We start from the raw sequence: 72,089 nt of genomic DNA, 5'->3' as shown, positions 1-72,089 counted from the left end.
TAATAATTAGGCTATATCTAATGCTGGGAATTTATTTGTCGGTGTAGGCTAGCCTACATTTTTATGAACATGGACATTTTTATTATTAGACTATTATTGAGGTGGGAATATAGGTTGAATTCAGGTCAATTGTGTAAGGTCAACCTAACCAATTTAGCCTAGCCTACCTAAAATTTTGCGTTCCTTCGCAATACGTTTTGCATTACCTTTGCAATAGTTTTGCCTCGCAAAGTCAAAAGTATTAGGGGAACGGAAAACTGTTGCGAGGAAACACAAAACTTACTCTATTTAGATTAGGCCTATTGCCTACAACATTCCATCCTCTGGAACCATATTCGATTTGTGTTTAGCCTATAGCCTAAGCTAAAGCATATTTAGTGGCGGACACATGAAATCCACAGGAAAGCTGAAAGAAAATGAAATATTATTTAGGCTAGCCTATACCTAAAATAAGACGGTGGTGGCATTGGCACCAATATTGGCACTTAGTTTCCCGTGTGCTTTTTCGCTCAGGCTCAAATTCCAGTGTCTTATCAAATTAGCAGGCTATTTATGGTTATGGTTATGGATTTAGCAGACGCCTTTGTCCAAAGCGACACATAAATACAAAACAACATAATAATATTTAAAATTGAACAGGGAACAGATTAAAATGTAGGTCAAATATAGTAAGGAGAATAGTTGTAGTACACAATAATATCAATTCAAGCAATAGCCTAATAAAAGCAATGTAAAAGGGGAAAGGCAATATTAAAACAATAATGTCAATTCAATCAATAATATAAAAACAATGACATGCTAAGACTACATTAAGGAGAATATCAATAATAAACAATAATGTCAAATTAATTAACAGCCCAATTAAAATAAAACAACATTATATAAACCATAACACATAAGCGCTTAAACAACTAAGTATATGTTGAATAGGAATGTCTTTAGACCCCTCTTAAACGACCCAAAACTACCACAGGAACGGAGAGCACTGGGCAGTTCATTCCACCAACATGGAACCACTGAAGAAAAGAGTCTGGAATTAGACCCAGTTTTCATGACTGGTCGACACAACATACGCTCACCAGAAGACCGCAGTGGGCGGTTGGGGATGTAAGGCTTGATTATTGAATTAAAATAACTAGGAGCAGATCTAGTTAGTGTCCTATAGGCCAAAGTGAGAGATTTAAATGTAATTCTGGCTACTATAGGGAGCCAATGGAGAGTAACTAGGAGAGGAGTTACATGTGTCCTCTTTGGCTGATTGAAGACCAGGCGTGCTCCAGCATTTTGAATCAGCTGTAATGATCTTGTTACACAAGCGGGTAAGCCAGCTATTTCTAACTGCTTCAAACGCTTCACATCATATGTTTGATGTTTTTTCTGCTTTATTCGTTAGATAGACCAACCTATCAATTAATAATTATTTTCAGAATATAGAATGCCTGTAAGCAACACACATAATATGTTGTAGGCTACAGTTTTCTTTATACAAATGACATGTCCCATGTTGTTTGGGGAATGGTATGTTCTAGAAAGAATGGTGTGTTCTAGAAACTTCAAGTGCAGATTATATGTATGTTGCTTGTAGGCCTATATACTGTATAAATGTTATAAGTGAAATTCAAATGTTTTTAAAACATTTAGGCAAAATCAAAATGTGTTAGCCTTTATGCCCCGCTCTCAGATGGTAGCGCATCTTATAACAGGAACTTCTTACTGAGGTCCTCAACAGGCTACAGGGAATTTACAACTAAGAATATATTTATAAACTTAGCCCATGTTATTTTTCAAAAATATACATATATATATTTAATTGTAACGAAATCAGCTTTTAGTTTGAGAAAAAGCTCATCAATTCTTTAGGTGGGTTCTATAGGTGGGCGTGTGCGTAGCCTACCATAGCATTTATTCCTGCAGGCACCCCAGGTTGCTTATTTCTGTGTTGAATTTGTAAAGTGGCCTTGAGTCTGAGAAAGGCACTAGGCCTTTATAAATAAAACGTATATATATATATATATATATATATATATATATATATATATATATATATATATATATCATCCGCACTGTGGGCCGCACTGTGCATGATTTTAAAGCTGTGCATTTTAAAATAAAAATGTATTTGCTCTTCATCTCCGGATACTTTATTTGTAGAATTCTGCCACCAATATTCAGGTTGAAACGGAAAAAAGCGCCTCATGCGGTAGCCTACACAAAGGGTTAAATAATTTCCCACTTCTTTCACTGACGGTAATAGACTCCCAAACGGGCTCCCAAAACCACGATCGGTGACCCCTAAATTTCTCTCTCATATTGCTCCTCATAACCCTGAAAACTGTCAAAAAATCTAGCCCGACGTTGTTTTCCTTTTTGAGCGTCTAATCCCAGGACATAAAGCACTGGGGCCGGTTCCCCCATTACGCTCACTCTTAGCATGAGCATGTTCGGGAAACAGAGAGACGGAGACACGCTCTTAAAAGGGTTTTCTACGATTCATCCTCCGATCGTTCGTTTGGTTTTTCCGACTGTTTCCCGAACATGCTCGTAGCGTGAACGCGCATGCACTGCTCTTAAGATGATCTTAAGGGGAGCTGTCCACGTTAATAGTTCTGAAATATCCTCTGATTTGACGGTGATGTCAGGTGACTGCACGTCACAGCTATAGGCCTACCATTTAAACTTCGGATCTACACATTAATTCACATCAATACGAAAATAGAAACACTTTGACATTTGCATGTAAGCATCCCAAGTAGGTTATATACCACACAGAGACATAAATAATTGTAATTATTTTAAGATTAGATTGTTGCACCATGCAATAATTTTTCGCGGTGCCACTTAAGAACACGTTTGAAGATTTTGATGCAGTAGGCTACAGACTAAACCTATGGAGCCCGGGAGAGCTCACTTTAAGTGATATTTTTTCTGGTCGTGATCATTTGTGAGCACGTTTTCCTTTAAGCCCTCGAATTAATAAAACGTGAGCACGTTTTCCTTTAATTGAGCCTTCGAATTAATACAACGTGACCCCGTTGTAAGCCTAAATTGAGCTGTCGAAATATGTATTTCGTGCACACATTTAGTAATTCCCGACATTTTCACCGCTCCCTGTGCTGTGGTGGCAACTTCGTGTACCTTGACATGGACTAGGCCTACAGCTGTCTGTAACAGTTCATATTGGTAATGTGATGGTAACCGTAGGCAGCTAATTAAAGACTTTAGGTGGTCATGGTTTATAGCGGACTTCTACTCTTTGTAGCAGGGGCACTGTGGTGTCAACCGCCAGCTATGGAGACCCATAATGGGGAAATTCTACTAGGCTACAAAGGCTACTCGGGCTCTGTTGTAATGACCGGTTTCCACTATCTCCTGGATTGTTGACTTAACTGTGAGGTCTAGAAGTCAATCGAAGCACATCACAGGGACAAACTGTTGGTACAAATAGGCTACTGCGTATTAGTAATAGCCTAATACCCACCCAATACAATAGGTTCCCTCTAGCGCCCGATGGGCTTCACCAGATAACCCACGCGCACACCAATTGTGCACACAACGAGGTAAGCTTTGATACGGACTATGAAACGGGAGACATAAACAGTGGCGTTCACGATGCTCAGCTCACACCGTTCGCGATAAACACCACAGCTCTGCATACACTTGGACCTCAACAAACACTCAAAACTTCGGCAAACATTCAGCTGGACAATGATGGCAAGGGGCCTGTACAAACACACACAATCATCTGCTCTCCCACCTACAGCCTACCTAACGGGGCTATATCCAGGTGCACTGCAATCAATGAGATTCCCTCTACGTCACTACAAGCGACACACCTCCCCACGTCATTCCCGGGATACCCCTTGACACCACACTATGTTTTTGTGCACACAATTTAATTTCTTCGAGCCCACGTTTTAATTATTCATGGGCGCGTTTTAGTAGATCGAGATCTCGAATATAGCCTACTATAACGTGCTCATGTTTACATGTGTCAAGACAATATTGAGTGCACGTTTTACAAATTGTGGCCATGTTTAAGTAGATCGTGCACACAATGTTCTATAACCATGTTCACAAATTGTAGTCTCGCTTTTTAATAAATTGCCCTTGTTTTAATAAATCATGCCCGTTTTAGTAAATTGTTTTAGTAAATTGTGCCCTCGTTTTACTATGCTTAAAATGAGAGCTTAATTTAGTAAAATGCACAATATATTACATTACATTAATTTAGCAGCCCTCGTTTTACTATGCTTAAAATGAGAGCTTAATTTAGTAAAATGAGCTCACACTATAGTAAAAGCCCAGCTCCTTAACCACTACACTAACCGCCCCACAATATAGTAAATTGTGCACACGATTTAGTAAACCGAGTGCAAAATTTAGTAAAACGAGCGTACGATTTAGTAAAACGAGTGCGCAATATAGTTAAACGAGAGCACAAATTACTTAAACAAGAGCACAATTTAGTAAAACGAGCGCACAATGTAGTAAAACGAGCGCACATTATCTCAACATGCAAAACATTTTGCGATGACCCCTCTAGGGCTCCGTACAAACCACATGTTGCTTTCTCTGCTTTTTACCTCATAGGCCTAATAAAATATTCACTTAGCAAAGATAATGTCAAACTATTCTGGCAACGTCTCGTTTCATAACTTGATTGCATTTTTGTCCGCTTTTCATCACATTATTATGACCATTAAATGTAGGCTATTTTGCACGCTAAAATCTGATTAATCACAGGTAAACACAATAAAGAATGGGAACGTAAATTGGATTATGTATTCTAAGTTGTAATTCCTCTGTATGTCCTGTTGGTGACCGGAGTGAGAAGTACTGTTAAGACGCTCTTAGCCGGTAACAAGTACTCTGGAGCACTCGTAGATCTACGAGTGTTTTCACGACGCTCTTAAGCTACGATGGTTTCGGGAAACAGTCAGCAAATCTTAAGACATTCGTAAAAGGGACTTTACGACGCGCTTAGGCTTAAGATGCTTTCGGGGAACTGGGCCCTGGCTTTGTCTTTGTGCCTGCCTGTGAGAGCGTGCCTCTCTATGACACCCTTACCCCTGGAGCTGAGATCAGTATCTATTTCACAGTTTACAAAATGCATGTTATGCACCTGTCCTGCATTTGGTAGCAGGACTAGTGTTCAGAATTGAAAGACGTCTTTCGTTTCGCCATATGCAACTCATCATATGCTCCTTGTTGGTGCCCCCCACTCGATCCCAATCCTCCCCCACCTTTTTTATGCAGCCCTTGCCACTTAATCTACTAAACCCCTCTTCTACTGCACTCTTTACCCCCATTAATGCACAAATAGGCTGACACCAGACATAATTTCACTGCATTTCTTACTTCCAGTAACTATATGCATGTGACAATAAACTTCCTTGTATCCTTGTATCTCCTGTTCTCATTTATTCTCACCTCATATTCTCCTCCTCATCTCCTGTCCTCCTCTCCTCTCCTGTCCTCCTCATCACTTGTCCTCCTCTCCTCATCTTCTGTTCCCCTTCCTCTCCTCTGGTCTTATAGCCTATGCTCCTCCACATCTTTTCTTCTCACCACTTGTGTCAGTTGCATTATGGGAAATGGGGATGCACTATTTGTGAAATTTGGGCCTTTTGCTGTTTAAATTTCATTTAGTTTGTTTGCTTTGATATGTCTTGAAAATAATATAAAGGCTGTGAATATGTATTGTTGTATGTTAATTAGCTAATTGGAAGTGACGTCATGTTGGTTGCGTTTCACACGGATGCTTTTAATGTTGCACACTACACCTAGCCTGGCTAGCGCCACCACTTCTCAAAGAGACGTGGTCTGGGAACCAAACGTTCATTTTCTCGTATTTGAAATGCCCAGATCCGTTTATTGGGTGCCACGGATGTCTATCAAATGTGTCTGAGCTCATCATCGTCTTGCTTTCCCACCTGTTCTGTGATTGGTTCCCTATCTCAGGCGAAAATTTGCTCCATGGTCTCCAGGCTGCCTTAGCAGCGTGAATCAAATGCGCGCAAGGCAGCATGGGAACACCCAGGCTACACTACACCTGACGGAGAACTCGAAAGCTGACTGAAATCTGACAGTTTTAATATATGAAGCCGTGTTTTCTTGGATTAATTTCCCTCTTAGCTGATATGCAGCCAGCGAGGTATGTGTGTGTTTATAATGCTTTATTTCTTTGCTTTATTCGTTCTTTTGGTCGTGTGATTGGATTGTCTAGTTATTGTGTTGCTATACTGCTTTTAAACAGTTCGACGGTGGATTAAAAGATGAATTAAAGATGAAAATAAATCCATCAGTAAACTGAAGAACTTTGTCCTTGTGTGTTTCCTGGAGGGGAGTGATGGGGCCAATGCCAATGTTTAAAATAATAATGCTCTACATTTGACCAAGAACTAAAATGTATTTGAATAGCATATTGTTAATACACTAAAATACAAATGCTTTTTGTTTATTTCTTTTTTTACATGGAGGACCAATGTCAAAAAGGGACACATGGACCACACCATGTTTTTTTTTTTACCTTATTACCCATATTGAACATAGCAGGCCAATTTAGCAATACAATACAAACATAGATACACACACACATGAAACACTATCTCAAAGGTTAGCAACAAAAAGAAAGGAAAAAAGGTCACCTTGTAGTTGAGCTTCATCCAACACATATACTGATTACATAGAAGATTATTATTCTAAATCAAGGCCCAGAATAACAGGGGTCCTTCTTTCAAATATTCAACTGTAAAATAGCAGTCATATTTTCAATTGTATGGACCTGTTTGATTTTTTGTATCCACAGAGCTGTTGTAGGGGGGTTAGGCTTCATCCAATTAATAGTTAATCATCATTAACAAGATGTGTATAATATATAGCTTTGGTCCTTATGCAAGTTTTCAGGTATTTTCTCCAGTATGAAAAGTAAAGGGTCCAGAGGAATATCCAACCTAAAAATGTTGTCCAAATCCTCTTTAATGTCTTTCCAATATGTTTGTATAACTGAGCAGTCCCAGAATATGTGGGTACGGTCCCCCACCATGCCACAGTTTCTCCAGCAAATGTTGGGGGCATTGTTTTTAAACATTGACACCTTATGAGGGGTCCTAAAGAATCTTATTTTCCCTTTCCAGTCAAATTCTTTCCACATTTGACTTCCAATCGCTTTATGACTTGCCAGACATATATCTTCCCATATAACATCTTCAATAATTGTATTGAATTCCATTTCCCATTCACTTTTAATATGGAACGTATTGTCTGATGTGTCTTTCATAAGACTCTTATACATATTTGATACATGATGCTTTGTTGATACCACTTGTTGAGAGGTATACATATGTATAAAGTACCATTCAACTTCAGTTGGATCTCTTTTTAGACTATCCCAATCTGTGTGCTTTGTGATATAGTGTTGTATTTGTAGGTATCTATACATGAGGGCAAGTCAAACTTATCTTGAAGTTATGAAAATGATCACAATGTGTTGTTTTCAAACAACTGATTTAAAATAACCAAGCCCTTTTCCGCCCATCTTCTGTATTTTAAGTCCGTCAAAGATCAGAGAAAATCAATATGAATGGGCATTGCCCTTGATAGAGCCAGACCCCTTTAATTGCTTCTGGACACTGTTCCAGGCTTTAAGTGTGTGTTTGACCCAGATGTTTTTTTCTGAGCCTGCTGACTAAGAAATGGAAGAGTAGATATTGTATAAGGAATTCTGTTCAATGGACAGCCACCCCGTTTCCTCATCTTTAGTCACCCATGCCACTATTAGTTGGGCTGCCAAATAATACATTTTAAGATTAGGTAAACCCAGGCCTCCTTTTTCTTTACTTGCCATCAATATTGTTTTCTCTACTGTTTTACTGCTACACTGTTTTTTTTTCATACTATATTAGCACACATGATCAATGGCTGCGGTCAGGCTTCTGATACAATACTGAATGAATGAATGGCTATAACCCTATTACCTCAACCTGTTCTTGCACTGAAATAGTTTTTTTATTTTACCTTGTCTACATTACACTTTACTCCCCTATTTGTCTATATTATTTATGCTGGTCTCTAGACCTTACTCTTGCACTGTTGGACTACTTTTTGCACCTTCACCATGACACTCACTCTCTTGAGCACCTTGCCAGGCACACATAACTAAGGACTATGGCTGGACTACTGTTTGCACCTTCACCATGACACTCACTCCCTTTAGCACATCACCAGTCCTGGCCCTGTCACTACAAGCGTCTTATGCTTGATCACCCTCAAGCACATTGGTCTTTCTTAATTTAACTTATATAGTGTATTTAGTTTTTAGTTTTGTTAGTTTTCTTATCTGTCTTATCTTCTACTGTCTTATTGTACAGTGGAGTTTAGTTATATGTTTATACTTACACTTATGTTTACCACTTCTGCTGTAAGTGCATGTTGTGTGTTATGTCTGTATGCTACCGAGACCCTTGAATTTCCCCTTGAGGATCAATAAAGTATCTATCTATCTATCTATCTATTTTTAGACATATTCTGGGTCTCCTATTTTTTCCAAATACATTTTGATATATGTTTTTCGAGAAGCTTCAGGGTTGATTGTGACACATGGATAGGCAGAGATTGAAACTAGATGTACCGCAGAGCGGTACAAAATATGACCGCCGCCTAGTCCAGCACATTTTTTCCACAAAAATAAATCACGCTGAAAGGCCTATATGATTCTAACTGTCTCACTAAATTGCATTATCCACACTCAATTCTCACTGGTATCTGCTAGACAACAAGTACCAAAACATGATTAGTTCATAGATTTCACATGTAAAATTCATTTTATACAACCCCACCCCCATCTTGCCTGTTCATAATTCTGAGAAATTCTTGAATTGTGTGCATGTGTGCGTGTACACGTTTATGTTTATGTGTGTGTGTGTGTGTATGTGTGTGTGTGCTTGTGTGTTTGCCTGCGTATGTGTGTTTGTGCATGTGCATGCATGCATACATATGTCTACTGTGTATGTGTCATACGTATGATTACTGTGAATGTATGTGTGTGCGTGTGTATCTGTTTATGCACATGTGTGCACATGGAATGGGTTAACATGACCCCTGGAGGCAAACATACGGAAAAAATTGGTCATCCTAGGCCCTACGGTTCTCAAGATATTCACAGAAAACTGTGTCTGCCCTACCCTCCTTTCGGGGGGTCCAGTACAGCGGGGGGGCTACAGATCAAAACGAAAAACGATGGTTCCATGCTATCCATGTGGGGTTACATGCCCACCAAGTTTCGCGGTACCCGGTCTTTCAGTGTCCCGGGAATCCTTGTTGGTGTACAGTCACTAAATGTACACATAAATTATTTTATTGTAAGGCCCCCCATGAACGAAAGTTCACAAAACTTGGCATGCATTCGGAGGGTGTCATAATGATCCTACACTTTCAATTTCGTGCAGTTTTGACCATGTCAGCCAGAGATATTGTGATGAAAACACCTAATTTTTTGCTTTTTAATTTTTAACTAGGTGGCGCTATACATGAAATATGTGGTAATGGGATGGGTTGACATGCCCCCTTAAGACCAACATACAAAAAAAAGGTGAACCTCCTAGGCCCTACGGTTCTCGAGATATTCACAGAAAACGGTCTCCAGCCACCTACAGGCCAGTTGGTGTATAGTAACATAAATTAATTTATTGTGTGGCCCCCCCATTAACGGAATTCCACGAAACTTGGCGTGCATTCAGAGGGTCATAATGATCCTACACTTCCAATTTTGTGCAGTTTTGACTATGTTAGGTCACAGATACCTGCGATTACAACACCTCATTTTTACTTTTTTGTGTTTAACTAGGTGGCGCTATACATGAAATGAGTGGTTATGGAATGAGTTGACATTGCCCTTTGAGATCAACATACAAAAAAAAATGGTCCTCCTAAACCCTACGGTTCTCGAGATATTCACAGAAAACTGTGTCTGCCCTACCCTCCTTTCGGAGGGTGCAGTCCAGCGGGGGGCTATAGATCTAAAAGAAAAACGATGGTTCCATGCTATCCTATATAAAAATCTGCGTCGCTGCGCGGCGGTCATAATAAGAAATAAGTAAAATATTCATCCTCACTGATTCTATTTGGCCAAAAGTGACAGAGCATATCCCACCTACTTATATCCTGACACTGCACTGTATTTATTTAAACTATTTAGAAGTGCAGTGATAGAAACCATGGGACGCTCTAAGAATAACAAAATGTCATCAGCAAATAGAGCTAGTTTGTGTTGAATCATTCCCTCATCAGGAATGCCCAGTATGAGGGGGTTTGATTAATTCCGGCAATATACGTCCCAGTGGGATGAAATTGGAGCAGTGCCCATTCACTCTAACTCTTTTATAATATTTTTATAAAATATGCCTATCCAATTAATAAATGTGTCATTGAAACCCATATATCTGAGAGTTTGCTGGAGGAAAGTCCAGTCAACCCTATAAAATGCCTTCTCAGCATCTAAGCTGAGAAGCATCGAAGGGGTAATCCTTTTGACTGCAATAAATTGCAGATTTAAAGCCCTCCTGACGTTGTCTATACTGTACTCCTTGTCGATTATTACATGAAGGTCATTGTTACCCATGAGCCCACGAGTGAGGAGGGTCAAGTGTCCTGACAAGGTGTGGTAACCGCACCAGAGCTTGTACTGTATGGTTTTCATGGGGTTCATTTATGCCCTCAACCTGGAGTATCCCAGAAACATTTTTTTGGAGCTTGATGGAGCAAAGCTGGCCAAGAAAATTCACAGCATCTATCTCTCTATCGCTATCTCTATCTATCTATCTATCTATCTATCTATCTCTATCTATATCTATCTATCTATCTATCTATCTATCTATCTATATATATATCTAGGCACACTGATTCAAGACAGTCACATGATTCTTTTCTTGCTTCACATGTCCAATATAATAGTATCAAGATGCCATGGCAACTCTGGCATGTTTGGCCTCCTCATTGGTGCCTGTAGCTTTATTTTATTGGATATAAAGTGTCACACTTGCATGGCACATGGTTAATATTGTCTATTAGCTGCTTAAAGACCTAGCGCATAAAATAACACACATAAAACACACACATAAAATCACCCCTACTCTCTACAACAACTATTTGCAAACATACACAGTTCCTCAAATGTTGTATGTTGAATTCAAGGTCTCTTTGAGGATGGTGCATTCACAAGGAAAACTAGAAAACGTAATTCCAGGGAATTACCAGTGCATGAAAATGCAAAACATATGGTGTGAAATATATTGTTAAAACAGATGATGTGCTAATTGGCTAACTATGTTAACAATGTAAACAAGTTAACTGTGCAAACAGTATTAGTTTGCTAAGTTAGCTAATGTTTTCTAGCAGTTATGCTGACGATGTTAACTATGCTAACCATGTTACTTGTCTAACTTAGCTAATGCTTTCTAGGAGTTATGCTAACAATGTTAACTGTGCTAACTATGCTAACCATGTTACTTAGTTAACTCAGATAATGTTTTCTAGCAGTTATGCTAACAATGTTAACTATGCTAACCATGTTAGCAATGGTAACCATGTTACTTAGCTTGGTTGCTAGGGTACTTGAGGTGGTTGCTAGGCTGTTGCTAGGTTAGTTGTGGTGGTTGCTATGCTGGTTGCTAAGTTAAACTCTTTGGTTGCTAAGTTGTAACTGTAGAAGTGGTTGCTAGGGTATTTGACATGATTACTAGGCTGTTGCTAGGGTATTTGACTTGGTTGCTAGGATGTTGCTATGGTACTTAAGGTGGTAAGCTGTTGTGGTGGTTGCTATGCTGGTTGCTAGATTAAACTTATTGGTTGCTATATTGGTTGCGAGGTTGTAACTTTGGAAGTGTTAGGTTAGGCTGTTGCTAGGGTATTTGACATGGTTGCTAGGGTATTTGACATGGTTGCTATGCTGTTGCAATGGTGCTTGAGGTAGTTGCTAAGCTGTTGCTAGGTTATTTTACATGGTTGCGAAACACACACAGCACACACACACACACACACACACACACACACACACACACACACACACACACACACAGCACACACAGCACACACAGGCACACAGCACACACACAGCACACACACACACAGTGAGGCACACAGCACACACACAGTGAGGCACACACTAATCCCGGCGCAGTGAGCTGCCTGCATCAACAGCGGCTCTCGGGGAGCAGTGAGGGGTTAGGTGCCTTGCTCAGGGGCACTTCAGCCGCGCCTACTGGTCGGGGTTCGAACCGACAACCATCCGGTTTCAGGTCCGAAGTGCTAACCAGTAGGCCACGGCTGCCCATTGTCATCATCCCAATGTTAAGTCTATGGGGAAATTTTGAGTAGTTTTTAATTAATCGTTTAAAAAGTATAAAAGTTACAAAGTTGAAAAGTACAAAGCACCCATGTCCTAAATAAGACCTACGTAACAACGTTTGAATGAAGTTTGCCAACTTAATAAAAGCTTAACTCGTGTCACAATGTTCGCCAGCATGCAGCAACATCCATCTTATTTGTTTTCAAGTAGCAGGGAATTCAAGCCAAACCGTTGCAACTCTGCCATCAATCATTATGTTAAGCCCACCTAACGACTCTATACACGATTTCATTGGCCTGATTAAGTTTCGATTTCTGGAGCTCACAAGCAAATGGAGAGTTGCTAGACTAGCCCTGCCGGTAGGGGCGCGTCTAGATTTCTAGGCTACTGAATTGCATTATGCACACTCAATTCTCACTGGTATCTGCTAGACCAGTGGTTCTCAAATGGGGGTACGCGTACCCCTGGGGGTACGTGAAGGCACTCCAGGGGGTAGCCTACGTGAGATTTTAACCCTTAGAAGCCGATTGACGCAACATGCGTCAAAAAACATACCCTTTCTTCTCTGTTACATTGCTCCGCTGTTCATAGCAGCGAGATGAAGCCTTTATTGTGTGACCGAGGAGAAGTGGGGCTTTCCAACGAGACCACGCACTTGTCTGTACGTTAAAGTATGACGATTAAAACAAATCATGAAATTAAATCAAAATTGCATCATATTTACAGTCTATACTTCTAGTCCGGCAGCCAAATGCCATAATTTAGGTGAACCTGGTTTTGTGGGTTAAAGTTTTTTTTTTTTGCTGTTTCTTGTTGCTAAGGGGTTACTCAATAAGATTAGAGAGGGTGCCGGGTGATATCCCTTGAGCAATTCTCGATATTCAGCCTTTCTTGTTCAATGTGTTGAATATAAGGCGAGGCACTACAGGTGAATAGGGTAAAAACAATAACTAGCAGATATCACTATGAAACTTCCCCAGTTGATTACTTACATTAATATGAAAAAAAAAAAATGTATTGCAAGTTTTCTGTAATTTAATTTTTAAATATGCAAATTAGGCATGATCTAATTAAATATGTGCTGATTTGCATAAAAAAGCTAAATCTGAACATTGGATAAAGCCAGGTTCAAAATTACTTTTTCGTGTTCACATATTAGATTTGAAATAAGTATTTGACACAGGTAATTATGGATATCTCTTAGTTATTCAGTAAGTCAGAAAATACTGCCAATAGCCTTAAAAAAAACTATTTTCGCCATGTTCTTAGGAATAACATTTCATAAATCAGACTAGGAATAATATATCAACAAACCCCTCTGTAAAATCCATCTGAATATGGTAGGTATAAGACTGGAAAGTTTGGTGTATGTAAGTGCTTCTGAAGTGCAGATTTCATTTCAAAATGGGAGAGGAAACTCATCCAAGTGCTAGCATCTCTCACTAGCACATCAGGTGTTGGGAGGGAGGTTTACTACACAGCTATGTAACTGACTACTGTTAGCCTGCACTGCCCTCTTTTAGCTGATGTACTTTAGCTTTGTACTACTGTTCTAGTTTCCATAAAATATACATTTATTTTTATTCTTTATCGCAGTATAGTCTATGCTCAGAGCCTAACCTCGTCATTCAAAAAGAATATTCAAAAAAAGAGAATATTAATTTTTAAGTATTGATCCATAGACATGCATTAAAATACTAAGGCCTAATAATACTGTACACACAGGTCAGTCTGACTAATTAAAAACAAAATTATTTAAAAAAAATTCCAGGCTTGATTTTTGATTCCACTCAACTGAAATATTTAAATTCCCATCCCTATAGTTGACATTGTATATACTTTATTCATATACGATATTAAAGTGAGAGTTTTTAGTTTGGTACAGAGTTCACAGTCATGGAGCCTGAAACTGAGGAATGCTACTTCAGTTGGAAATTCAACTGCTATTTGAAGAAGGATTCATTGATTCATTACTGAGCCCAACCAGTCTATCAGAAAATGTCAAACTTGCACCAGACTCCATTTTGGAGATGATCAGAAACCCCTTGTAGCTCTAAGATGCAGTTTCCAGGTTAATGGTGTGCCCTGCACAATGTTCTGTGCATGTTTTAAGGTACTGTAGGATGTTTAAGAACAAATGAGCCAGAATTGCTCAAAACTAATACTACAGGAAATGTGTACATATTCCAAATTATTACAGGAGATATCTGAAATTATAAATTCATTATTTGACATAGAAAAGGGTTAAATTTTCCCAATTTGAATGCATGAAGTATTGTCTGAAAACTATCACACGGCAAACTGTTTTTAGTACATTCTATTTGAGTTGATTTGCTTTTGATATGTGTACTCACCTAGCCTGGCTAGCGCCACCACTTCTCAATGAGACGTGGTCTGGGAACCAAACGTTAATTTTCTCGTATTTGAAAAAAATGCCCAGATCCGTTTATTGGGTGCCACGGATGTCTATCAAATGTGTCTGTGCATAGCTCATCATCGTCTTGCTTTCCCACTTGTTCTGTGATTGGTCTCCTATCTCAGGCGAAAATTTGCTCCATGGTCTCCAGGCTGCCTTAGCAGTGTGAATCAAATCGCGCGCAAGGCAGCATGGGAAGACCCAGGCTAGTACTCACCTTGAAATGAGAGGTATTTCCTATTTTTTCATGATTTCGGCACATAGGGCTTTAGGGGTTAAAATATGAAATTGCCCATGGAATATCACTGGGCACCTTCCTAAATATTAAAGAGCCATCCCAATCAATAAGTCTAAGCAAAAATAAATGAATAAATAACTGACAAAGCCAGGTCTGACCCCATGACTACTGGACTACTACTGTCGTTATCTGAAATACAGAAATGCATTAATTGGTATAGAAAAGGGTTAAATTGTCCAAATTTGAACGCATGCAGTATTGTCTGAATAACTATCACACAGAACACTGTATTTTAGTAAATTTTATTTGAGCATAGATATTAGAAAGCTAGATAACGCAGTGCCCATCGAGTTCTATTAGGTGGCATCGTAAACGCGGCCGTCACATTGCTGGGGGCAACATGTTTACTATCTATGGCAACATTTGTCGGGCAATCAGAGACACCTGTCTTATTTCCAGTCAGTCACATGCTTCTTCTTTGGCCTCCAGTTATTGTTGTCCCCACCAAGATGGCGGCGCTATTTACGGACGTTCTGGAGCCCAATGTGGTATCTAGCTTTCTAATATCTATGGTCAGGAGCTCCACTCCCCATAGGTCTACAGTCAGGTACTCTTGACTGTTTTAGACACCATGCCATGACGTGTTAATGGTAGGCTATTTACAACCACTATATGGTGCGTTCCAGGCAACCCGTAACCCGTGTTTTCACAACCTTCTACCCATGAAAGTGCCCTGGAATGGCAGTCAAACCCATATCTTACTACCTGTGAGAGTATGAGAGTATAGTTCCATGTCAAATTAGCCTAGAAAATCGGCACGTATCATTTTCCATTAGTCTTATTACACCTTCTAACTTGAGAAGAGACAAGTTTTAAATAGGAAAATTACTGGAAATCTTAGTCATTTTTAAGCGTGATGCTAGTAGACGAGATGCTAATGGTCTAATCTGATTCAATGATCTATGCTAGGCTGGAGCTAGAAGTGGTATCGCCAGACTCAGAGAACGGCTGGATGATCTGGAGAAAGGTAAAAATCAATTGTTTAACTCAAGGGGAGGTGGAAATAAGTGAAATTCCCTAAATGGTGGAATATCCTTTAAGCACCAAAGCACCAAATTTGATACTGTAATGTTAATTTGTAACATTCTGTGTAACCTACATGTATTTAGAATTAGGCCTACAGCCCACATCCAGCAATATAGTTTGGTCATAAACCTTAATTCTGTGACCATTCTCTGGCTAATATGTTTTGACGACTGTAGGTGCTATACAGTAGGTGCTTTGGTAAAAATAATACTTTATCAAGATGATGCCAGCGGGCATTTTGGATTCGGCCCTCTAGCAAAAAAATGACAACATTTTTGCGAGGGAAAGGGTGTATAGAAGTCAAATCAGTCGTCAAAACATATTAGCCAGAGAATGGTGACAGAATTGAGGTTTATGACCCAACTAATATGCTGTTTTTCACTTTGTAGTGGCCCTCAAACTTAATACAGCCCTCAGCTGGAAAGGTGCTTAAGAGAATGCGCGTAAGAGTTGTATACATAAGAAATGCCAAGATTTTAGGGTTGCTCCTCCCAAACACTCTACATTGCGCATAAATGACAGATTTAAGTGAAGGGGAGAATTTGCGTAGGCTAAAGAGCGCACACTTTTTTTATTTTTTAACTTACGCACCCTTACACATTTTACCTTTAAAACAGGCAACATTTTCTGATTGGGGTGGGGGTGTTGGGGTGTTTAGTGCCTCAGTAACGTCTTAAGTCTAGTGACAAGTCACTTGTCATGACTTTATCTGGAATGCTACCAAGTCGTGAGTCGTGACTTGAAGTCGTAACTTACGGGCTAAAAATTGTCTGGAATGCAGCAATAGCGTAGGTATTTTGGCTATAGCCAACTGTGCTGCTTAGTATTTCACATAGGATGGTAGAATGTCCCTGGGCAGGAGGAAAGCATGTTTCCACCAGGATATAACACATAATTTCATTATCAATATAATACATTAATAAAGTAATTTATTTACAATACATTAATGTAGATATTCTGTTCTGCAAATGTCATAACTATATTCAATGTCTATAAGCATATCAGTTTTGAGGCAAAATATACAACTCCTTCAAGAGTGTTGACAGAGTGTCCTTGTACAAAGGATTTTGTTATTGTGAAATACTGAGGAAATAATCCCAAAATTCAGTAACACTAAAACTGTTCTTACTATGAAGTTTTGTCAAGATAGAACTTGTCAACTTGGGAAGAATTGGCACTTTGTCTAGCCTTTGTTCATTTGTAATACCAGTTGTGACCAGTGGAGGGCGGTGGAGCTTTTTCAGGATTTTCATTGAGATTGGTAATGAGCTAGATGCCAGAGTCGCTGAGCCTGAGTGTGTATGAGCAGCAGATGGCAGCCTCATCCTTGTGTCGGACTATTGGTGGCACAGGAACATCTTGAGGACTTCAAAACAAACAGTGGGGTGTTATCGGAAGTGACTGCACACGCTCCCAGCTACCTAGTGGTGACCTTCTGATGTTTGTTCTATGGTTCTTGTCAACACTCACCAAGGCTGAGGTCTTCTCAACCATGGTGCTTATCCCTACTGGCACCTTACAATGTCAGCACAAAAACACCAAATCTCACAATGAATGTGTGTGTGTGTGTGTGTGTGTGTGTGTGTGTGAGTCAGCTTTTCTTGTATTGAGCACAGCACAGACCTTTTACCATTTACACTCAGCACCAGCTACAGACATTTTGTTCGAAGAGACAAACATAATTTTCTCTTTTGAAACCTCAAGACTGGAATGAAACAAATTCACTCAAAGCAAATGCATTACGAAAGATCAACGTCATAATTTCATATAGTGTACCACTGCTTTAGGTGATTTCTTTTAAAATATGTGTCTACTTTGTCTACTGACCGCTCAGTATCCTAAAACAGATAAATAGATTGTCTGCCACATTTTGACTCAGCAGTTAGATGGTACATGAATTGCTTTCATGCCAACTCGTGACAATAATAAAATCACTGTCATGGTCCAGCATGCACTGAGATTAATTAGGCAGTGAGTCTGACATCAATTCCAATGATGTTTGCAGATGGCTTTGCGGTTTATTACCAGCAGCTGCAGCAGTAGCGACGGCACCGCCTGCATCTCCTCTGTTTCCTGTCTCTGAAAATGGCTCCAGACAAAGGTCAGCTGCCTTTATCAGATGCTGGCCATAATCAGGCCGAGTATTGCGCCCACTGTTTGACACAATTCGTTACGCCCCTGAAAAGCTTAACACCTCTCCACGAGGACCAGCGCGCATGCTGAACGAAGTCGTCGCTGAGTGCCTCTTGACCCCTGGTGAAGGCTCCTTCACCTGACTAAAAATAACGGGGCGGGAGGCAACATCGCAGCGCTCTGTTCTTTGTCATCGCCACGCGGGTCCGAGAGGCTGCAGGCTTTTGTGTTTGGGGATGCCAAAGTCACACCTAATTGGTTACCTTCACCACCATTATGTAAATGGTGGTTGCGTAACGCTTGAGAAGACTGCCTGTTTACATGACAACCGTTATCCAGGTCGGTCCATTTCATCTGACAGCCCACATCCTGAAATAGCCACCATGTGTGTATTTGGTCTCTCTCTCTCTCTCTCTCTCTCTCTCTCTTTGTGTGTGTGTGTGAGAGAGAGAGTGAATACTTACACCTCACATTCCAGTTATGCTGATTCATAAGCACAAAGTCTCCAAAGTCCCTAATCAAAGAAAACATTGCACAAAATTATGCTACAGCTTTGCTCTCCCAGTCAAATTTGATTGCTTTTCTCTCAAAGCTCCCAGAAGACAGTCACATATCACAAAACTACACTCGCGTCTCACCTGCTTTCACTTACATTGCAGATTAGTTCGTTTTTTTCTGTGGAATTCAACATGAAGAACAGATTGTTCATTTAGCCTCTGACATTAAGAATGATGATTCATCATTCAACATGTCCTTAGCTCAACAAACATACGTCTCCCCATGCAAACAAGATGGAAATGTATTTAAACTCTACACATGCATTTATAGACACCTACAATTCTTCAGCCACTTTACAGATTTCTGTGGTGCTGTTTATTGGTGTTCTTGCCTTCTAGCCTTTACAGTATTGGTGTGTGTGTGTGTGTGTGTATATATGCATGTGTGTGTATGTATGGGGAAGCTTCTTGAGACATGAGGTTGAGACATGAGGTGGTGGGTGAACGATGTATACCGGTACACATGTAAATAACATGTGTACCTGTTACACACCTGTACATTGTCAAGGCAAATGTTTTATATTGTTCACTCCACATCCTTTAATTGTGATTCAGAAAAAGTCTGAATATAATCTCTTTAACTCTATAAGGTGTATAACTTGATTCTATTTGAGTATAACATCAGCTACCCAAAGCCAACACAGAGTGACGAAATCACACATGATTCCGAATGACATTATGACCTTGAAAATGCTAGCTCTGTATATGGTATATATAGTATAATTTTTCTTTATTTTAAAAATATATTGTTTTGCATGGTTTTTACCAGCAATACACTCAAGCAACATATGTATTTGATGGATGTACCAATAGAAAATGTTAGAAAAAAAACTCCAGAAGCAACTTACATTTAGGTAAAAGTTGTCATTGACATTCTATGTGATTTTCTTTCACCCTGACTCTTCCAGGTTTTATGTTTCAAATGTTGAATATGATCTTGAACTGAAAATCAGTTGTAGTAGAGTTTTATCATAATAAAGGTTTAGGTTTGTACAGATGTTGTGTTGTAATGTACTGTATAGTTTGGGGTTGGTGGTACTAAGATGGTTGCAGGAAATGTGCTGAAGAAACTAATTCTCCAAACTCCAGACTCAAGTGTAGCCTACCTCTCGCATGGCCCCCTTTTTTAGTCTCCTAAAAAACTCCTTAAAGGAGTACCGTCACACCGGTGTGATGGGAATGTTGGGAAATTAACATTCAATTGTTGCGGAACTTAGAATGTTCAAAAACCTACACCTTGAAATGGAGAGGAAGATGGGTTTGGGTGAAGTGCTACCCGCAGCTGGAGTGTCAGTACACAAGCCTTCATTAAGGAAAAGCAGCAGGCATTGCCTCCTACCATCTGCTTCACTCCTTCAGAGAGTGCATGTACTTCTGTCTAAAACTTAAACAGTTCATTGTGTGTGTGTTTGTGTGTGTGTATGAGAGAGATAGAGAGTGTTTGTGAGAGAGAGGGAGAGAGAGTGTGTGTGTGTGTGCGTGTGTTTGTGTCCAGATGGATCTGTACCTGGATCTGTACCTGACCTGACAGTCTGTCATTTATTTCAGCAGCATATTAGAACTCCACTATGTCTCTGCCCTACAACCGAAACTCAGGTGAGTCTTGACAATTTTAATTTTTTGACTAATGCTAATACAAGGTCCAATGTTTGATGAATTTTTCTGTACTCCAGAATTTTTTGTATGCATGTATGTTTATCAGTGTATGTCTATGTGCATGCATGTGTATCTCTGCGCGTGTGTGTGTGTGGGTGTACATGCATTTTATGATTTGTTTTGGCTTTCCTCCGTGCAGACGTGTTACAGGCATTTCAAGGCTCCACCACAAATGAGGGTGTGCTTCCCCCGGCCCCCATGCATGAAGACACTGTTATTTACAGTAAATTTCATGCAGTCTTCCTTCATGTCGAGTGATGACAGCTCTCCATTTAGTCACCTGTTGTAGTGTGTGTGTAGTTTGTAAGTCCAGAGGTTGGTGCTTTTGAAGGTTGTTTGTTGCGATGTCTGTAATATAGTTAAATGTATGTATATAAGTTCAAATGTTATAATCAATTCATACTAGATATACAATGGGCCGACATGCATATGTTAGTTTATGTATTGCAATAGTTTATGTATTGCAATGTTTGTTTATCAGTTGCTCAAACTTTCAAGTGTGGGAGAAAAGAGTCATTCTTCTTTGAGCAACATGGGATGGTAACCACAAATAACTGTAGTGGTTGGAATAATTGAGTGATTTGTTACAGAAATTTGAATTCCAGTGAAGACTCCTCCTTACTTGCTGTAGTGTAATCATTAAAGAAGTTTAAATTTAGATTTGTCTAAATCTAGATTTCATTTATTTCTTTCTAGCCACAAAAAAGGGCAACTTGAAGTCAGCTAATGCACTAGAGGTCACTGTTTGCTATTTTCAATTACAGGTTGAATAATTACAGGTCAAACATCTTTGAAAGCCTTTGAAAGCCTAGCTCTTGAGCAAACATACCAGGTTGATTTGCATAGATAAATAATTGTAATATATATACCTGAGATACTTATTATATATACTTATTATAGCTCATACACTAACTTTAGTCTCCACTAATCTCTTTCACACTGTTAATCGTACTTTTCTGGTAAACGAGATCCTGAGAAGCAATAGGAATAGAGAGGGGCTTTAAAATCACAGTGTATGTGACAGCACTTCTGGGATTAAAAATGATCAGGGCACAAAATCTCACAAAAAATGCTGCCATCGCATTAGCTCAGGTCACGGCATGAACTGTCAGGTACAACTGAACTAAAGCGTTCAGTTCCGCTGGTGTACGGAATGACATTTGTTACCCACCATTAGCATAACATTACAACAGTAGCTTAACATCAGTGTAACATTAGCGTAATATTAGCATAATATTATTGTAACATTAAGTGCAATGGCAAGCTGTGCACCAAGACAGCAGTTTCTCATGAACGATCGCTCTGCATTAATGACCATGTGGACAGGAGGTGCTGAGGTCACCGGAAGGCCCTCTAGTCTAAGGCGAACTCGGAGGGACACGAGACTGCAGGATGGCGGCTCTCTTTCTGATCTGAGGTCACACACACACACACACACACACACACACACACACACACACACACACACACACAGACACAATTTCTCTGCAGAGGGCTTTGAAATGACAGTGATGAATGATGCAGCCACCGTGATCGGCGATATTCAGTCACGAGGACTTGAAAAGCACCCTGTCTGCATCTCACACACTACGCCTCCTCCTCAGCTCCTCTAACACCACCCTGCAACTACCAACAGTCCTGCGCCACTAATGACGAAACCCCAATGCCCCACCCCAATGATGTGGACATTCTGGACAAAGTCAAATCTGAGTGAAATCAAGCAGGTTGCTATTGGAAAATAAATAATACTAGGAGGAAATAAATAAACAAATAAAACCCTGCGCATCAGTAGTGGTCTCCTAGAGCCATGCTTATATAAGGCAGCACTGGGAGAAATATCACAGGCTTTACCAGCTTGATGACTAAGAGCACGTCGAAGAACTGTGGGCAGCCAAGAGGCAGCTCTACAACAGGAGCAAGGACTTATGCACAATTTGGACGTGTAATCTCTCCATTGTACGCCTTTTATTCCGTGGAAATTAGACCGCATCTGTCTCTCGTCAATCCGGCTTTGTGTCTCTGCTCAATTAAAAAAAGAAACAGAAGCACTCTCAGATCAGCATCTGGCGTGTAATCCCTTTATGGACCCTTTCAAGAGAGTTCCATTATCAGCATCATAGTTGGCCCCACAAGACTTCCTTTTTTAACATTCCATATGTTATCTTAATGCAGAGAAAGTAGATTGGGGCCCAAATAGAACGTTCAAGCATCGTTTTTGTTTACCTTGTTGAAAGGGTCTATAACCTGTTTCCACGCCACTCACACAATAAAAGTCTCTGATATACAGTACAGGGGATGGTGTCTGCCATTGCTTACAGAGATACTGTGTTAAGTATTACCTCCAAGCTTCAGGGTCTGAGCAGTAAAAAAAAACACATTAAAGTATCCTCATGTTACATGTAGATATGGGCCAGGCGTGAGGATGGCCACAAGGTGCTCCCAAGTTTCTCCTGGGCCTCCGTGCTTTGTTTACACCCTCTGTCTTTTATGGATGTAATGTCGCAGAGGTGGTCCTGGGCATATATATCTGCGACTTATCTCCACGGAACAAATTGAAAAGAAAAAAAACTCCTTGCACAAGCATTTCTTTACAACTCAGTGGCTCAAAAGCACGGCAGAAAAGGCTGCATGCCCCAGGCAGTTTAGAAAGAGAAAAATGCAACCAAGGCTTGTAGCAGCAAACACAAAAGCAGGAAGAATTAATCAATACATCACAAGAAAGCACCCCTCTTCTTAACATTAAAATCTTGGGGTTTTGGGTTGCTGAGTTTTGTCCTGCATCAATATTTAAGAGTGTTCATCTTCAAGCTAAGCCATTCGGAGCTATAGAGCTCCAGTAAAGGTTAACAGTAAATTATGGATTGTAATGATTCCATATAAGGCTGTTAAGCAGATTTTTTTATCCAGTTCAGTTGTGTTCCATGTTCCAGTGTGTGTGTGTGTGTGTGGCTTGATGGACCTTATGTTGGAGGTGTCTGTGTGAACTCAGGGGCCCAAGGCTCATGGGAGCAGGATCACCCACTGGAGAGAGGGGCAGCTGGAGAACACGACTCCCTCGACCCCTGGCCTAGTCTGCACTCACACACCCAGACACACACACACACACACACACACACACAGTGAGAGACATACAAACACACACACACACACACACACACACACACACAAACACACTCACAGAGAAAGAGAGAGAAACACACACACACACACACTCACATAGTGAGAGAGAGATATTAGTTGTGGGGGGATGGGGCATCTACGCATCTTAGTCACAGGCTGATGAGCATGCACCCATCATGGGAGATGGTTATATTTAGTGTTTACCAGAATGACCATTCATGCACTCACTCCAATACACCTCTACTTTTGTTTTCCCCCTGAGCTACCTCAAATGCTCCTGAGTTAGACCAGAAATAAATGGCACGACCACAACCCTCCACATCCCCATCGAGTATACATCTGCTGCCCGGGAAATGGTTGGATTTTTTATCTTGCAGAATCCTCTCTCCTTCAGCTATTCTACAAGTCAATGTGTTTGTGAGACATTTATTTTTTCATCAGTTTTTATTTTCTCACAGTCAGCCCAAAGGCTCATCCGCATTTAAAGTCTTGGCATCAGATCAGGTGAGTTGTGCAATAAAATGAGCAAAAATAAATATGCGCTGTGACTTAAAATTCACACAGCATTTTATATATTTATGTAAACGCAGTGATGATATAGATACGTATCCTTTTGCTCTACCGACCTCGTTTCACTTTGTTTCTGGCAAAAGATGCAATTACAAACACAGCAAATTGAAATGATGAGAAAGACAGAAGGTTACACTAGAGGTAAAGTGTGAGGATCAGCAGAATATTCTGGCTCATTCTCCGCCACCGTGGCCACGACCAATCTCTCCCCGTGTTGCGGTGAGGAATTGGCCAGACCTGTGCAGCGGGAGATGAGTTTCATCTTCCAGATCTAACACTGAGGGAAATATGGGAACTTCATCATTCAGCCAGGGCTCTGTACAACGCTGAGTGTGAATGGGAAATGTGAGTCTGCCGGGTGTGGGGACGGCCTTTTCTGCCTGGCTGATTGCCACTGTGATGGAGCGAGCAACACTCTGCCACTTTGTGTCGCCACCATAACTTTTGCAGATGGATGGCTGTTCTTACTTTCCCGTGAACTCGGTTTCGGAAGGTTTTTTCTTTTTTTGGTCGTACCCTTTTCCCTCTCTCGCTGGTGTCAGGCCGTGTGGGTGTGAGATTCTGTTAGCTTTAGTGAAACGACAGTGAGTTCATCTGCAACCAATACTGGATGCATTCGATGTGCCTCAGTGATGGATAGCGGAAGTTCTTCTTGTTCCTCAGGCAGCTGGTCAAATATTCTGAAGGTGTGTGCGTAAGCGTGAGCCTGAGCGTGTGTGTGTGTGTGTGTGTCTTTGTGTGTTTTGGAAGTGCTACAGCCAGAGATAGGTGGTTGAGTAACCATTAAAAGATTAGGAGAATGAGATTAAGATGAAAGCAAAGTGCACCACGTGATGCGGCAGTTGAGAGAAGAGCCAGTTCAGCTGCTCCAGGCTGCTTTGTCTCAGACCTGGTCCTATTCCACCTCTCACACGTTCACTGGGCTGGGTGTTACAAATCTCTTTATTAACATAAAGATTCTGTGCATTCTCTCAGCATATAATGAGATGGCATTTAATGTATTGTCACAGCTGAAGGTGTCTCACATGGACATTAAATTACTAAGGTGTGGGCTTTTCAACATTCTAACATAAGATTCCGTCCCACAATAATTGAAGGTTCTAAAATTCTATGTTGAATTCAATGAACCCAGATATTCTTTAGAACGTTCATTTTCCAACATTCCCGGTATAGAACTATAGTTATATATATACAGTCTATGGGTGTGACGGTACACCTTTAAGGGTTAAAAGACTACAGACTGATGGGACAGACTGATGGGAGGAAAAGATGAAGGATGAAGGAACCGAGCAGGGAAAGGCATAATTGCAGGAGCAACATGCTGATCTGTGAATGTCTGGACACGATTATCAGACAGTTCAAGTCATATGGCTAACTAAAGGAGCAACCAGTGCAGAATTTCCTCCCAGCCAGCCGTCTGTTAGTGGGTTTTTTACACCTCAAGGGAGATGCAGCAATTATTGAGGGCTTTGCTGTGTTTGTCTCACCACTCTGAAGCCTGGAACTAAGAGTCCTATATCTAAAATATTGCAGAGGTTTAACGGCGATCATGGTTCAACTGGGTCTGAAGTCTGTATTGCATACTTTATAATGGCATTGGAGTGGTCCTTTTTCTCTCCTGTGCTCTGAACACAAGAATGCACAAAAGTAAGGTTGAGATGAGAAGGACTTGAACCAGGTGTATGATTGTGTGTGAAACTGGATTGGGCAGGTGCATCAAGTGAAGTGAATGGGAGTGGATGGATTTTAATGACCCGTGGCACTCATTGCTGGACAGACTGTATTGAACGGTCTTGAGGGACCAAAGGCTCTTCAATAGCCGTCACCTCTTCCTTTGGCCAGGTGCCGCAAACCTGACTGCTCTCGACATGATGGTTGGGTCAGCAGAGGAGGGTTCTTGTTGGCCTGTGTATGTGTGTTTGTGTGTGTGTGTGAGAATGTGTGTGTGTGTGTGTGTGTCAAGAGAGAGAGAGAGTGTGCGTGGCGTTGTGTGTGATTTCCTGTATCTCTGTTGGATTCTATTTTATTTTTCAGAGACTGATGCTGAGGGCTCATGATGTCAATAATGCAAATGCCGGGTGCACTGGCCTCTCAGGTGTGCTGTGTGTACCAAGCGACTGATTAGAACTTCTGTCTTTGCAGAACGGTGAAAAAAAAAAAAACAACAACCTGACAGTTTGAACAGATTTACCAGGCAGTCAGATATACCACTGCTTTATGGACAGTGACCATGAGACCATAAATGCAGGAGAAATATACATTAAAATACTACAGATTTCATTTGAACAAATCTGCATTGCATGCCAAATACAATTAGAGTCAGAATATATTTGTCATATTTTTGATAATCCATAAACTGACTGCATAAAGCAAGGATCTACACAAATTATAGGGTTTCAGATTCTTTATGCAGCTCTATGTGTTAGTCTGGATTAAGAGAGCACTTACCAGAACACAGTCTTTCCCTCAAGTTGAAGAGCATTTCTGTACGGTAGCTTAAAAGAGTAACCTAACATCAAATAATAAGCCCAAGAAATAAGGAAAGGATTCAAAGGGAGCAGGAGGTTAAGCATGGCACAGTTGAGAGCTATTGGAGCATCTGAGGGAAAGTGCGAAAAAAAACTTTTTCAACACCATCAAGGCCACATGTGGGATTGTCAAAAACCACTTCACATTAAATGCAATGTAGTGAAAGATAAGTGCTGCCTTACTGGAAGCTAAATGGTTTTCTTAAATGCAGTTTCATACAAGCAGTATGTCTGTGGCTCAAAACAGAACATGTGCACTAAATCAAACTGCCAGGACAATGAACTCCACAGTTTGTCACATTTTGACCTTTTAACTCCCTGTTGTAAGTGCCTTTTCTGAGTGCTAACTGTGAGAGTGTCCCTCAGTTAATAGGATATGAGTGGGATGGATCCCTCATCTAGTGTGGGTTGCATTGAATGGTGTCTCAAAGTAGTTTGTGGCATGTCTCTGATTGGCTCCAGTTTCTGCTTTTGTACAAGACAGCACCTTTGCCAGAAACACTGTGAAGTGAACCAGGTACCAGGTCAAGCACTACTTAAACTCATATGAGGCTTTACAAAGTGTTTAAATGGATTGCCCCTAGGCCCTGTACAAGTGTGTATTTTACCACTGTCACAACCAACACAGACAGATGGCCTTTGCCTGACCCCCACCATACAGACACAGATATACAGACAAAGATACTAATGACTATGTGGAATTACACTATGTGACACTATGTAGATTTCACACAGTCTAAAGCTTTGGTATGTCTGTGGATTGAGTAAAAAATCCACTCTACTAAAATTACACCAACAAGACATGTGGAATGAGAATATATCCACATGGGCATTCTCTTTTTTCTAATCTCTGTTGGGCCTCTGCCTCACATCAATAAGGTGTGATTTCCATTCCTCCAGTGTTTCCTAACGTTGTCCTTGTCTATTATTGACTTTGCATGCACACATAGAGGCACTGTGCTTGGCTGTTTGTGTGCTCTGGCTGCGAGGTTTTGAGGTATTTTATGATCCATCACTCCTACGAAACTGCCATCTCTCTTTTTAAAAGGGCTACAGTAAAGGAAATCCATAAAACGGATTCTTCCTCACTAAAATGTCCCTGGAGTGGGAATCAGTGGCCACCAGACTTCTGTCAGAGCAGTGAAACAAGTGCTTTAAAACAACACAGATTGTGCTCGGGCGAACTGCTGCGAAACCGACGGAAAGAGGATATCAATTTCGCGTTTCCCCAGATATCGGCGAGATGGAAACAGGCTCTTGTGGCTTGCTCATTTCAAATGTGTCAGATCTACAGAGCTCTTGGCCTCCGAAACATCTCTACTCGCCTGAAAATGAATGGCTCTGCCAATACACCGGTGACACTGAGGACTCGTCAGCACGCAGGAACTACACAAATGGAATAGGGAGCAGGGACGTTTTTGATGCTAGGGAAAGGAAATTAAGGCTGATTCTCATGGCTTGGGCTATGATAAGGGTGCATAGTAGTAGTCAATGGGCACCTCACGTATCACTTGATACAGCTGGCTTGAAACAGTGTATGAATGACTATTATGTTTTCAATTTTTCAAATTTCAAACACCAAAGTTTTGTTTCAGAGTTCGGCGATTGTGTGATGAAGATTCCCTTTTCATGTGATCTGAGAATAAATACACCGCATTTTCTGTAACATTCGCAGGCCTCTAGAATTACCATGAGCATTTTTCTTATGAGAGAGAGAGGGAGAGAGAGAAATTGCAGGGTGTTGAATTCCATCAAAGTGCCATAGCATTGTATTTTGCCTCGATTTTGCGAATGGCTTACCTTTTCGCACAATGAGTCGGGCCACAAAAAATTACATAACAACTGACTCATGAAAGAGATTAGATCACAATGTGCACCCCCAAAGAGAGAACAAGAAGGAAGGACTTGCCAAGCTATTGTTAACATCAAGGTCTCATCTCTCCTGATTGGGAAACTTATCAGCATAACAGAACTAAGGCGGTTAAAAACAAAGGACCTAATCAATGGCCGAGAGCAAGGATCAACATCTTGCACACTGCACCACATCACTGCAGATGTTCTTAGAATGTGTTAAGTATGTGTGTGTGTGTGTGTGTGTGTGTGTGTAGATATGTTAATTTGATATCCACCCAATGGGATTTGTCGTTAAATTTTATGGACCAATCTCGGATAATTTAGATAATCATTTAAAATAACACTGTCCCTGCCAGTGAGACTGGAGCTTCACTGCATGCATGAATAGATTACTTTAACAGCTGAAGGCCTACTTCTACACACTGTGGTGTTGGGTTTAGGCTCATTTGCAACACATGCTCCTGTGCGATAAAACACAATAAAATGATATATATCTCAACGCAGTCTAATTTTATAGGATGTGATTGAAAAGCAGGGAGAAAACAATGAGTTTGAAACAAGCTGTATTTATGAAAACTATAATGAAGCTCTCTCTTTATCGTAATTAATGTTCAGCTTTGCCGTTCAGCTAACGCCAAACTGGTAAGCTGTGAATACAGATCTACACACAATATGTTATTTTTTGTTACACTTGTGTGTCATTAACAAGTCATAAACGTTTATGACATAATGCTTCTGTTAATAAGTGACATTCAGTTTTGTTGTTAGAATGTTTATTTAAGGGTTGGGGTTACAGGGGTTATTGACATGTGTGTGTTCCCCAATTACAGCAATGGCAGGAGCTGGATGATCCGGGGAAGTCCTGAAACACACACACAACAGCAATTAACAAGTACAGTAAGGCTGTATTATGACAGGTCAAGATTACGGGGCTGGAGATCAAAGAAGTAGTCGGCGGGTTAGGCATAAGTAAGAGTGGATTTTTCCAAGACAGGCAGGTTCAGTTTTGCAGTCATGACAGTGTGGACTGAAAAGCAAGGCTTTATATACTGGGCATGATGAGTGGTGAATAGGTGCAGCTGGTAGGTAAACGAGGGTGAGGACAGCAGAGCAGGAACAGGTGGAGTTCATCAGACTTTAATGTTACCAGGCATGCTCATGACAGTTTTTGTCATAACAAATTAGGGTTAGGATTAGGATTAGGGTTCATGTGTCATGACAGTGTCATGTGTTCATGACAATGTCATGTTACTCTTATGTTGATACTGTAAACCTGTGTCTGCACTACAGTACAAAATTTAATCTACATTTTTATTCAGAACATTATTACAGGTATGGAGTGATTTAGTACTACAGCATGCCTCATATTGTTTACAAGTTCCTGTTCCATTGATGAGCCTATTAAAGGTCAGACCAATAATTCACCTGTCAGAGACTCTAACATTACAAACATGCACTTTTATTTTTGCATTGTCTTCAGGATCCTGTTTACTTTCATGGAGAGAGAGACTTAGTGAAACAGAGAGAGAGAGAGGGGGGGGGTAAAGGAGGAAAGGAGATGAACACGGTAAATTATGAGTTATACTGACGGTTACAGTAACGGTAACATTGAAACTCCAAAGGGCGGCTGAGCAGAGAGGCAGAGAGCGATGGAGGAAGGACTGCAGGCTTTTGGAGAATTTAAAGGGATATACAGTGTCTACACTGCAGCGGACACAATTATAAGAATGGTGTTGACATCTTTATTCATCTTTGGTTGTTGTGTTCCTGATGCTCCTGAACAGATGCCCAGTCGGATTCAGCGGTGAGGAATGAGTCAGTGAGATTGAGTGCATCACTGTTTGGTCATAGCAAGGACAGCAGGCCCTGAACAGCAGCACTCCAGTGAGTGTAGGTGGAATAGAGGGCCACAGAGACCTGTGAAACTGAACCAAGCGAGAAATTGACTGCCCAACAAATATTTCTGTACAAAAAGACAAAAGTTCTTCTTTTCTTTTCTATTTTTTTAAGTGTAGGTTCCACTATGGTGAGTCAGTGTGTTCCAGAATGTGGAGAAAACAAACTTTCTTGAGTGTTTTATGGTGTCCACGGAGTGAACTGTATTAAAATGCTAGCAGGTAGAGACTAAGAGAACATTGCTGACCCAAGTTCTGTTGTCTGAGTTCAGGCCTATCAGTCAGGAGAAGATAGAGAAATATTGTCATAAATAACGTGTGTTCTGCAGACAAGCGTTGAAAAGTTTCTTCTAGATCACCTCTATCCTTCATATCAGTGTGTTCTTTTTCTAAATCCTTTTTTTTATGCTAAATACACTATGCCAGTTACTTGGCAAAGTAAGTTGTTACATTGAAACTAAAGCCCTCCCTGAGGTACTAGACAGTACTGCTGAAGTTTCAAACCAATGTCTGATATATGTGTGAGACACTGTCTTGGATAGTGATTCCTTGATTTAGGGCATTACTATTGATGTGTGAAGTTTTTCTTTTTCCAAAATACTTGTTCTGATGGTGTGAATTTCAAAACCATCTTATTCCTATCAAAATAAAGTGTGCCTACTTGTCTCTGGTGTGTATATTAATTTGAACACAAAGCTTTGGATGCAGAACAGTTTAATATCCACATTAACACTGTATAATTGAAAACACCGGAAGCAAAACTATAGAAGAGTCCTGTTAGTAATTGATTAGAATCAGCATTAAATGTGGGGTTTGTTTCTACACATTTGTACTTTTCTCGGTTCTCTGTGCTGCAGTCTGAGTCTACGATACTGTTGTTATTTGTTGTTGTTGTTGTTGTTCCCTTCAGCTGTGCAGTCAATAAAGCTCTCCTGGCGTGTGCTGTTCCATCCGCACACAACCTCGCATCCCATTGTTTTGTTCTATCGATTTTGAATGTTTTGAATACTTCAGTGAAATAATGTAACATGGTTTGATGTAGTTGAACTTCAAAAAAATAATAATGTGCATGAGAATACTGCAAATTTCTGTAGGGGTGTTTGATGGGCTATACACATTTCTCTCCTGTGGTTTCAAAAGACGTTTTATTTTTGTTTGGTAATATTTACTTATGACCGCCATCATCTCCTCATATTGCACCCTTTCATAGCCTTGTCCTTGTCTTACGACACAGAAGGACAATCATATAACCATATGAAATCTCTCCTCCACATTTCATTATCACTTGAATGATTCAGCTTGTCTGGTCGTGTAGATGTGAATGAATATTCAAATAAAGCCTCTGTCATAGTCAAATGCAATTAGTGTTAGGCTTGCTATGAAATTGCATGTGTTTGAATTGAGCCTAGCAGGCCAAGCCTAGCAGGCCAAGCCTCCCTACAAGTGGTGCCATACTGCACCACCGCTCTCTCTCTCTCTCTCTCTCTTTCTATCTCTCTCTCCACAGTGGCTCTGGAAGCTTCTCTCGTCACCATCTGAACTGGAGCTTTCCTGTGATGCACAGGAAATGTGCATGGTTGGCTCTCCCCTTCTGTGCACAATGCGGATGCCAAGAATAGGGATTCCCTGCGGCTGCGGAGAGGAACCACATGATGTCTCTCCCAGCTTCTCCTTGGCTTTGTTCCTCCACACTACCGATATTGTGTAGTTCACCATGGTTTTTCTCATGTTTTTTCTCATTGTTTTTTTCAATAGTAAATGAGGGTGATTTCCATCATGCTTAATTTGAATGGCTCATGACTTCATGCATAAGATTCATACCATCGTGAACAGATATGACTGAGCATCACAGCACATCCCAGTGACTGAGCATCACAGCACATCCCCACATCGTCCACATCAATGGTCAGGATCCTGCTTGGACTGGGCCTGATGGCTGCCCTGTTGGACATGTGTGTATGATCATTTGGCATATTCTGTGCGTTGCTTGTCTGACCATACTGTCTGTTACAGTCTGTCAGATGTCCTGATAGCCGCCTCCGCCACTCTCCGTTTTTGGTTTGGACTTCCTGACTTTGTTCATTTCCGTCCATTTCTGTTCTCACCTGTTATTTATTAATACCCTGTTAATTTGGTCCAGTCCTCTGTCCCTCTGTCTCTCTGTATTTTTACATTTTTTTGTGTCTTTACCCTCTTGATTTGATCTGTCTGCCTGCCAGCTCTAAACCTGTGTGTGACCCTTGTCTGTTTTATGATCATCATTTTTGCTTTGGATGCTCTGCCATTCTTAGTCATGTCCCTACTATCCTAGTCTGTTTTGTAAACAAACATTATCACCTTCCTTGTAGTTCACATTATAACACATTATAATGTCACAAGTCATGTGTTTGGGTCCTTTGCCACTCAACCTCAACATGAATGACAAGAGTACCATATTATACTGTATAGCATGGACATAATCAGAAATAATACAATTTGTTTGGTCATATATTCTTGTGATAACTTGCCAAGACATGACCTTGACATCTAGCCTGACAGTAGAAAATAGGGAATAGACTGTCTTATCACTCCTGAGACCTTGAGATGACCTTAGTCCCTGACCCCTGTGCAGGGTACGTTTTCATTATTATTTTCCAGTGGAGTTTATCTGCTGTGGTTGCTTTCCACAAATCTTATTGAACCCCTTGTGTTATATTACAGCCATAATGGCACATTCAGTGTTTAGTGTAATGTGCTTCCTCAGCAGCTTTCTGGCTCAGTGTATGTAAATGTGTCTGGTTTGGGTTTACTAGACACACACACACACACTGATGATGAGTCCACAGCTGCCAGCGAGCTAATGCTAGCGTTAGTGAGTTACTAGACCTCCTGACTGGCAAAAACAAACATGAGAACTGCTACTACACCCATAAGCCTCTCAGCCACTTCCACCACCAAAGATGGTTCAACATTATGCCCTCTAATGTATTCGTCTAATGTATACACTGCGGTGTTGACACTGTACATCCTTTTTAGTTCTTTAGTATACACTGCGGTGTTGACACTGTACATCCTTTTTAGTTCTCCGCAGCCCATCCTCCCTCCATCGCTCTCTCCCTCCGCCTCTCTGTTCACTCCTCCACTCCCCATTTTACACCTCCTTAGCCATCTAAGGACAGCTCAGCTACCCCTTGGAGTTCCAATGTTATTAATCATCAGTAGAACTCGTCATTTACCGTGACAGTTCACCTCCCTTCTTTACTCCCTCTCTCTCTGCACTCATCTGTTCAGATGGAGGGATGCTCCAGAGGGCTCAGCGGGGGATCAGCTCAGCACTGCCCAGCAGGAGCGCCAGCCAAGGAAATTCCCCAATCGTCATTCCGCGCACACACACTCGCTAACGCTAACGTTAGCTTGCTGGCAGCTGTGGACTCAGCATCAGTGTGTGTGTGTGTGTGTGTTTTTTCTCCTCTGAGGAAAGTTTGTAATTTATTTCATAAGGTGTTAGAGTGGAGCGAGTGGAGGCGTCTCAGTCTTTCAGGTTGCTGCTCTGGGGAGTTTTAAAGAAGCGTCTGACAGAAGGTGCACCACAGGAGCAGGCTTCCCTGAGATGCCCTCTGCTTATTAAACACACTCAATAGTAAATCAAATCATGAGTCCTCAGCCGTCCTCTATGCACCCTGCATGTAACCTGAAAAAATTCAGCCACCCTTGTCCAAGAAAATAATTTAATTAATGGAATAAATTGGCATTAAAAAAATATCCAATGATGTTTAAAGAAATGTATGGTGCTACTAATAATGTGTGTGTGTGTGTGTGTGTGTGTGTGTGTGTGTGTGTGTGTGTGTTATAAAAGGGTCTGAACATTACACAGCAATTTTAACCAATAACCACTACAAGAGGTTAGTAAAGTCCATTTTGTTTTGGAGGACCTGCATTTCACTCAGCTGAAGGAGTATCCATGATGCTCCATCAAAGTGACCTTGCTGCACCCAAGCTGAATTAAACGCCTCTAATCCCTACCTGTGGATGGGATGAAATACCCCTGGTAGAGCCATTACACTGTTAGGTTTTCTTTTGTGACTGACGAGACAGGCATGTCGAGAGTTACACCTCAGAAACGTGTCTGTTGGAACGTTTGGCTGGGTTTGCCAAAACGGTCCCAGGGGAACGTTTCGCTAATGAGACCAGGTTGGTCGTTCCACTTGCTGTTTGCATTGCACCATTCACTTCAATAGATTCTTTTCCATTTTTCCTGTCGCCTGCCATAAATTGCGTAGACCTTTTAGGGTTAGGATTAGGTGCCTTTAAGTCAACGGTGGCAGCGCTGACTGGAAGACAACATTGGGGTTAGGATTCCAAAGAGAAGCCAGATTTCTTTTCAAACAAGTTTTGCTTGCTTGCTTTTCATTACAAAAATTAACAATACAAAGTGTATAATAATTATTTCTGGCAGATGTCTATGTTTAGCCAATGATGCTAAAAGTTGATTACTATGTCATCTATCTCATCTTATGTAAGTGCTGTTTGATCTCAGAACCTTATATTACTGCAGAGCTGCCAACCCTCACGCATTCGACTGGTGTAACTCTCACTGTTTTGAATAGAACTAGAAATGTAATGCCAGAGGAATTACAATAGTGGATGGAAAGCTGCTGCGTTAATGTTGGTGGGGAGATTCCTGGAAAAAAAAATTTGAATCACTTAATCTTTGAGTTCATACAAACCCTTGTACCAAAAAACCTTGTATGTCAGGCATTCTTAAGATATCACACTCAAGGTGGGTTTGACCTTGACATTTGACTTCATCATTGAGTCCATACAAATGTTCACACTAAATTTGAAGCATGTGGGTCAAGACGTTCTGAAGTTGTGACACAAGCACGAAAGCTGGCCTTTGGAAAATGTAGTTCAGAGAAAGCCGTATGCAATGCAAGACTACCTGCAAAACGGGGCTTTCAGTTGGTGTTGATGACTGCTCATTCTGCACCCAAATAACAATTAGTCATCGAATCTACGTCACACTGCAACATTTATTCTACATCACTTTTGCACCCTTCATTAATATTGAATCAACGTTGAAATTCTAACTACAGATCAACGGTATTTCAATGGTATTTCGACTAATGAATATTGAAGCAATGTTGAAATTACAACCAAACTAAAGATCAATGTGATTTCAATGGTATTTCAATTGATATTAAAGCTCAATAAACCACTATTAGCCTAATCTGGCAAAATATTGGGAAATTCATATCCTGCTTTAGGCCTAGGTATGTCTTGTTTAGGCTACACAAGCTTGCATAAATCACCATTGATAACTTGTTATCAGTTAAGCAAGTGCATTTTTCACTCTTCATCTAGAAATTCACGTGTACTGTGTTTTCCTGCCATCCATAGCATCCATACCAGTTGCAGTCCGCCTGATCCTCCAGTAGCAGAGTGAAGCGGCACCTAACAGAAATAGAAGGGGGGGGGAGACAGCTTTTAGATAAATATGTTCAACTGAACAACAAACTAACAGCTAAGCCTACAATAAAGTCATTTTACGCCACAACCTACCACTCATACAAACGTAGTTCAAAACGAAGGCTAAGTTTCAGCCAGTGATTGTTTGCCATAGAAGGCCATTTCCCTCGTCAGGCCAGCTATTGCTAGGAAAGGCGGCTGGCTGGCAATTTGAGTGTGAAGTGCTTAGCTACCACCTCCACTGCACACAACCGCGAACCTAGAAACATTCCCGAGGTCTAGCTAACGTATTAGCTTAAATTTCAATAAAGTATCTATCTATCTATCTATCTATCTATCTATCTATCTATCTACCTCTATAACTTACCTACTGAATCCTTGGTTATCGCTTAATCAAGTTATTAACTTACTCGACGTAATACCAATATTATCAAACTAGCTAGAGTTAAACTTAACGTCCTCTCTAGACGTAGTGCAACAAGTTTGAAGCTAACGCCAGCTTGCTCGCTTACGTGATTAGCCGAGTCATTTTAAACAGACTTCACACACTCCATTAGAATAAAAAACACAAATTAATTGTAACTTACATTGGGTGTAGTAGGAAAACGTCCGTTTCGTCATCGTTTGTTGGACGAACCAGATGTAAATTTTCTTCAAGAGGATGGTTGAAAGCGATGATGGCGTGAAGTGGCCTGTAGGAATCAATGACGCAGGGAGAACACTACTGCGCATGCGCACAAGTTAATTACAGGATCTGTAGTTTTAGGGAGCGTCAGATTGTATGCATTAGAAGCGGAGACAGTTGGATTCACAGATGACACCTGTGCCAGTGTTCTGATTAGCCCAGGAACTACTCTGGGAGCTTAACGAGCGCAGCTGACTTTAGGCCATTATGACATCACAGCCATTCAAGTCTATGGGGGAAAAATGAGCTTTTTAACATTTTTAATCCCCTATTTCTCAAAAAGTATAAACTGATAATATAAACTGATAGTATAAAAAATCTGAAATAATAACTCTCTTTTTAAAAAAATCTGAAATAATAACTCTCTTGCCCCCAGACCTTCAGAATGGTTATTTCAACATGTTTGTACGTTAAGCGGTTAGAGTCGCATTCATTCTTGAAAAGGTAAAAAGAAGGTTATAATAATAAGAGGAAGCCAGGAGATTTCAAGATAGTGGATTCCATCCTCTATAATAATTTGGAAACAAAATGGATCACATTTTGCTTCACATGTGTCACTATGAATCCAGCCAATCAGATCCTGGCATCTTTATAATGACCACATGCTGCAGCAAATGTCTATGGTGGCCCTGACTTCCAAACTGAATGGGTTTGCTAGAAGCCATGATTAGGTGTTGTATCAACTGGAGCTCAGAGATCACTCTTGTCTCAGCCCCTTTGTTTTGTCCGTCATTTCAAATGTAACAGTAAATGCAGTGCAATGACATCAGATATGTGACTCTAATTACACTTAAACTGACTACCGGTATTTATAATATTTTTCTATGACTGCTTTAGAGTGAAATACTTGCATTAGCACTGCTGATAAACGGACAGATCATAAACAGATCACACTGTCCCCAAATGACCAGAGCAAAGGCCAATTTATTGTTCTGGCGACCATGGCAGCACAATGTCAAAGATATGGATGTTGTGGAGCTCGCTGCATACATAAAAAAATTGAGTAACACTTTACTTGACAGTATTGACATAAGAGTGACATGACACTGTCATGAACACATGACACTGTCATGACACATGAACCCTAACCCTAACCCTAATCCTAACCCTAATTTGTTATGACAAAAACCGAATGACACTTAATGACAGAAGCATTATGTCATACACGTTTATGACTTGTTTATGACACGTTCATGACAGTGTCATGTCACTCATATGTCGATACTGTCAAGTAAAGTGTAACCAAAAATTTAAACCAAAGATTAAAGTGCTATGTGCTAAAATCTTTGTTTGAAACGGCACAGGTACTTGGTGACGGTACTGTATGTGAAAACTTGCCGGGTTTTAGAGTTAGAGCCACAGTTAGATTAGATGTCCTTGACAGAAAAAATACAGTTTAATGCTTATACACATTTCCATGTGATCTGATTACTAATGTATAAGATTATTAATTCATGATTTAGACCTTTTTTCTACTTCCCTTTATTCTTTTCCTATCCACGTGTTTCCACATTGTATTCAACCTTTCTCTTTCTAAAGTGTGTTCATATGTACTCCGTATCTCTGTGCTTGAGAAACAATGCAGCCCATTATAAATATTTGTTGCTGTTTGCACAGTTTCCAAAAATCTTTGTCTTCTTGACCCTTCATTACCCAGTGTGATTGTTTTCTGCGTGTACTGTATAACTGTGTGTGTGCATGTACTGTATGTGTGTTTTGGTGTCTGTTATTTTTGAGTGTGTGAGGGTGTATGAGTTTGTTTATAATACAGTACACAAAGGTCAGTAGATAGACCCATCACTGCAGTGCTCAAGCCGATAAAATAGAATCCACCCACTCGTTTTTTTCCCTCTTTAGGTTCATTTTTCCTCTTCAACAGGATGTTCTGTTCTCTATGTATTTGTTAAAGGCCACTGGGTTTTCTTTTGCTCATCATCAGTATGCATTATTTAAAGGTGAGGGTGAGGAAATTGCATGTCTAGCATCTTTAGGAGTGGTAAGGTAGATACTTCTCTTTCGTAAGGTAGATATGATCGGTTTAACCTTCAGTAGCTCTCCATCAGCCCCTTTCTTCACACGCACACACAGATCCGATTTATCCTCCAACAAGCTTTTCTTTGGGAAGCTTCCTTTACTGCCTTCTGGTGAGGCAGTTTGAGAAATATCCTATACCATACCTGCCTGCCTTGTGCAAGGCCTGCAGATAAAAATGTGTTTTTGACTTTACTCGTTCTTTCATTGCATTTCTCAGAATTTGTGTACAATGCTCACTGCTTAGATCTTTGTTAAGATTGTTAAGAATTTGGTCTCCATCATGTTATTGAAAAATGTGAACTATTTCTTTGATGACTTGTCAAACTTAAAATGTAGGCTAATACATGTTTTTTGTGTTTCAATACTAAGTGCCCTTGCACCAAACAAAAGCAGTTATGAAAGCAGTACTACTGTATTTTTGTCAGTACAGTCCGTTTCTCTCTCCTTGTCTTTCTCCCCTCACACACACACACACACACACACACACACACACACACACCACACCACACACACAAGTGTTATTCAACTGAAACATTTAAACCAAAAATAGAATCTTTGGGGCCATTTCAGAGTTTATTTCCATGACAACACAGAAAACGGATAACATACTGGTTATGGCAGATGTTTTATCTAAATATTATGGATCACATAATTTATGCAAATGGCATAAATATTGTGCCATGTTCTCACAGTGAATTAAATGTGTTACAGGAAGAAATGGCTGCCTGTATTGGCATTTAACAGATAGATGAATGGAACTTTGACTTAATTAAAAACAGGTTATAAATAATTGCAAAGACTTTCTATCTTAAATATCGGCATATTTCTACACAGTAAAGATTTAGGTTGAAGCTTTTGGTTGAAATTAGCATGCCTTAAAAAATACCCTGTATTGAAATTGTACGTGATTTTCTCTGTCAGAATTGCGTCATGCTCATTTAAAACAAACCATTATCTCTGAATAAAGAAGAATAGATGGAATAAGGGGTTGATTGAGACCAGGGGAGTAATGGCATATTAACATTGATTATGCCTTCTCTCTCAAAAGCAAAGGCAACTGCTCAAGCAGTTGCTTGAAAGGAGGTACAGCTTTGGGTCTCATTAAATCCTATTCAGCTATATGTCAATTCAAACTTCTTATCAACCAATATAAGTAATTATCAATAAATAATTCAGTCATGAGTCTGGCTCTGTATTTTCTAAACCTTTCTCAAATTATTCATAAATAATAATTAGAAAAAATTAAAGCATATTCTGTACTGATAAAAACCTGTGTTAAATTCGTAAAGAAAAGAAAATGTGGCAACACCTTTGAAAATGTGTTCTATGTACACCTTTGAACCGCACCGTTTAAAACAGGATATGTGTGGCGGAACAGAAAAGTATCAACCAGACACAAACCCTGATGCCTGTATTTCTTAAACAATGGGCGAGGGGCGGATGTTGTGCTTCTGTTTACCATCTACTGAGACACTGTATCGACTTGCCATATATTTGGTTAAAATAAGCATGGACTCGTTGTGAATAATTCATAGCTCTGCCACATGAGATGGCGCATAAGGTTGTGTGATGGATAAACATACAGTGATGAAAGAAAGAAAAAAAAAGTATGAAAGAAAGAAAAACAGAAATAAAGAAGAGAAAAGTTATGACACAACGCCATATGCTTCCACAGTTAACACCAGCATTAAAGCACAGTCTCTCTACTGCCTTGCGTTTTTGCAGTGGTGAAGGGTTGATCGAAGCTAATGAGTCGAAAGAGCCTGAAACCTTTCCTGCGCTTTCTCAGGGCCACGTAAGGATGATAGGGGTGAGGCGAGGCGAGGGTGGGCTAATGGAAGCTTAAACAAGGGTGCCACCACGACCACAAGTCTCTGAAGAGGAACAACTGCATCATTCGTATGCTGCAATGCTGATATTGGTGGATTATTATGGTGACCTGTTCAGCCTTGTATTTATGGCTACCTGCACACCTCTTTGGGTGTCAAAAATATAGGTGGCTGACTGGTGTAGGAAAAGATCGTCTGACAGAATGCAACTGTGTGTGTGTATGTGTGTGTGGTTATGTGTGAGTGTGAGTGTGTGTGTGTGTGTAAGTCTGTGTTAGTGTTTATCCTGTGTCTGTATGTTGTACTAACTTGTGTGTATATATGTCTGTCTTTGTAAGATTATGTGAATAAGTATAATACCTATGTCTGTATGTGTGTGCATGTGTTGATGTCATTTAAAATGCAGTGTAGCTTTCCATATACATTAGGTAGTCATTCTAGAGACGGGTATTGCATGAATATTGCGGGATCATCTCCACATAATGGGATGGAACAAAGCTTTTGCTGTACGGTCTACAAGTAGCACAAGGTCTCTGAGTCTGTCTGGACTTGGGGCCTGGACGCTCTCAGGCCGTCTCCTCCATGGTGGCGGCCATGCCATTGTTGGTCTCACTCCCTCGCTCCTCCACCTCGCCCTTCTCCTCCATTTCCGTCGCGGTCGTCGTCTCCTCTTCCTCGGTGGTGACGAGCGGGTCGCGGACCGAGGCAGGGTTCTGGGAGTGTGGCGGTCGGGGGTCGGGCGAGAGGAGCGAGAGCTGGGGGAACAGCTGGCTGTCCCTGAGGCGGGCGGCCAGCTCCTTAGCGCTGCACGAGGGCGTGCTGGTCTCGTAGATGTCGTGGAAGTTGTTGTAGTCCACCTCGTAGAAGCCCTTCTCGAGCGAGAGCACCGGCGTAAAGCGGTAGCCCCACAGCACCTCCGTGTCCAAGTAGGAGCTACGTGCCTGGCAAGTCATCCCTGAGGAGGAGGGGTCTCACACACACACACACACACACACACACACACACACACACACACACACACACACACACACACACACACACACGGGTAGAGACAGATGGTAAGGGGAGAGAAATGATTAATGCTGGGGGGTTTCTTTACCCGGCTACACGCCTACACCAACAGTTTTATGATATTGCAGCATCTACAAGAACCCCCTGTCCATCTCTAAGATTCTTAACAACGAGAATTCGTCAGCTCAGCATTTTGAAACATTCATGATCTGTCAGGCTGACTGATTCAAAACAAAGTCAATACTATAACTGGCTCAATTTTTTTAAAAAAAGATTAGAGATTAGATTTACAGCAACATGGAAAGGAAAGGAATGATGAGAGCAATTTGCTCCTCATAGAGATAGTGAAAATATCTATAATAGTCTCCTAGTAACAATTGTCCTCTCATTTAAAATGGAATCAATTAAACAGGGAGAACAGAAGCCATTGTGGACTGAGGCATTTGTAGGAGAGGAGCTAAACTAGCAGCCTCTCACAAGTGTGTGTACTGATTATAAGAGTATGAGCGTTTGTATTGATTATACCAGTATGGGTCTGTAGTAAAAATTATTTGTAAGAACATACTGTATACAAATGTGACTAACTTCATCAGTCTGTCTGCCTCATATTTGCACTAACTGACGATTGTGCCTGGTAAAGACACGCCTCGACCATTTGCAAATCAAGTCTTTTGTCATGTACGACGGCCCAGCTTTTGCCAATTAAGCATGCATATGTCCGGGGAGTTTCTGAACTTTTCCACTGGAGCAGACAAAGAACCTACTAACAGCATAAAAAGCAGTGGCTTACGGCAATCGTGAGGTGACTTGAACAAGGCAACTTATTTCACATTCTCCTCCGAGCCGGCTTGTAATAAACCTGGGAGCGTCTCTCTTTCTTAACACATCTCAGTTCAGTTTTGTTTCCACATCATTTGTAATTCTCACCACATGTCTATGTGTTGACTAAATCACATTGCAGGCCTGGAAAAGGAATATACTGGATGAAACGTTCCCTGGACAACATCTCAAGACCCTACATGAAATATTAAAAAAATCATGTGTTTTATACAATTAGGTGTACTCTTAACTGCCATTTTATGTATGTAAACACATGTATTGTTTTTTGGTTTGTTTGTTTGTTTGTGTTTAATCCAGCGAAGACCTTACATATTCATGGTAATGTCATGGCCGCATGGCAACGTTTACAAATTCTGAATGTCAATGTGCTCACGCTTCATTATGCTTTACACCCTGATATCATTGAGAGTCGGAGCACTCAAGGAATGAGAAAGCCTGACCTACTGTGGATATCACATCCAAGGTCACACGCAAACCCTCAACATTTACACAACAACAAATCGCGACAGTGTCCTGTTTTCAGTCCCAATTCTGAGAATTTTGAAAGCTGGCGAAATAAGCAGCATGGCTGAACATCGAGTTTGCTCTGCGTCTTTGAAACAAAAGCGACATCAGCACCCTCAGTGTTGTGCAGCGTAATGCCTCACTGAGCCCACTCTCACTCTAAAGCCACAAACCTCCCACAACCCAACTACGCACACACACACGCACGCGCATGCACACACACGTACGCATGCACACACACACACACATGCACACACACGCACTCACTCACGCACACACACACACACGCACGCACGCACACACAACCGAGTTTTGATTAAACAAAAGATAACTACATCACACACACACACTGCAGTTTGAGCAGACCCAGTGACGATAAAATATACTCTGCAGGGCTTCTGAATTGTGCAGTCAAGAACCTGCTCATGAAATTCCACAGCAGTAAAAATTTCAAAAGAGAGTGTTTTTTTTTCCGAGCTTGCAGGAAGACCACTGAGTTTGAAATTAAAATGCTGGAAACAGGTCTTCCCTCGCAGGCAGGCTCAGGTGCTTCTGATAGCAGCCGGCAGAAGTGAAGAACTGTGTGTAGGAGTGTGATGGGGCTATACGGGTCCCTACTTAACATTTTATTTTCCCTGTAAATTACAGCATGTCTATTCAGTGTGTGGGTGTGCGCATATGTATGTGTGTGTGTGTGTGTGTGTGTGTGTACTGTACGTGTGTGTCTCTGACTGAGTGTGCTCATAAGTATGTGTAGAGTGTGTGTGTGTGTGTGGGTGTGTGTCTGTGTGAGTGTGATTCTCATTGTGTGTCTCTATGTATGTGTGTGCACTGTACGTGTCTATGTGCAATACAGTAGTCTGTGTGTGTGTGTGTGTGTGTGTGTGTATGTAATTGCATGTATGGAGCCTACTTTACCCTGTAAGCTAGTTAAGCATCTGTACTGGGTGCCGGGTGCTTTTGTCCTTATAAACAGGAGGCAGCACTCGGGGGGCCGAGGTTCCTCTAGCTATTTGTGGAAAGTAGTGGTGACACCGATCCCCAGGAGCCTCTCTGCTGGGAGACATGCTCCCACCCAGACCACCACCACTTTCTCTCCAGGTGGAATGAGCCTCTCACGAGGGGGTGGATGAGAGGAGAAAGTGCCTGCCATTTTAATTTTAAATTTATATGCAAATCAGAGACGGAACAGGATGCTGACACAGAAAGGTGATTTGTCAACTTTTCAGATAAACTTAGCCAGAGAGCCGTTCCAAAGAGCGCTTTGTTCAAAGTACAAAACACAGCAGTCGCATTCAATGAGGTGTTAATCTGAGGGATGCTGGAATCTGTGACAGCTGACTCCTCTCAACCATGCTTGGAAACTTGATGAGACTTTAAAGGACTAGAATTAGCCAAAGCTGCATTTCTTCTGTGGGCTCTTATCAATACGGATTAGTTAATGGCATCAGTCCAGACATTTTATTGTTTATCCTAAGAAATCAAGACCAGATCCAAGATTATGCTGTATAAGAGACTGACTGTAATGTCTTTTCTCATAAAATCGTCCACAGGTCGAGTGTGAATGGGACTTTCAGTATTGACTAATGCCACATTTTATAAACAAGGCCCACCTTTAGTCTTTTTCCTGGATGTGCATTTGAATTCTGCATCTGACTCTCGGCTGCAATTAAATTAAATTAACAATCAGAATCTCTTTCATATAGTAGGCTTCTACTACTAATGACATTTCCCTTTGCACAATCAAATAACTGTAAACCTCTCGAGATCAAATTGTTAGTTAGCCTTTGCAGTGATTCAGTGCAGTGTGGAATTGTCATCTGCGTATTGCCTTGTATGGTATTACTCACACTGCAGGCTGGCTGTCAGACTTTCTACGGCCCCTCCATCAATCTGAATTTAATACCACTCTCTTCGTGGGCACATAAGCTGTTAGCACAGTGATTACATGGACTTGTAAAAGATGCTTTCCCTCAACATCCAGTAAGCATAATGGAGTGGCAAGCCTCTCTCATCCATTTTTAACCAACAGACAAAACTGTCAAATCAAAATGCACGAGAGCCAGGCGAGAAAAAAAAAGAAAAAAAATCAATGTCCGTAGGGTGTGTGACCTTATTACGGCTTGAGGTTATTAGCTTACCACCGAACATCGGTACTAAGTCATCACTGCTTCGCAGGAGCAGAATTTTCAAATTGACACCAGTTGTAGTTGCATCATTAATGGCTTAATCCTGGCAAATTGCTCACCAGCCTGGCGTATGAATCCCTTGACGTGACCAGTGGAGTCCTTGTTGGTAATTTACACAAGATGCATGGAATCAATGACATTAGCAGGAGTCGTGCATATTTCCCCCACCCATTGATTTCCAATAGTATGGCCAAACGCCACTTAACTAATTATGACTGGGTGCATCATTTGCATGTGTCTCCCTTTACTGCTAGATGAGACAAGAGTGAGTTTTAGATGGTGGCATGGTTTTAATGTTCTGTGACAGATGAATTGTTGAATACAGGTCTGGAAGGTAAATGCATTATGAGAAATACATTTTCTAGCCTCTGTGGTTCGCAAAAACGCTTCAGACAGTGATGATGGTTGATGACTTGTGAGAGGGGTATGCCACTGATGTGAAGCAAAGTCGTTGCATTGAGGATGAGCAATTAATTAGAAGAATCAATTTTAGACCAAGATTATAGTATAATCGGACTACTCATCCACTAACCGAAAGCTCAGTGGATGTGTCACGTGTTGTGATGAGGAGGAGCAATTCTACAATTTTGTGGAAAACTGGGTACTAATAACCCTCACCATGAGAGTGAGTATCATCGCATGCCAGTCACAAAAAAAAGTTTCTGAAAAAATGTATATGGAACAAAGCAGGAACAAGATTCCATTCAGCAGTACTTACCCATTTTCCTTTTCAGCTATTTCCACCTACAAAATAACCAAGCCCATGGTGTGGACCACTCTGACAAGCTACGGATGTTTTTTCGCCTCAACTCACTAGTCAATTTCAGTCTCTCTACAGTGGGAAGGGCTTTGTGACACCAGATAAGAGCATGGTGAAATTCAAGGGAAGACTTGCTTCAGTACACCGCCCCCCCTCCTCCTCCTCCTAAATCAACAAAATGTGGTGTCATGGCAGAAAGAGCTGGTCACTGGCCATGTCACAAACGTCCACCTCCACAACGGGGCGTAAGAGCACACGCCAGAAAGGTCTGGCTCATCATGACCTCACAGAGTCTAATCTGCCCTATTTCATGGATTTCGTCTGCAGTGTGGAGTTTTAACTGGACACAAAAGGGACATGGACTGGATGCCTGCAGCACTGTTTGTCCTAACAGAAAGGGACTCCGAAAACGCTGAGCACGTAAATGTTGTTGGGCAAATATGAAGTCAAAGTTGTCGCAAAGGATGACCTCACTCTCTGCGTTTGGCAGGACACTGAGGCTGTCATGCTGCTGTGTAATTGTCATTATGCCACTCAGAAAGGGCCAAGAAACATGAGTGCAAACCAAGGTTGCAGTGTCAGGATGCCATTCTGACTACCAAAAACACATGAAAGGCGTGAATCTGCCGGATCAGATGGTTGGGTATTATCAGTCCCAGCATTGCTCAAAGAAATGGTGGAGGAGGTTCTTCTTCTTCTCTTTGCTGGTAGTCAGATGCAAAGGTTGCTGGAGGAAAAAAAATTCCAGACTTGAGTACAAGAGAGGCTGGAGGAGCTGGTGCAGCAATGAGAGTGGCAGCCAGGAAAGCTCTTCAGCTAACAGAACCTGAGGGAGCCACACCTGAGCGTGACAGGGTGGATTAAAATCTCACCCTGCTATCAATGTTGCAGGAGTAACTGGGGGTGTGCTAGACACTTGAAGAATGTTATGAACCAATGTCCTGGCTCTCCACATTTTAAAACCTTTCCTCCCCTACCCCTGTCCCCAATCTCCACATTTTAAAACCTTCCTCCCCTTCCCCTGTCCCCCATCGCCCGCCCCCTTGTCTGCTTTTTGCCCGTGCGCCTGTCCGTGGCTTTGTTCGCTGGTTCCTCTGGTGTTGCTCTATTTCCAATGCCTTCGGCACTAGTATGGTGCCGTATTGCAGAGTTGCATTTGAGCTATGGTACCCACATGTGGAGAATAGCCGCGCTGAACAGCAAGGATCGCCTGTTTTCTAGACTGTGGGGGGAGGCTCATGTTAGATTGTGTGGCTGGGTGCAAACCAGACTGAATTAGAAATGTACCCCCAAGTTACATGAGCATGTAAGAAACTGTGTAGAATGCAGTGTGTGTGCTGGAAGTGGCACTGATGCTCGTGTCAATGCTACAGTACTGTCTGTGGCGGCAGGCAATGAAACAAGACTGTACACACAGAGAGATGTGGTAAGGACATCCATCAACATCTTCACTTACAACAGATGATAAGTGATTCTGACTTTTTACTAGTCTCACTTTTTACACCACAAATGATGTTGTAGCTTCACTTTTCTTACTGTGCCACAAATGTATTTCTTATATATTTAAGTTCTCAATCACTGGTAATAGACAATTGGACATTAGCGCAGGCAATAAAGACAAATGGTCAAGCGCTCATTTTGTTCAAGCTTCTATCTGCTCCACAGGCTGAAAAGATTGGTGTTCTTGCTTTTGGTGATAATGGGTGAATACAGAAGGAAACGATGAAAAGCTCTGCTGTTTGTTTGGTAATGTTTTTGTGGCAAACACACCACCCCGAAGACATCACAACAGCCTGAAGACACATGTCCCAGTGTTGTGTAATCCCAACTTCCAGGCCCACTAGAGTGCTGGCCGAGCTCCCAGCTCAATCAAAAACTTTTTTTGTGCTGCAGATTGAGACCCAGAACCAGAACCAGACTGGGCTCCATTCTGGAGTCACCTGCTACTGTGTCTCAGAGGCATCTTCCCAGACCAAAGAAATGACAATCATGACAACATAAGCAGCCATCAGGCAAAAAACAAACAAACAAAAAACAAAACAAAAAACAACAACAAAAAACAAACAAATGAATGCAAGAATGGTCTGGCACATGCAAAATAGTGCCAGATCAAATGGCTTGACTGTGATTAGCACGTTCAAAAACAGGATGAAAGCAATCATCCCCTGCTGAATAATATTATGGCGTCCGTTTATTTTTACATTTTTGGCCCAGCATTCATATTCTCTTCAAGTCTACCACGGCTGCAGAATACAGTAATAAGCCAGCCTGTATAATGCCTCATGTTTAGATTAGAGCTGCATAAAGCAGTCCTTGGACAAAAGCCTAACAAACTATTTGAATTGCACATATTTACTTGAATGATCCAGCATACCAAAGGAAGCGTATCAGGTAGAGAATGCATAAGCAATTACTAAAGAGATGTAAGGGCACTAAACGTGGGATTATTTCCTGCTCACATCAAGATGTAGGCAGGTTTCCTATTCAATATTCTGCAAGCAGCTAAATATTAATGCAGTGGAAATAGCTTCCTAGCTCATGAACACAATTCAGCTCACTATTCAAAGTCTTCGTAGCTCCCAAACACTACAAGAGGTTAAGTCTGTTTGAGTTGTGATTCACTCGGATCTTTCACCCATATCTTTAAATTAACCCATGAGTCGCGAGTCTCTAGTATAATTAACTCGGATCAGTTGAGTACTACTACAATTCAATCTAAAACGATAAACAGCGCCACACACAAACCTCTTACAACATTAGCTAGCCTATAGTCCTAGCCCTAGCCATCGTAGCTGCCAAAAATGTAACAATTTTGTAGGCAACCACAACTCCACAAATCAACTCAAGCGACTGAGTGAGCAGGCAGTCCGAGATAACTGGTTAACTTCCTGCAGAGCCGGAAACATTGCAGACTCGCAGACCATGGGACTTGGAGCTGCTGAGTAGCAATCCGGGTTAGTCGGATCAGCCGGCCGGTTAGGCTACGTTGAGTACAAGTCAGTCGAATCAGCCAGCTACGTTGTCATGATGGATCTGTAGACGAGCTAGTAGGCTAGCTCCTTCTCAAGGTGAAAAGCAATTCCACAACAAAAGCCATTCTTTCACTTCTGAAATAACATTCAATGTTCTGTATGTAGCCTAGACATAATTAGATTTGGTGTATAGATATTAAAGCATATTAAAAGGCAATTAGGTCGTGCAGACAGTCCGAACTGCACACTCATGGAGCTGCTTGAGTAGGCTATCTACCCCGGTCATGTTGGATCAGTCGGGCGGCCGGTTACGCATTATGTTGTTAGGTGAGAAAATCCACAACAAAAAGCCATGCTTGAAATAATTAGTCAGCCTACATTAAAATGAATCAGCCGTCGGATCAGCCGTTACGCTTGTCGTGGATCTGTAGACAAGCGAGTAACTCCTTGTCAAGGTGAAAAGCAAATCCACAACAAAAGCCATTCTAAAACCCTGGCCAGCCCTGTCAATCAGTGGGATTGCTTCACTCAGATTTAGTGCTGAAATAGACCCCCCCCCACCCTCCCACCCCGAGGCTCTGAGAACGGCTGAAACTCTCCTTGTTAGATACTTCTTGGATCACATACTGTAGCGAGGGGAGAGAGAAGTCTTCTCACCTGGTCTCATACCCAGGTCCAGACAAGACCTGCACCCTGACCACAACACCAAAGAGCACATACTCAACCGGACTGACAGCACTTAATCACACATACTGCCTGAAGTTGTGAACCTACATTCGGTGACCCTACACTTTTTCACTTTTGATTTGACATTATTTTGCAGTGTTTTTACAGAAATTCAATGCAGCGGCAGCTCCTTAGAGGAGGCAAGGGAGGCAATGCCTCCTCGAAATTTAGAGAGAAAAAATTTTATATGTAATGGCATTAAAATGCAATTCAGTATTTGATTCTCTATGTATTTATTCAAAGAATTTTTTTTAATTTTGTTATCGTTTTGCTGCCCTAGACATTAAAACATAACCAATCAGAATGAATTTTGTTTGTGTAGCCTGCTGCTAAAGCTAGTTCACACATAGCTCTGGTGCATGAGAGCTAAACGATGAAGGGGGAAATACTTCAATATCTACTTATTATATATTATTATATTATATATAATAAGTTAGGAAGTTGAGATTTGAACACCACCTACAAAGAAAGAAAACAATTTCTAAAAAAAAAAAATCTAAAAAAGAACGGAAGACCAACTCGAAAACTGAACTTAACCAATACGACAGCTGGATGCAGGATCGTGCAGTTTCAATGAGAATTCCTACTCACCAATAGTAGTAGGCTAGCAGGCCCAGTTGCACTGAGAAAACGTTATTTTTGTCAAGTAATAATCGTTGAAATTTTTCAAACGGATTTGATGACCTGAAGAATTTGTCATGAGCAAGCGAAAGACATGGCAAGGTAATTTGTAAATTGCTATAGCCTAAATAACAGGCCTACAGCAATACGGGCAAAAACAAAACCGGAATTAAAAACTGTTTACCCTGCATACTGGCTTGCTGTTGAAGGGGTTTGTGGGTTTTATAATCCTCTCCCTAACTTTACCTCTCGTCTGTGAAATTGATCTGCAACCACTACTTGGAAACTTAAATGGTGTGCCAGTGAGTGTAAGCTTACCTGTGGCCTCCACCATACCCTCCAGAATGACCACAATTTCAAACTCCTCTTTCTCGATTTGTGCCCTCGACATCTCCCAAAAGGGGCTCTTCTCGTTGATCTCATGGGAGATGATGAGTGGCGACACCAGAAAGAGACGGTCATCGCCCGTGTCAAAGCCGATGTTGATATCGGTCTGGTTGAGGGGTATGAACTCGCCCTCCTTGGTCTGCTGCGAGCGGATGAGCTTGGCGCGGATCGACGCCTCCACGATATGCGAGTTGCGGAGATCGCCCACACGAAACATCAGACACAGCTTGTTGTCGCGCACGGAGATGACGGCCTTGTGCGAGAACATGAGCGTCTCTGCGCGGTTCTTGGGCTGTGAGATCTTGACAAACATGCAGCCCACCATCATAGCATTGACGATGGAGCCCAGGATGGCCTGGACGCAGAGCAGGACAATGCCCTCAGGGCACTTCTCGGTGATGACGCGGAAGCCATAGCCGATAGTCGTCTCTGTCTCGATGGAGAAGAGGAACGCCGAGACAAAGCTGTTGAGGTTCTCAACGCAGGGGGTCCAGCCCTCCTCGTCAGAATGCCACAGGTCGCCGCGCACAAGCGCGATCAGCCACCACAGGAAGCCAAAGAACAGCCAATTGACCACGTAGACCAGTGTGAAGATGAAGAAACTCAGGCGCCAGCGCAGGTCCACCAGTGTGGTGAACAGATCGCTCAGGTAGCGGTAGGTCTCCTTCACGTTGCCGTGGTGCACGTTGCACTTGCCATCCTTCTGCACGTAGCGCTGCCGCACTCTCTTGGCCGGGTCGGTGATCAAGTGTGTGCGGTCGGTGGGGATCTGTGCCTCCCGCAGGTGCTTGGGAAGCTTCTTCACCTGCAGATAAAGCAGGAGGTGGGGAATTAAAAAAATGGAACACGACTTAAAGGAGACTGAAAGAGCTGCCAAATGTCTTACAGCAGCATGTTATTTTTTGCAAGATATACCTTGCAGTTACACATAGAGATCTCCAATCTGAAAGACATTGACTCTAATGTGCAATCATTCCATTGCATGTCAGCAGCATGTTATTTTTTGCGAGATATACCTTGCAGTTACACATAGAGATCTCCAATCTGAAAGACATTGACTCTAATGTGCAATCATTCCATTGCATGTCAGCAGCATGTTATTTTTTGCGAGATATACCTTGCAGTTACACATAGAGATCTCCAATCTGAAAGACATTGACTCTAATGTGCAATCATTACATTGCATGTCACCTGTGACAGTAGATTTCCTTAGCATGTTTTAATAACTTTTTGCAATCTGCCTCCCTTCCTGACTCTTTCCAATTGCACCCTTCATTGACCACCCGTATGCTATATCCCATTAGCTATGCAGTGGGCCTCCTGCAACACTGCTAGCGCAAGGGGAATTTAAAGTTTCCTTAGATCTGCCACAATAACTCAGAGAGGGCTTGATGGCTAGTAGAGCAGTGGGGCTAACACTGTCGCAGTGCCTTTCGTTTCCCCTGTACGTGTGTGTGTGTGTGTGTGTGTGTGTATGTGTATGTGTGCGTGCGTGTGGCAGAGGTGATGCAAGGACGTTGGGGGCTCCTATTCCACAGGCTGGCTTGAGTCCAGTCAAGAGATGTGACTCCACATCTGCTGGTAAGCTCCTCCTAACTCACCCCCACCCCCCCCATTCCCACCCATTCATGCCCGTGTGTGTGACACACAGGCAGGCTCAGACAGGATGGCTCTGGACCCGTCCCCGATCGCCATGCCCTCCACACAGCCCAAGGACACCCTGACATTTGGTGCCCGTGCTGAAGACAGCGTGCTAAACTGCTAATTGAAACACTGTATTGTGTTGCGAGGAGCGCCCCTGCCTGAGTGCAGGTAGCCTCTTAAAAAGTGTGAATCGTACACCTGTATCCTCCAATCCCCTTGGGCCGGGCATACACCTGAGACCTATTTGTTCACTGGGGCTACAGCTCAGTAAATAACAGAGATCCACATGAATCTATGGCTCCATAAAAGCTCAAACACAGTCTGCATTTTTCCTTCCAGTACTAATGCTGTTAGCCTTCTTGTACAGAAACCTCTGAAAGTGAGAAAGCAATCAATTGTCTACAATGATACATAAATCAAGTGGCAATGCACATAGACAGATTTCTGACAAAGGATAGTTATTAGAGGGTGTTTCCTAGAATACTGCATGATAAAACACTAAAGAACTATGTGGCTAACATCATTTCTTATTATACAACGTATTATTATACAACTCAAATATTTTTCTGAAGACCTATTGGAATATGAAGGTCAGAGGTCCAACACCAAAGAGGTGCATTCTGATGTCGTGCATTCTGGTCTGAGTGGCTTGGACTAAAAGTGTTTTAGGGTCTCAATAACACTGACATAATATGTTGCCTTGTGTTTTGTACATACACTATATTCCAATATGTTGATCAGTTTATTGATTGCAGAATTGATCGCTAGGTTCTGAAGTACTAATGAGTATTTTGACTGTGATGAATTGGTGTACTAAAAGACAGTGGTAAATGTGAAAAGTAAAATCAATTGATTGACCTGTGGTTCACTTATTGACATTAAGGCTTTGTTTGCAGTTTAATTACATACACCTCTCTCTAGATGAACATATGTCCAGAGATACTCGGTTATAGAAAACTCACAAAGAGTTCACGACCCTCACAACCCCTTTTAGTGTCTGAAAAGAACCAACATCATTTGATTGAAATAGAATGTCCTTTTGGGAGAAAGAGGCTGACTTGATAATTAAAACTCTTGACTTCATAATTACATTATCTGGATAGATGTGTGGTCCTCCCTTCTGCTAAATCTGCTAAACAGGTTGTGTTTCTCCCTTGATATATCTACCTGAGCAGTATTTACAGAAAGTGGGAGGTGTATTGATTGCACAATGCAGTCCCCACTGTGAACACAATTACTCTGGTTTCTTGTGTGGTTAGTAAGGAAGAGCTCTGTAATTGTGTTGGTGATGTTTGTATCGAAGGGGGGATTGCCTGATAAAAGGAAGCTGGGGTTCAGTTCTGACCTCGTTGGGTGTCACTCCTATCTCCATGTCGTGGTCCATGTGGACTCGAGAATCCCCTGCCATCCTCAGCTGCGGCAGTGTGCCTGTGTGGCATGAGAGAGAGAGAGAGAGAGAGAGACAGAAATAGAAATCAACGAATCATCAGTGAGAAGTTTGACACCACTTAGATTAGGATAGAATCGAGCACACGTTCCTCATTCCAAGGATTCAATACTGACAGTTCACGCTCAATCCATTATCTCCAATCACACAGTGATGAAATACAAACGTTTTCAAAATATCAGCTCGGTCGATAGTTCATTAACTGTTTATATCCATCTCAATTGGAAATGCATATTTATCATGTGAAATGGGCCTGAAAATTCAAATCGACCCAGGGAGATGCATAAATTGGCAAACAGGGAGTGGGAGGAGACAGTCAATGACAGACAATGATTAGCAAATTTGGTACAACACTAATATCATGCCCTGGCAAGATACAACATGCTCCATACACCTTTTACACTTCCACGTTGAGAACATCAGCATACTAATCTGTTGGTTTTTGAGCAGACTTGCCAATTGGGACGCGTCTGTCCAACTGCGCAGGAACTGTTTGTTAACACCGCGTACTTCTAAAAACAAGCAGCCTCAGCTGTGCCTGGCCACTGCATGCCTGTCCCAGAGGAGACGGCGGCACATCAGTGCCAACCTAGCATAAGCTCCACGTTTACCGACACGCTCGACAGCAGGGCGCTCTGACAGGAGAGGAGATGAGGAGGAACAGTGATGGCGTTTTATCTGTGAATTGTCGGCGGATATGTTCACCTTCTGAATGTTTATTTTTTTCCCTCTCTTCCTTCTTCTTCTCAAAATACACTGAAGATTGAAGCCTTTTTATATCATTTTATTTATTTTACTTTTTTCTGGAGCGTTTTGATGAAAAACAAAACAAAAAAAACATGTCACTCCACATTGTATCTCAGATGTTGCATTTCATACTGACTGGGGCATTTTCAGTCTACCTCTCCTTGGTAGCAAATGGACTGTTTGTTCCAGTCTAATTTGATTACTCTTAGGTTTAACTTTATGATGCTGTGACAGGATATATTATTCAGAAATTCAATTTTCAATTCGTTTTTCCCCTACTGTGCACCTGCGTTCTCAAAGAAACCTGACAAAATGTTATTCATGGACATGAATACAAAAGGCTCCAGCCATGCAAACGTTGTTTGTTTGGCCATTTCCTATCTGTCATTTTCGATGGTTGGCCACTAATATGGATGCTGGATATGTATGCTGATAGGCCCTTTGTTTACAACAATCATTAAGAGACCATAGACACTATACTAATGCTGCTTATCAAGAAATCTACTTTTGTTGTCATGCAGCAAGGCTCCAAATTGAGACATTGATCTGGCCGGAAATCAAATCAATGGTAACGGTATGGAAACACATCTAACCCCGCACAAATTAAACTGATTGCCGGACGTGGTGATGGCAACAACACGCACCCCCCCCACACACACACACACACATAAACACACCTTCCCCCTTTTAACATCTCATCCATTTGTAACACCCGCAGTCAGAATACACAGACGGCAAGCAGGGCCACAGGAAATGCAAAGAGGGCCCGCGATGCCGAGGAGACATATCGCGCACAGCGTCCACCCAGGAATAGTGTGTTGACATTGATGGGTCTCCTGCAAAGGGCAAGGCGACGACGTGACAAGCATCCGCTTCCGAAGGCACACACAGCAGAGCGCTGGGCCAATAAAATCTGGAAAAACCATAGGCCTTTGAATACATTAGGAGCCGCGCGCCACTCTCCGCTCTTGAAGCGAGCGCTCGGGGCGCGGAGGGTCTCATGTATAAATCATGCTGATGACGCGCGGGTGACCCCGCAACCCTTTAACGTCTCCGATAGCTGCACTTAGAGAGAGCCGACAGCTCTGTGCAAGTGGGGAAAGCTGGAGTGGGGGAGGGTGGGTTGGCGGACTCTTTGTGCGGCGTTAACTCCAGTGCCAACCGCTTATCTCGTCGTCCTGAGAGGGAAGCATGTGTTTTTATCGGGCAGCTTTTAGGCTGACAGGGTGTTTGTGGTTGAGTCGGGTTTCAGGACAAGTGGGGGTGGGGGTTGACTGGGGGCGGCAGGCGGCAGGGCTCGATCCTGGCCCATTGGGAGTGCTGTGGGCATGAACCAGCCAGGCGAGCACAAACAGGGCTTCACATATCCAAAAGCAAGCCTGGAGAGCAAAACCCAGGGTGACGAGAGAGAGAGAGGGCGAGAGAGAGGAAATGGCTGTTTGCCTGTAGCTACCGTTAAAAGGCGATCTCTCAGGTGACCCTGATTATGTGTTTGTAATGGGGTCTTTGATGGCATGTGTGTGTGTGTGTGTGTGTGTGTGTGTGTTTAGGGCTAGATGTGCTCGCACATATTTCGTCGACGTCAGCATTCTCTGTGTTTGTGAAAGGTGAGAACTTGCCGCGGGCCATGCCAAGTGTGTTCGTGTATCAATACTAATTAGCGTTTCAATAACACTGTCGGGGATGGCTTAAACTGCCTTGAGAGGGCCACAGTCCAACAGCTCTCGCAGATTACTACCTAAATCATTATGCTATGACAAAGAACTCCTTACATTAAGACAGCAGGGATCATTTGCCAGCTGACCTTTCACTTTTTAATCAGTCACAGGGAATAATAAAGCATCACAGTGAAGGCCAGGTCGGGACACATTGTTCCGCGGTCCCATACACCATACATGCATGCCTCTGATCTCCTTCTCCATCTTGAACTCTCTGTCTGGATCACTGGAAGCAATTCATAAATCCCGTGAACAGCCAACACAGCAGTTATTCGTAGTTTACCATTAAGATGTAATGTTTGCAGCTAGTCATTCATCCTTTAGCACAGACCTTGCAGGAGGAGTGTGGAGAAAAAGCAATTTTGAGGAGTCATCGAAATAAAATGCACAAGTCAGAGTTTGACGGAAGAGGGTACGTCGCAGGTAGAGGGAGGATATTACACACACACACACACACACACACACACACTCCCTTTGGCCATTAAGAGGCATCAGTATTTGGAATTTGCCACCAGTTTTTCCTCTCGTCATACTGGGAGGAGAGATGGATGTGTACGGGAGACAGCTCGGTCCCTCCCGTCGCTCTGTTGTGACACTTGGAGGTCGGCCGGGCCAAGCCGCTTACTGGATCCCTGGGGCCAATGGTAACCATCTTGGCTAGGAGCCCAGAGAACTCTTTTCTTGTTTGTGTGTGTGTCAGAGGTGTGTGTGTGTGTGTGTTGTGTGTATTCCTATGTACATGTGTGGATTGCATGTGTGTGCAAGCGTGCGCACGTGTGTGATCCCAAGACTCCCCATCACCTTCCATGGATCCCGTTCTCCCTGTTGGCTCCGCCTGGTGCCAGATGTCCCTGTCCAAACCGAGGACATTTAGCCTAATGAAATGACAATGTCCTCCCACTCCTCTCACTCCCACCCACACTCCCACCTCACAACCCCCCAGTCAACCTCCACCTAAAAAAATACAGCCTGCTCCGAGCCAAGAATAGCCTCCGCAAGTTGAGACTGCACTCCTCCACCCATCCCACCCCAGCCACCACTCCAATCTTCCTAGCTCGCACCCCGGCGCCAAGAGGCTGGGCTTTGAAAGCTATGCCCCTTCTGTGATGAGTGAGAATGGATGGGAGAGCCATGGTAAACCAGCTGCCAACCACCCCACAAGGCATCCTCCTCCAGTATGACCTGTGTGTGTGTGTGTGTGTGTGTGTTTCACGGTCTTCGTGAATGAGTGCATGTGAGTGTGTAATGTGCACAGTATCTGTGTATTTGTGTGAGTGGTGTTCAGGAATGAGTGGTTGATAGCTATTTGTGTATGTGCAAAATGATCTATGCAAGTGTGTATCTAAGAATGTGTGTGTGTTTGTGTGTGAGTCGTTGCTGGATATTTGTGTGCGTGTGTCTGTGGGCGTCGGTGTCTGTGAGACTGTGCTGAGAGTCTGTTTGTGTGTGTGTGTATGTCTGAGAATGTGCGTGTGTTTGTGTGTGAGTGTTTGCTGGGTATTTGTATGTATGTGCGTATATGTTTGTGCAGTGTGTATGTTTGTGTATGTGTATGCGTGTATGTGTGTGTGTGTCTGCATGAGTGGTTTTAAAGTAAAACCAAGTGCTGCAACACTCCTTCCCCGCTCTATCGGAGTGCTCGGCAGCTCGTTATCACTGACTCCCTGGCGTGGCTGAGGGGAGAGGGGTTGTGCTTGGAGACGTGTCAGACTCACAGGAGGGATGGACGGCAGGGGTGACACAGTCCCGACAGGGAACCGTAACACAGAAGGACAAATGGCTGCTTGTGACTTAATACGCAATCAAATATCCATAGCTATCTGAAATCCATTGTGCCTATCTGCAAGCTTGACCTATCCGTTAAAAGCGTAGGGGTATTGATTAGAAAGGTGTGGAATTTAAGCACAGCAATCCAGGCCCCAATGTCAGATGAAAAGGAAAATATGTTTTAAACACTTGCAATTTCAACAGAGTGGAACAGTGTAAGACAACAGCGGGGTGTGTTACTGTGTTGTGGTTTTCCACAGATTTCCCCTATTTGTTGATTATTACGGACACAAATTGTGTACGATGCATTCGAGCAATACACCATTGACCAATGACACCTTAAACATCCTCGTCATCATCCCTTTCCTGCTATTCTCAGAATTTCTGTGGATCTGGCACAATGCATGACATCTATTGATCCATCAAGCGGCTTGCTGTTGTGACCTTTCGGTGTGGCCAGGCTGAGGTTGTGCGTGACCCACTGCACCCTGCTCTCTGCACCCTCCACCACCATGTGTCACAATAAGGCACAGAAAAGGTCTGAAGGAATGGGCACCCAGCTCCTACATCTACTCGGCAGCCATTCCTACCCACCGCACTGCCCGGAGCCACGGCAAAAGGATAATGGCTCAGCCATGCCGATAATGACCAATTAGCCCGGCCAACAAGTTCCTCTGTCCCTACTCCTCAGAGCCGCCGTGTCAGCAGGCAGACGAGTGCCTGACACAACATGAGCCAGGGGGGCCGAGGGGGGAGGTGTTGGAGGGCTAGCGGATTCAGAAGGGTGGATGTATGTGTGCGTGTGTACTCGTGTGCGTATTTGTCTGTGTGTGAGCAACAGAGAAGGATGCATGCTGTGCGTGCGTGTGTGTGTGGGTGTGTGTATGGTGCTAGTTGTGGTATAGGAGAATCCTCTGGTGTTTTACGACACACACTTTTTTTACAGGACACAGCGGTGGTGGCGTCCGCTTTTTTTATCTTCCATGCATTACGTTTATGTATGACAGAGAGCAGTATGAAATATTCCTCCTCTCAGTCTCTCTCTCTCTCTCTCTCTCTCTCAGTCTCTCACTCTCTCTCTCTCCCACTGTCCCTTTCTCCCTCCCTTCTCCCCTCCCGGCTAACAGTGCTAGAAGATAAACCCAGCACTCCTCTGTTGCACTCGCCCCTAAATCACATGCATAAATGTGCAGGTTGTCACTTTTAAATTGCGCGAACACAGTCCACGACGATACTTTTTATGCACAAAAAGAGATTGGACTGTTTACAACGGGAGCTGAAATAATTGAGTTTCCTATTTGCTCTGCTGGTGGGTTTTATGTTGTCTTACTCCAGGCCACTAAACTGATGTTCCACAGAGGGCCTCAGCAAAGACCACCCCACGTTAAGGAAATGGACCATGCACACACAGCATTGTTTTAGCCCTTCTCTCTCTCTCTCTCTTTCTCCCTCCATCCCCTCTCTTTCCCTTTCTTTCTTTCTAAACCCCAGAGGCGAAATGAAATATCCACAAAGGAGAGCACTGCATCAAAGATCAGTCAGAGTTCGCAATGGAAGATCTCTCTCTCTCACTCACTAGGAACTGTTTTACACTTTCTTTGGCCTTTGAAACAAATGCTTTTGCTGCAATAGAAGCCAGGGCTGCATTTTAAGTATGTTTTATACACACCCTTGAGATGCTTTCACAGCTAAATAAATGCTTGCAATTAATAATTCAAACACTAATATAATTTGAACTGCTTTTTAAATCCAGTCCGCAAAAAAAAAAGAAACTAGCCTATACGCCTGCAAGGGGAACCGGATGAGGTAGATGAAGAAAATGACTGGCTCTGCAACCGATAGCAGCGACACCCCAATGTATTAAAAGGTCAGAGGTCATCACACCGAAGGGCAATTTCATCCTGTTCAAGACTGGTGAGTCTCTGCTGTGCTTTAGCCGTTCAGTCTCTCCGTTATGTTTACAGTACACGTCATGGGCTGAACTCACATCAAGGCCCTTAAAAAATCACATGCGAAAAAGCTAAGTGCGCTGGTGCCTTGGGAAATTTTTTAGATTGCACATAAATAAAATAAAAAGAAATAAACACACAATCGGTACATTGTCATTTTTTCCACATTCTCTTGTTGGTTTGTCACACATCTTTTCCACCAACTCGGCAGAACCCCAGCAAAGTCCTGTCAATCTGTACCTCAGGATGTCTCCTGGGTAACGCATGAAAATGCATAAAAAGCTGCATGAAACACCACGTGGCACTTATATACATCGCGCATACAGTACGTGCGTCACTGTTGCTGCTTGTGCACTGTTCCCATGGTGGGTCCTGCCTGAGCTGAAGCTGCATAGTCTGGTTCGCCGTTACGCAACTTTCAGTCAGAATGTCTGAATGTGAGGCGGCGTGCGTGGCTGTGCCACAGCAGCGAGTGACTGAGCGCAGGGCTTCAGAGCCTCTGCCCTTGGGCAGAGCAGCTTCATTTCCAACCGTGCCTAGTAGGTGGGTGAGTGTGAGGGTGGGGGGAACTCTGGTGAAGGGGGGTCGATGTAAACCGTTCAGTTGCACTTTTTCTCGCCCTCCTTTTCTGCTACTTAAGGAAGGATGCTATAAGCAAGACCGCACAACTAGTCCAATGTGCTTATCTCTCTCTCTCTCTCTCTCTCTCTTGCCCTCTCACACTTTTTTCTCTCTGTCTGTCTTTAGCGTACATAAAAGCATGAAAAACAAGACACTTACACTAAACATTTTCTTTCTCCCAATACACACACATATACGCATGCACATCCACCCACTGGGCTGTGTGTTTCTATGCTAATTAAATCCAAGCTGGCAATAACACGCTCGTAAAAAAAACTCCTGTAATGCACGGGGAGACCTAAAGCATCACTGACATTCGCTTTAAGCACACACACACAAACACACACACACACATGCACAAGACAAGCAGCTACAAGACACATAGGATATCTCCGTTTCAGCAGGTCACCCATGACTGCTGTGTCTGTACATAAACAAGATTGAGCGCCCGTCACCTCAATGACATTTGCTAATTAGACACAGATGCTCGCAATCTCGGATGGGACAGAGATCTCTCTACCGTATCCCAGCAGCAATCAGATGCTCGCGTATTCCAGCGCACTTCTCCTCCAGCACCGCACACTCTCTGCATTTTACAAGCCATGCACAATAAAAAATGCCTGATCTGAAGAGTGTAAGGACACGAGTGAAGGGGGGGGGGGAGGATGCTACAGTGTAATGAATGGTGATCAGAAAAGAGATGGCAGACAATAAGGATGCTGCAGCATGGGACATGAGAAGAGGGGTATAGCTCCCCTCGCAATGTAGCATCTCTCCACCTCTCTCTCGCTCTCTTTCTCTCGCTCACTCATTCGCACTCTCTCCCGTCTCCCGTTCCTTGCTCTCCACCGCATGCTCGTCCTTACCTTCAGTTGGCCACAGAAGTAGCTGGCAGGCACTCGTCGAGGCATCTCAAGAGCTACGGCGTGTGCACGTGTGTGTCCCTGTGTGTACTCCAGCACGGTCTCTCCGGCTTTGTTCAGGATCCGTCCTGCCTCCCCGCTCTACCTCCTCGCTTCTGCATGCGTGCGTGTGTGTGTGTGTGTGTGTGAGTGAGTGGGTGGGTGAGAGAGGGAGGGAGAGAGAGAGAGCAGGAGAGAGGGAGTGTGTGTGTGTGTGGTGTGTGTGTGTGTGTGTGTGTATGCAGAAGGCTAAGAGCTTCCTCCCCCAACCATCCCCTCTTACACTTCTCCCTCTCTTCCAGAGGTCTTGTCTCTGAGGATTTGTCCTTTGTGTGTGTGTGTGCTTGTGTATGTGTGTGTGTGTGTGCTTGTGTATGTGTGTGTGTGTGTGCTTGTGTATGTGTGTATGTGTGAAATAGAGAGGAAGAGAGAGAGAGAGAAACTGACAACGAGATGGAGTGTGATGTGAAAAGGAGCACAAGAGATGAAGAGTTAATTGAGAGATAATTTGTTCGTGACCTTGTGGTTATGTGTGTGGTTTTATGTCTCTCTCTCTCTCTCTCTCTCTTCTGTGTATGTGTGAGTGAGTGAGTGAGTGTGTGTGTGTGAAAGAGAAAGAGAGAGAGAAAGATAAAGACAGGGAGAGAGTGAGTGCCACATGGCCCTTCTGTGGGCAAAAGCACTGAGGAATGTGCAGGGGGAGAGAAAAGTACAGCTACAAGCCACGGAGAGGTATGCTGGATAATCAATTGCTCTAATACTGCAGCTGAGCAAAGGCCCTAGGGCTGAGAGAGAGAAGGAGAGACAGCAGAAAAGAGTGAGAGAGGGAAAGAGAAAGACAGTGGGAGCGAGAGAGGAGAGGGAGAGAGAGAAGAGATAATCGTAAAGACAGAGAGATGGAGAGAGAGAGAGGAAGCGATGTCAGGATGGTGAGCTGCAAGAAAGTAAACATGAAGAGGAGGAGCAATGCACAACACTATTGTTTTTTATTCCTAGTGTATGTGTGTGTGTGTGTGTGTGTGTGTGTGTGTGTGAGAGAGAGAGAGAGTGAGTGTGTGTGTGTGTGAGAGTGAGTGTGTGTGCGAGAGAGAGAGAGAGTGTGTGTGTGTGTGTGTTTCTCGTTCTCTCTCCACAGCAAGGTCAAGAGAGCTGAGCGCTCTCCTCCAGAGCTGCGAGGAGCATGCCAGGCTGGGTTAAGCAGGAAGGCTAGGTATGCAGACGGGCACTTTGCGCATCTCCCCGTCTTCACAGGCTTTTCACATGGAAATCAGCCGGAGATTTATGGCTCTGCAGCGCCTTTTGTTACCGAGCAGCATCGCACTCCGCTCATGCAGGGCGAGTTGAGATTTTCTGTCCAAGTGAGCATCACTGGATTGAGAGAGAGAGAGAGAGAGAGTGTCAGAGAGACCGAATCAGACAACGTGCCTAATAAGATGAGTGGAGGTGGTGTGTGTGTGTGTATGTGTGTGTGAGTATGTGTGTGTGTGAGTGTGTGTGTGTGTGTGTGTGTGTGTGTGTGTCTGTGTGTGTGTGTGTATGTGTGCGTGAATGTCATGTGAAGCACAGTCACAGTCCCTCCTAGTTTGTAATCAGGGTCCAAGGCACGAATATTGATCTCACCCAAGGCATCTTTATGGCTGTTTATCCACACTGCTTTGTTGGGATGGGGATGAAAATGTGGGAATGAATCTGTTTAAGGGCTCATTTTTACAGCAAACTCTACTTACAATGCTGTACTGGGGAGTGGAGTGTTGCAGTGTGTGAGTGGGCATGTCCAGAACACAGTGAGGGTATCATCTCATCTGCATCCATCAGGTCTATCACCTTCACAAAATCAATGGCCATGTTACTTACATTATGAATGGTTCACTGTATCAATAAACCAACCATTCAAATTAGATGAGGGACCACTGGGAATATGGAAAGAATGACACAAATGCACACGAACACTTGCACACGAACACTTACACACACGCACACACACTTCACAGATTAATTGTTCATCAGGGACCAACTTTGACCTGGAGTTTTGAATAATTAATTTGAGCACAGTGGGGAAAAAAATGCAGAAGTACTTTTATTTTACTTAGGCTTTAAGGTCTATAACATTACTTACTGTACATCTAGCTATGGCTGGGTAAGCAAAGTGCCTTTACTGAGACAAAGCTTTTCATTAATGCAATTTACCGGTGTCTTTTGAAGCAAGTTAATTCTGTGGGACTTTTTGGCCATAAATACGTCAATGATAGATTCCAATATATTGATTGATAGATGTACCATACATATGAATCTATTCAAATATACTCTAATTAGATTATTTCATAAAGCAGCAGGAATAGGAGAGTGAAACATTAATGTCTCTATTCAAATTAATGTAAAGTCATTAATGTAAATTCAAAGCATCCATATTCCATTATAATGTTCTGATGAATTGTCTGTTTGTGTCTCTGTTTTGTTGAGGGTCAGTGTGCTTATGATTTATGCCCAGTATGTTTTTCCTGATGTGTTGGTGTCTAGTCAGCCTTTACTTGTGCCAGTGTCCATAACAGACGGCAAAGAGCCAAAGATACAACCACTCTGTGAGATCGCAACACTATGAAATATGGCACAGAGGGTCAGTAGCTTACTAGTCTGTGACCCCCCGTCCTTCTCCCTCACCCCCCCTCACTCTCTTTGACTTTGTGCAGGGTTCATTAGTTCTGATTGATCCTCCTGTCCAGGCACATGACGCCTCAATGAACAGAAATGTTACACACACCCAGAAACAAGCAGGACAAGGCCTCAGAAACCAGTGTACCAAGGACCAACCAACCAGTATAATCTAGTCACGTAAGAGGCCTACGTGCCACATGAAAAAAAAGACCAAAAGGAAATGAAACAGAGAGAGAGAGAGAGAGAGTATGTGTGTGTGTGAGAGAGAGACTTAAGATATGGCTTTTGTCTCATAGAAAGTGTGTCACTTAATTCATTTTGTTCAGTTTGCTAATTATACTCTCCACTGGCTTCAAGAGGCTTCTAAAAAGGAAAGCGAGCCTTTCAGACATCCTCCTCCATTTAAGTCCATATTCAGCACAATAATGCAGTACTGGAGTAGCGCCAATAGTCTGGGAACTGGCATAAGACATAAACAGTCCAGGAAGGTAAATCTGGGTCAAAAAGATACTTCTCATCCTCCTAGCGATACACATTCAATAAAGATTCAAAACAGCATTCAGGAGAAATCACATCTGACTACAGCAGATGTTTGTCTTAATTAGTAGCCAGAACATGGGTACATATCTGTTCAACTGGAATAGGCCTGGTCAAAATTTAGAGAGACACACAACTGGTCACTGCATATTTAAATGAACACAATTTAAATACGCTTACTTCCATTTGTTTATCATTTTCATAATTTATTCAGGAACTTTTTAGGCATTATGGAACTTATAGGTTAGAACAATATGTTAATGTCTAATGCTGGTAAATTATAAATTAAGTTCCTTCTTCATGTAAATGCATTATTCAACACAGATAGTCCTAACCTACTGTAGTGAATCTGCACCATCCTCTATGAACCATAACATAAAGTATAAGTATATATACTTTTTGATCCCGTGAGGGAAATTTGGTCTCTGCATTTAACCCAATCGGTGAATTAGTGGAACACAAACAGCACACAGTGAACACACAGTGAGGTGAAGCACACACTAATCTCGGCGCAGTGAGCTGCCTGCTTCAACGGGCGGCGGGGGGAGCAGTGAGGGGTTAGGTGCCTTGCTCAAGGGCACTTCAGCCGCGGCCCACTGGTCGGGGCTCGAACCGGCAACCCTCCGGCTACAAGTCCAGAGTGCTAACCAGTGGGCCACGGCTGCCCCAAAGTTCACATGATGCACCAAGAGCAGCATGGTAGTCTTGAACACAGTATCTAATGAGCATTACAGTCATTTTAGAACAAACCAAAATCAAATTCTGCTTTACAGTAGGTAACGCATTAGTCAATAGATATCTCACTCATATATGAATGCATCTGAAATGTATAAACCAGAAGCTCCCTACCGAATTACCTTGCACTACTGTCTTCAATTCACCGACATTAGTCTCTTTCTGTGCTCAGATCAATCATGCTCCTCTACGTCAGAGCTGTATGGGCGTCACACCAGAGTCCTGCAACGGGTCAGGTATCCGCGGGTACCCGACCGGTACCCGCAGAAAAGTTGCTAAAACGGGTAAATTATGATGTCCCTAAAATTTACGGGCGGGTATGCGGGCGGGAAAAGAACTCCTTGCGGGCGGATACGATGAGAACCAAAACAGTATAGAAATAAAACATCATTGAAAAATATGTTAGATATTTATCTAAATTACCATTACCACATCGCAAATATGTGTTTTAGTCAACGATAAGACACTTGACCCATCACATCAGTAGGCTACTGCGACTTTTGAATTAATTGTTTGATGCATCTATATGTGAAAACATTAAACAATATAACCGTCTCGTAGTTGGAGCGCAAGAGAGTAGGCTACAATGGATGAAGTCAAGGTAAAGTTGGCTAGTGGCAGGCTCAGGTTGTTTTTTTCTTGTTCTCTTTGTTTCATTAACAGGTCCATTTTATGTAGAATAATGTTCTGATGCAGCAAGGTTTGGGCTATGTTTCGTTGTTGTAAGGTTTATCCCTGACGCAAAATGTAAAAAAAAAAAGGTCGCCCTTTACGTGCTTCAATTGTGCAAGGAAAAAAAATAAAGCACATTCATTTGAATGATTTTAGCTTGTGTGTGATTTATCGCTGGCACGGTCGGGTAACGGGCAAAATATTAACGGGTCCGGGTGGTGCGGATTTAATTTTAATATCACCACAGGTGACGGGTCGGTTCTGGTGCTGAACTTCTCAGGTGCGGGCGGGGGCGGGTCTAAAAAAATTGACCCGTGCAGGACTCTGCGTCACACAGTGCTGAAGAAAGCTGGGGACCATGGAGAAGCTTCTTCTTATTCCCTTTTATCCAGTGCAGCCATACAATACATTACAACACTGGAGGTGTGGCTTTTGACACAGGTAATGTTTAAGGTTCTTATATAGCACCCTGTCTGTTAGGAATGAACCCTGTATGGTCTGGGTTAATCAAAAAATTATATGTTTTTGAACTCTTAAATACTTTTAAATACTTAAAGCAACACCAAAGAACTTTCCCTCTGTCGCACGCACGCTATTTGTTTATCCAGCACCGGCTTTGCAAATAACAATGTCCACAGACAAGGTAGAATATGTTGCACGATTTATAAAAGTACGATGTATTGCGACATCAGATGCAAGTCAAATTTGTAGTTTCTTATGTCTCATTCCATCGAATTACAGATCCGCTACCCAATCTGGCAAACTTACATAGTGCGGTTATAGCCGATAGAGGGCCGCAAAGCGAATGCAGAAGTGCCGTTCACCCTGTTACAAGTTGATGAACCACTGAAACGATTTTAGAAACATTATTTTAAGGTCCAAAAACTCTTTGGTGTTGCTTTAATAATTTAAATACTCTTCAATAATTTCTGATCATTGGCTCATTACATATCAGACTAATAGGTCTGTATCTCTCACAGTGTTGGATCTTTTCCTTCTTTTTGAATCACAGATATAATGGCCTGTGATCATGTCTCAAGAGGATTATTCTTGGAGAGAGATGATCTAAACACTCTAGTTCAGTGGTTCTCAAACTGTGGTACGGGTACCACTGTGGTATGCGGACTCCTTCTAGTGGTACTCTAGCCTGGGTGCCATTCCGAACTTAGTCCTGCCCACAACATTTGAGGTCGGGAAGTTCGGTCTGGCATTGCTCCATTGTGGAGCAAGTATGCTCGCCCTAGATCGGGTGGACCAATCAAATTGGGCTCTACGATGATGGACAGGTGAGCAACAGCGCCTGGTCTATCATGTCATCTGAGCACGCTTAGATTAGGCTTATGTTTGAAACAAAAACGCTGTAGCTAGAAGGATACATGGCTTTTAAGACCCCTTTTGGAAAATGCATATTATTTATTGAGGTTTTATCACTGAAAACGATTATTTCTGAAAACTTTGGCCAAAGTTGAGATGTGGGAAAACTCGTGGTTTCACTTTCATCAAGGGAAAACAGCACTGTTGCATTGCGACATGTTCCCTCGTTCGTATGAAATCTCTGATTGACCACCTGTTCGAGGGATTTGCGACAGCCTTTCCCAGTTGTTTAACATGTTTGTAGCATATCAGTGTTCAACAGAATTATTTTTAAAAACGGAGGGGATATAGGTTTATATCGGATATATATCTATATATATATATATATAGGATATATCAGTTTTTTCCTAATAGCCTACCCTAGGCCTACTACGTATCTCTTAGATTTCGCTAATGAGTGTTGTAGGCTAGGAGTTATTGACGGCACTAACTTTTACAAAAGACCAGAAAACAATGTTAAGGCATTTGTGGAGAAGAAGGATGGTTCGTGTGTTTTCTTCCTACACCTCACGGTAAGCTATTTAGTTGCTCTGATTGGTTAGGTCTATCCAATTGAGTGCAGAGGCATTCCCCACCTGTATCGGTTGAAACTAAGGTTGCCAACCGTCCCGAATTGTGCGGGACATCGTGTTTTGGGTGATTTTGATTTGTCCCGTCAGGGACAGCTCCAGTCCCGATTTTCAGTCATAGCTCAGCAGCCTTGTTACTGTAACTAGGCTACTGTAAACGCACAAAGTGTCCAGTGCCGCTGCAAACACGCGCATCTCGCACTGTGCGCACGACACCAAGGGACAGAGGGGCACCACAATTTACCAAGAGAAGCTTTACTGCAAACTGCTTTTCACTCTTGATTACAATGTCAAAATGCAGCAACAGCATCTTACATAACAATGATACTTTTTGGGTCCTCTCAGTCCATTATAGTCTGGTTGACAGCCCATAGAGCCCCATTGTGGACCCGGAAATGTTGAGTACACCAAAGTTTTATGATGGAAATATATATTATGGGTTCCCAGCATGCAGAAACTTCCGGATGCTAATTTGCATATGTTGGGCAATTTGTGTAATTGAGCTAATTAGCATAAATTAGCATAATCACCTATATTGATCATATTATAAGAGCTGCTTGGTCTCTGACTTGCAAAGTCTCTGGCACTGCCACACAGCAGGTGGGGTGCACACCGCAAGAGCCCTACTCACCCCGGGGAACCACAACCACCAGCGGCCCAATGCGGGCGTGCTGGCAGTCACCTGGCCTGTCGCTGCTCATCCCCAGCTCCCTTCAGAGAACGCCCTCAGGTCGCACTTTCGCAGTGTGCACCACCGCGACGTTCCTCCAACACCTGGCGGGGCCTAGCCTCCACTGCCACAGACTCCCCGGCGCTGAGCACCGTAACTGGCACCGCACCTCCGACACTCCACTCCGTCGTCTCGCCAGTCGGGGCAGCAGACTCCAGCTCCATCACAGCCGGACCACGCTGCGCAATCAGGCTACAGCTACCGAAGTTGGTGTCCCTCCTCTGCTGCCTTGTCACAGAGATGTCCTCCACCGTTCCGGCCGCTCCACTCCGCCACTGTCACGCCAAGGCCTAGACCTTCTCTCTGGCTCGTACCATCGGATTTCACACAACAAACTTTTTTCCCCCCTTATTTTTCTAAAGAGCGCCGGCGAACAGCAGCCAGGGCCACCGCCAACTCCAGCCTAAAGCCGCCCCGCGGGGTCAGGGGCTCCAGGTCTTCTCTCGGTGAAGTCAGCGCCCAGGCCAGCGTCACCACCTCATCTTCCAAGGCCGCTTCCTCAGGCCGCTCTCCCGGTTGCGTGAAGTCCTTCTCCGCTGTGGCCACTGCATCGAGACCCTCTTCAGGCAAGCATTTCTCCCGTAGCCAGGCCCAGGTCCCTGGCGATGAGGTCTCCCACTCCCGGCTCCTCCAGCACTGAAGACACTGTCTCCTACAGAACGCAACTTGCTCCTCCATGGAAAACGTGCCCATCTACAGGTGCTGCTTTGGAAAGCAGCAGACCGTCCTGATCCACCGGCTGTGAATATCACCGCGTTTGGATGGAGTAAGAAGACAGGTATGAAGAAAGTAGAGGAACTTGCCCACCCTCGATTCAAGTCCTGTTGCTCCTCCTGATTTGTTAGGTGTTATCAGCTGTAACTGCAAAGCTGGGTTAAAACTCTGTATACATGTATCTGGAAAGTGCAGCTGCAAGCCTGGCCTGTACTAATTATTGGTTCTGCAAAGGCAGTGATGTTACATGTGACAATATATTTACACAGCAAAAAGAGCAGAAGGACAGGGATGAAAAGTCTGGAGAAGATGGCGACAGGACAACGGATGAGGACAGTGAGGAGTAGTAGAGGCTAGTTCTTCCCTTTGTTACTCAATTGTGAGTCACAGCAGAGGGCCAGTGATTAGCTATTTCCAAAATGATTGTGGAATTCAGAAATAACTTGAGGATCCAAATTATTCCTAAACACTGAACATTTTTATCCTCCAAAAATCTGTCTAAATAACCCCCAAAAACTCAGCAAAATCAGCTTAATGAGAGTAAGAACGTGACCAAACCATGTTTAAATAGTGATTTTGAATCTTGAAAATGTCAGATATGGACTCAGCATCTCCAGTAACCCCTAAAAACATACTAACATTGTCAATTTTGGCCAAGCAGCTCCTATAATATGATCAATATAGGTGATTATGCTAATTTATGCTAATTAGCTTAATTACACAAATTGCCCAACATATGCAAATTAGCATCCGGCAGTTTCTGCATGCTGGGGACCCATAATATATATTTCTATCATAAAACTTTGGTGTACTCAACATTTCCGGGTTCACCTTTCTGTCAACTGGACTGTTAGCCTATGCACCAGATCTAACTTGAACGTTATGCTACTCGTTTTAATTGGGAGCGAGCGGGAAAGAGGGTGGAAGTTTCCAGCTGGCTTGTCATTGTTGGTAATTGATTTCACCTTTTTAATATAAGAAACTTTTAAAAGGAAATCATGAGAACAACAAAAACAATGTGAGGAGATTGCGGAGTTATCCGGTTCACACTAGGCTACTGACCATTTATAAAATGTGAGGGCACTTTGACATAGTCTGCAGGCACTGTGATTTGGTCTGTGATAGAATATGAAGAGTGGTCTTTGCCTTTGTGGAATTGAATTGGTGAGTCTTGAAGTCTTCAATAATCCGTTTCCCTTAAACTAAGCATTTACATGAATAGGCTATGCCAAATGAAATACTTTTCACTCAGATAGCTAGATGGCTATCGGTTCATTTCACTTTTAATTGCAAACAGAAAATATTAAGCTAGCATCATTACATGCTTCTATTTCCACAGGAATGACGGTTGTTTATACCAACTTAATATACTTATCATTGTTAATAAATGTGGCACAAACATTGTTAGAGTTTACGGACAACTAGCCATAGGCTATATTTGAATGGAGCTGGCAAAATATTATGAATACCGTGTAGACAATGCTCTTAAAGTGACAATGCACCATCAGCATCAAATCGGTAGTATTTCTTAAAAAGTGTATAAAATAAAGACAAAATTACTTTGTCATTATTACCATTTGAATTGTATATATATATATATATATATATTGGGGGTCCCGCATTGGAAGTGAAGTGAAGTGTCCCTCATTTGGGGTTGAGGAAGTTGGCAACCCTAGTTGAAACACGCCCCATAATTACGTCCCAATGGAGCAGTATCAGACTCATATTCTGACCAGAATTGAGTATGACTGCGTCAGGCTAGTGGTACTCCAGGAGTCTCCAAGATTTTTTTTTTTTATAAAAATCACATAGTAACTTAAAATTATATCAATATAATTCAAAATCCTTAACCACACAATCACTGAAGTTAAATTGAAACTATTTTTATTCTTTCATGGCAAAAGTAGCCTATTTTCCTTTTTATATCCGTCAGTAGGAGCCAGTAGGCCTACTAGGCTAGTTTAACTGTATGGAGTATTAGCAAATGGTTGACAAGCTAAGCTGTGATGGCAAGCAATATATAAAATGTGAAATTGGCTATTAACTATTTAAATTTCAATACCATGACTCGCCATAACGTAATGTATCGTCTTGTAAAGTATGCTGAGTCTTGTCCTTATAATTTTAACTCTGCTCACAGTCAAAAGTTGTTTTGTTTGTTGTACTGTACCACTTTCACCATGGAGAAAGCTCTTCAGATCCGTGTTGGTCATTAAGTTCACTCTGTTTAAAGCCTCTGTCCAGTTGTCTTGTAAAAGTTCCGCCTGGAGCATCTCCCGTTTGTCTTGTTGGACTTGGATGCATCTCTTTGAGTCCATCTGCAAAGGTCGCAAAGGTCTTTGTTCCGAATTCCAGGTGGATTTTCAGCTTGGCAAGAAATGGTGATTGAGTTTTTACATTCTTCTCTTTCAGCTGCTTTATCACATCTCTTACTTGCTTATATGTCTTCTGAATATCTGGGGCCGTATTCACAAAGAATTTTAAGGCTAAAAGTAGCTCCTAACTGGCGAATTTAGGAGCAACTCCTAAAAATAATGGGCGTGTCACTCCTAACTTTAGGACTCCTAATTTTTTTCACTAAAAGTAATTCACAAAGCATTTTAGACCTAAAAGTAGCACCTAAGTCTGGGACAGCTTAAAAGAAGTCGAGAGGACTCCTAACTCACTAAGACCTATTCACAAACCCTTTTTGTGGCATTTCACGTTGCAATGTTTTGAAATGCGTATGCGGCTACAGGAGCTTCCAATCGCAAGGGAACAATTTTGCATTGTAGGCAAAAAAGGGATGCAATAACGCCACCAACAACAAGCAAAACTACTCATTGTGAACATGTAAATTAAATGTAACGTTTCATTGTGAATCAAATTAAAATGTTCTCCTCTTTGCAAACGTGGGCATAGGCTATGGT

At 42.4% G+C, this 72,089-nt stretch overlaps 1 protein-coding gene across 1 annotated transcript; it reads right to left on the bottom strand.

Annotated features, from left to right (window-relative positions):
- Nucleotides 1–39,129: 39,129 nt before the first annotated feature.
- Nucleotides 39,130–61,424, bottom strand: kcnj5 (potassium inwardly rectifying channel subfamily J member 5). The gene is made up of 4 exons (XM_048264977.1): nt 61,162–61,424; nt 53,392–53,474; nt 50,334–51,207; nt 39,130–41,347 (listed from the first exon to the last, which is right to left on the bottom strand). The coding sequence occupies exons 2-4, from the start codon at nt 53,452–53,454 to the stop codon at nt 40,959–40,961; spliced, it is 1,326 nt and encodes a 441-aa protein (XP_048120934.1). The 5' UTR covers nt 53,455–53,474; nt 61,162–61,424; the 3' UTR covers nt 39,130–40,958.
- Nucleotides 61,425–72,089: the final 10,665 nt, after the last annotated feature.

The sequence above is a fragment of the Alosa alosa genome, chromosome 15, assembly GCF_017589495.1.
Source record: "Alosa alosa isolate M-15738 ecotype Scorff River chromosome 15, AALO_Geno_1.1, whole genome shotgun sequence".
Lineage (NCBI taxonomy): Eukaryota > Metazoa > Chordata > Actinopteri > Clupeiformes > Clupeidae > Alosa > Alosa alosa.
Note: the sequence above shows the minus strand (reverse complement) of the source record. Positions and strands in the feature narration are given on the sequence as shown.

What these genes read in the sequence shown, in the direction of transcription:
- kcnj5 (XM_048264977.1), bottom strand. Translation starts at nt 53,454, where the DNA reads ATGGCAGGGGATTCTCGAGTCCACATGGACCACGACATGGAGATAGGA. An exon ending in TAGGAGTGACACCCAACGAG is followed by an intron (nt 51,208 to 53,391) that starts GTCAGAACTGAA and finishes CTTTATCTGCAG; the next exon opens with GTGAAGAAGCTTCCCAAGCA. An exon ending in GGGTATGGTGGAGGCCACAG is followed by an intron (nt 41,348 to 50,333) that starts GTAAGCTTACAC and finishes CCTCCTCCTCAG; the next exon opens with GGATGACTTGCCAGGCACGT.